The sequence below is a fragment of the Gossypium hirsutum genome, chromosome A06, assembly GCF_007990345.1.
Source record: "Gossypium hirsutum isolate 1008001.06 chromosome A06, Gossypium_hirsutum_v2.1, whole genome shotgun sequence".
Lineage (NCBI taxonomy): Eukaryota > Viridiplantae > Streptophyta > Magnoliopsida > Malvales > Malvaceae > Gossypium > Gossypium hirsutum.
The window spans coordinates 86,661,788-86,733,876 of record NC_053429.1 but is presented as its reverse complement, the minus strand read 5'-3'; positions in this window follow the sequence as shown (position 1 = coordinate 86,733,876).

Below are 72,089 nucleotides of genomic sequence, written 5' to 3'. Positions count from 1 at the left end.
TGTGGCATCATTAAGGTTGTATGGGAGCCTGGGTTCAAGCCTTGGCTCTTGCAATTTATTTTGGTTTTTTTAAGAGAACCTGGACTTTGGCCTTTAGACCTTATAATTAATTGGGGATAAAATATGACACAAAAAGCCTTGTGGCTTAGTGGCAAGTAGCGTGTGGGGCATTTGAGAGGAGGCATGGGTTCGAATCCCATGGCAAGCAAGGAGCATTTATTTTGCTAACAGGGGGCGGCAAGAGTTGGTGTTGAATTTAAACTCTGATGTTGGAGGGATCCCACATCGGGAAGCTAACATAAGAGTGGATGCGAAGCTGGCTTTAAATAGAGGGAACCATGAGGAGAGTAAAGGTACCTTTCTTGGCTAATCCCTTTCGCTGTATGGCGTGCTCGTTTGGGTTGGACGTCGGCTAAGAGTGCTCGGAGCGTGGATTAACTCCAGTCTCCTATCAGGTGTGTATTTTCTCACTACTCTAGCTGTAGGATGGCTACTTCGGGCCGCGATGGGTCCAAAGGGGCTGTGTGGGCCCAATGGGCCTACGGGCCCAATTGGGTAAGTTGTTTGATTGTATAGTAAATATTGGACTAGGCTAGGTGAATCTCTTATCTATGGCTATATTTGGGCTAAAAGGGCCACGCGAGCGTGTGGGCTCATTTGGGCCGAGAATAGGCTTTAGGGCCATTAGTATTGTTATCCATGTTTAGAATACTTTAGTTTACCAAATTACTGAAATACCCTCGACTTGTAAAATTACCAAAATACCCTCGATTTATAGAATTATCGTTTTACCCTCGATTAACAAAATTACCATTTTACCCTCAGTTTACAAAATTATCATTTTACCCTCGATTGTGAAATTACTGAAATACCCCTGTAGGATAGAATTACCAAAATACCCTTAGTTTGTAAAATTACCAAAATACCCCTACTTTGTAAAATTACCAAAATACCATTGGTTTGTGAAATTATCGAAATACCCTCAATTTGTAAAATTACCAAAATACCCCTGATTTACAAAATTACTGAAATACCCTTGGTTTGTAGATTTACCAAAACACCCTTGTAGGATGAAATGACTAAAATACCCCTAATAGGTAAAAAGACTGTAAAGCCCCTATATGGTAAAATGACGAATATGCCCTTATGTTCCGTATGACTGATGTGCTTAGGTTTTACATATATTGATATTGGATTAGTTAAGTTTGGGTGATAGGTGGTGGTTATCGTAGGTGATTGATTTTGGAAACGTTTCAACTTCAACCCATAACAGGTGTGTAATAATCCTCGCAATATCTTAGATTAATATTCGCCGAAAAGCTAAAATGCTAAAATTTTGGCATTTCGGGAACTTGTGATTTTGCCTTTGCTTAAAGATGCGATAGATACGATATGATCGGTGCTTGGATCGATGGAGCAGGAAAGAGCGCAATTTTGTGCACGATGGTAAGTTGGGCCTCAATTGGCTGGAATCGAGCCCAATGGGCTTTCGGGTCCAATTGGGTAAAACTGATAGATAATGGAATATGGAAAAGTTGCATGTTAACACGGTTAGTACTGTTGTAAAATTTTGATTAAGCAGGCTTAGTGGGCAAATCAACATTCGTAAGGCCCATTAGGGGTTTTGGGCCCAAAAGCCCGAATTTGATAAAGTGGGTTAAATATCATTGTTTAAAACACTCAGAAATATTGAGAATTGTAATGAACATGGAAAACCCTGATATTTGGTAAAATTACGAAAATACCCTTATAATATGAAAAATGACTATTTTACCCTTGTGGGCAAGTGACTGACTTGGACTGTGTGGTTGACGAATTTGATTGTGAATATATGTTGGTGATACGAGTGACTTGACTGTGATTGTTTGATTCAAATACGGGCATAACATTCTGCATACATGACATATTGCGTGGGATATGGGTTATATTGATGAAGGAAGTGCTAAAAGGGCTTTGCCCCAGTTTACTGAAAAGGGCTCTGCCCCAGTTTATTAGAAAGGGCTTTGCCCCAGTTATTAAAAGAGGCTAGGCCTATGACAGCCCTAATTTCTCCCTAATCGGAAAGTGGTTTCGGGACCACAAAAAAACCGGGTCGTAAAAATAATTAACCATTAAGTTTTGTGTTTATTGTATGTGAAATAGGCATGTGTGAAAGTTTCATGCTCCAATTTTGTCATTAGTATGTGAAATTATTAAATAGGACTTATGTGAGGAAATTTAGGAATGTGCTAGGCAAATGTTATAGTGGCCTATTAAAGCATGTTAGAAAATACTTGTACTTGCATGTCAAATTAGCCAAAAGTCTAGATGGTGGCCGGCCATGCTATGGGTTAAAACATATTATAAATATGTTATGTTAACATTTGTGTTAAAAATAATAAAATAAAGAGCATGGATAATAAAATAATAGTGGTTAGTAGGAGAAGAAACAAAAAAAAAGAGTTAGCTAGGTTGCTCCTCCATTGCCGTAACTAGAGGAAGAAGAAGAGGGGAAGTTCGGCCAAGGTGGTTCTTTAGACTAAAGGTACGTTCAATGTTGCTTTTGGAGGTTTATACATCCTTTGGATGATTAGCCTAATTCTATCTATCTCATGGATGGAATTGGGGTTGTTGGAGAGTTAGGATTCGGCTAAGAGGCTTCAAAATTTTAGTTGATGCCTTGATACTACTAGCATGTTAGCTATATGGATGTGTTAAGTTTCTTGAAATGTTAGATAAATTTGAACTCCCTACCAAATTCTTTAGACAACCCATGTTAGAAATTTCGGTATTGAGATGTCTAGAACTTTTGGCCATTGTAGCTATGGAGAAATAAGGTTTTTGTTTCTTGTTAAATTTAGATGAACAAGGGTAGATGAGTGTTTGAACTGTACAAATAATCATATGTGAGCATTAGGTGCTAAGGGAAAGGAATCGGCTACCTTATTAGGTACCAAGACTGAATGTGAATTTGATTAGGTTTGAGTAATTATTATGCTTAAAATCGATGTAGTTAAGTACCATGTTCTAGCCGAACATGTAGTTGTTTAATGTTGTGAACAAGTGCCGTTTAGTTGTTCTAAAATTGTCTAAATTAGATGTTTAATCATCTAAGGGTTCGGCATTGTGCATTCTTGTTAAGAGTTTGATTTGAAATCATGAGATCTTGTTGACTTGTGTTTAAATGGCATTCGGTCATGGTCTATGGGAGTTTACTAATCCGGTTTAGGTGCCAAATACTTTGTATTGGAAATTTTGATGTGTAAGTAGAAATTAATTAAGATGATATTGAGACATTCAAAAATAAATATGTATTAAAGTTATATTTGTAGTAGTTTAATGTGATTTACCAAGTGCATAAATTTGAAAGCGAGAAGGTGATAGACTTAAGTGGTAATTGATTCAAATAAATTGGTTCTAAAATGTATATGAATGCCGTATGATTGTGTTTGATTGGGAGGTGAATTGTTTGATTTAGCTCAAGAGCTTAGAGGATCAACGTTGGATAGGGGAAAGGAAAAAGTAATTGAATAGCCGTTGAAGTCGTTCGACAACGTCCGAGGTAAGTCTTCGAGTAATGAAACTTAGTTTATGATTTGATTAAGTCATGACATATAAGCATAATAAATAAACAGTGATATAATGATTCTACTTGAATGATATATTGAGGTGATTAGTTTAAACCTATGACGGGTAGCCAAATGTGTATAGAGATCATGTTATAAAGCCAATCAAAATCATGCTCTTTGTATGTGGCTATTGAGCCGAAATTGGTAAGGTTTGATAAGTGTCCTGTGTTTGAGCTTTAGTAATGAAAATGAAATATGGATCTGTCATGATTTATTGATATATGTGCATGATTATTCGAATGATATCCGGGCTAAGTCCCGAAGGCATTTGTGCTATTGACTATATCCGGGCTAAGTCCCGAAGGCATTTGTGCTATTGACTATATCCGGGCTAAGTCCCGAAGGCATTTGTGCTATTGACTATATCCGGGCTAAGTCCCGAAGGCATTTGTGCTATTGACTATATCCGGGCTAAGTCTCGAAGGCATTTGTGCTAGTGACTATATCCGGGCTAAGTCCTGAAGGCTTTTGTGCTATTGACTATATCCGGGCTAAGACTCGAAGGCATTTGTGCGAGTCGCTATATCCGGCTAAATCCCGGAGGTACTTGGGTTTGGAAATGAGTGATCTTGCTGTAATAATTTCAATTAATACGCTCATAAAATCCAAACGATAAGGTATGTTTCGTATATGCATCGGAAAAGTTAATTACTTTTTAGATAGTACGCGCTCTATTGATTAACAACTTCCGGCCTTTAGTTAGGTTTGATCCCCTATGTATGAATATACTGGTTGAGGTGTGAAGTAAGTATGATTTTGGGAATATGCGTATATGCAACTATTCATTTAGTCATATGAACGCTATACTTTAGTCGTAAATAATTTCATTACTTGAACTTACTAACATTAAAATGCTTACTCTGTTACTTTGATTCTCTGTTTTATAGATTTTGTTCGTCAGCTATCGGACTCGGGAGTGTCAAAGTCGAAGTCATCCACACTATCTAAGCCACTTTTTGGTACTCTTTTAGTTCAATTTTCAAAATGGCATGTATAGGGCTGACCCTTGTTTTTAATTAAGTACCCTTTGGTAATGTGTATTCGTATAGCCATGCGAAAATGGCTCGTATATTTTGAAGTATAACATTATGGTCTTGTGATATGGTTATTGTGACAGCCCAAAGTTGACCCTAGTCGGGAAGTGGTTTCGGGACCGCTAAACCGACTCACCGAAATGTTTGAATGTGATACTTATTGTCTAGAATATGTAATTATGAATGTGTGAAAATTTCAAGCTTCAATTTGGTTGATTTCATGTGAATTTAGTCAATAGGACTTAAGTGAGAAAATTCTAAAATGTGATAGGTCAATGTGTGAGGACCTATTAGTGCATGTGGACAAAGGGGGGGACTTGCATGTCAAATTTCCCCCCTAATGAGTAGTGGCCGGCCATGACAAGGAATGATGGGCAAAACATGTCATGAAACATGTTTTGTTAGTGGAAGAATAAAATAAGGAGTATGGGTAATAAAGAAATGAAAAACAAAAGAAAAAAAATGTGTGTGTAGTGTTTGTCCCCCCATTGCCGTGAGCTAAAGAAGAGAAAGGGGGAATTTTGTTCATCCTTTTCTCATCTTCATGCTTGCCAAAACTAGAAAGAAAAAACAAAGAAAAATTTTCTCATCCTTTGGTTCATCCTTGGCCAAAAATTTTAAGGAGGAAAGAAGAAGAAAGGTGAAGAGATTCGGCCATGCATGTAGCTAGGCTAAGGTATGTTTGATGATGTTCCATGAGAGGCATGCATGTTTTAGTTGTTAGCTTGAGTTCTACCTAACCCATGGTCTAAATCTTGCTATGTGATGGAAATGGTACTTGACCATGGATGCATCATTCTTGGTTGATGTTTGATGTTGTGGTGATGAGGCATGAGGATGAGTTAAGATTCGGCCTAGGTGGAGGTTGTGTTAATGCCATTGCATGCAAAATATGAAGCTTGTTAATGATGCATGTGATGATGGCTTGATGATTCTTGAACCTCCTTTTTAGCATTTTTTTTGTGTGAGCACATATGTGCATTGGTTGCTAAATGGAGAAGAATCGGCTAGCAAGATGTGTGCTATGGCCGAATGTAACTTTGCATGTTAATGAGCAATGCATGTGTTAAATTGATGAAAAGGGGGAGGATGCTTTACTAGTGTGTATATGTGTGTATTAAGTGTTGAAATCGACCCCAAAAATGGACATGCATATTCGGCCAAGGGCAAAGAAATTAGCTAATATGTTGTGTTGATGCATGATTTTTGCATGTATGAGACTTTAATGTCTAATGTATAAATATGGGCTAAGTGCCTTGTGTTCATCTTTTGATGCCTAAATGATGAAATCAATTTATTTGTTTGATTAAGCTCAAGAGCAAAGGGGAAATAAAACCGATAAAGGGAAGGAAAAAGTGGTTGAATAGCTAGCGGAATCGTTCGACAACACCCGAGGTAAGTTCTTGAGTAAGAGAGCTTAAATTTCGATGTGATTAAATCATGCTCTATGTGTGGCTATTGAGCCGAATGTGCAAGGACAATATGTGCCTTGTGTTTGAGTTTCGTAAACGAAAATGAAATATGAATGTACCATGAATTATTGTTAGATGTGCATGATTAATTGAATGCTGTCCGGGCTAAGTCCCGAAGGCTTTGTGCTAAGTGAATATATCCGGACTAAGATCCGAAGGCCTTTGTGCGAGATACTAAATCCGGGTTAAGTCCCGAAGGCATTCGTGCGAGTTATTAAATCCGGGTTAAGTCCCGAAGGCATTCGTGCGAGTTGTTAAATCCGGGTTATGTCCCGAAGGCATTATGTGAGTTACTAAAACCGGGCTATGTCCCGAAGGCATTTGAACGAGGAGCTATATCCGGTTAAATCCCGAAGGTACGTGATTTGGTAATGAATGAGCTTGCTGTAAAATTCCAGCGAATACTCGAAAAACATCCCAATATGGGGATATGTTACGTATGTGTTGAATTTAATCGAGCCCTTACAAATAAATGTTCGCTCAGTTGATAAACGAGCTACCGGCCTTCGGCCAAGTTAGTTTATTGTGTATGTACATAAGGGTTGTTAATGTTGTGAAGCAAGTTTGATATCGGTAAATTGCGTATTATGAAATATTCCGTTTAGCTAAATGTGTGCTATTCTTTGTGCATGCTGGAATTCCTTGCTCAAACTTACTAAGCATAAATTGCTTACTCGTTACATTGCTCCTCTGTTTTATAGATTTTTGGTTCTCCAGCTATCGGACTCGGGATCTTGAAGTCGAAGTCGCCCACACTATCAAAGGCTCTTTTGGGTACTATTTTGGTTGAATTTTGATATGGCATGTATAGGACTACCCATTGTTGTCTTTCGAGTACTTTATGAAATGTATAAGTGTACAGCCATGCGAAAATGGCTTGTAGAAGTGGAGTATGGCATTAGACCATTCGTATTTATGAATGTATAGATGGTTTCATGATGTAACTATAGTTGGAATGGAAGTGTTGAGCAAATGATCAGCCACTAGAATGGCTAAGTATGATCATATGTGGGCTTATGTATGACAAGGCCCTAGTTGGTCCATGAAACCCCAAATTAGGTAAGGTTCACTTTGAAAACAGAAGCTGATAGCAGCAGTGGTGTGGATTGGAAAAATCACAAGAATTCGTAGGAGTGGAATTAAATAGTGAATAAATTATGTAATCGAACCTTGATGAATCTACTTTCATATGGAAGTAACGAAACAATTATAGGAACAGTACAGTAAGAGATATTCGGGTTCTTGTGGAACAGGGCCAGAACAGTTTCTGGATTCCCTATTCCGCCTTTGGAAATTCACTATTAATTGACCAGAGATAATTAGGGGTCACACCATATATGTATGGATTCCTCTCTGAGTCTAGTTTCCATAGAAACAAACGGCATCAGTATTGAAGCTCTGTGCAGAGAGATATCCCAGTCGTAATGGGAAAAGGTCAGTGTAGTCGACCCCTGTAACATGGGAGAATTTGACTAATAAACTGTATTAATTGGCCCGACCAAAAATTCTAGAAAAAAATACATAGGTGGGGACATGAGTCTAGTTTCAGGGAAAAATCACAAAACTGATTTTCGAGTTGTGAAACTCAAGATATGATTTTTGAAGCGACTAGTACTCAGACTGGGCAGTGTCTGGAAAAGTTTTCAAAGTTTGTTAACATCTCGTGTCCGACTCCGGTGTCGGTCTCGGGTTCGGGGTGTTACATTTTATTGGTATCAGAGCCAGGTTTAGTCGATTCTAGGACTACCGTAATGTTTTGGGTCTAGCTATACATGCCAATTTATGTGATTACTTGATAGTGTGGTGATTTCTGACAATTGTAAATGTGTTTATAGTAATGGATCCCGATCGTGACCGAGAGGTAGCTGATGATCTTGAGAGTGTAGCGCCTGCTCCCGCACAAGGGACAGTGCCGGCAGACTCTCAACCTAATGCTAGTAATCCGAATGATGAAGCTAGACAAGCATTCTATAGCGTGATGAATGATTGGTTTAACCAATACATTCGAACTAATATGGCTGTTCCACAACCTCCATTCCCGACAAATACTACCCCCGCACCTACAATACCACCGGTAACGGACCAAATAAGGTCAAATAAGCCCCCAGTTGACAGAATCCGAAAACATGGGGCTACTGAATTTAAGGCTATGGATAGCGATGATGCCGAGCAAGCTGAATTTTGGCTGGACAACACTATCCGGGTACTCGATGAGCTATCTTGTACACCCGATGAATGCCTAAAGTGTGCTATCTCCTTGCTACGTGATTCTGCCTACTATTGGTGGAGTACTCTGACTTCTATTGTGCCCCGAGAGCAAGTAACTTGGGAGTTTTTCCAAACTGAGTTTCGGAAAAAGTATATCAGTCAGAGATTTGTTGATCAAAAACGGAAGGAATTTCTTGAGCTTAAGCAAGGCTCCATGTCGGTTACTGATTACGAGCGAAAATTTGTTAGACTTAGCAAATACGCTCGGGAATGTGTTTCGTCCGAAGCTATTATGTGTAAACGCTTCGAGGATGGGCTGAATGAAGATATAAAGATGTTCGTTGGCGTTCTTGAAATACGAGAGTTCGTGGTACTTGTTGAACGAGCTTGTAAAGCCGAAGAGCTTAGAAAAGAAAAGCAAAGAGTTGATGAGGGAACTGGAGAGTTTCGTAAAAGGTCCTCGGGAAGGTCTCTTCAACAGACATCGAAGAGATTTCGAGATGATGCGGGCCAGTTTAGAGGCACTTCGGGCCTTTTTGGACGAGATCGTGATCGACCCCCTGTGGGTACACGAGGCACTTCGGTCGCCAGTGTTGGGAATGAACGTCGAGACAGGACGAAATGCCGATATTGCGGTAAATGGCATTTGGGGAGTTGTAGATTTCCTGACCGCTCCTGTTACAAATGCGGATCAGTGGACCACTTCATTAAAGATTGCCCGAGGTTGTCGGGACAGAATGCAAATCAGAGTGGGAGACCGGGTGCTACCACTGCTCGAGGTAGACCATCTGGAAATATGGGCAATGCTGGTGGTGGTCAGAGAGGATCTAGAGATGATATAACCAGATCCGAAGCCCGTGCGCCTGCTAGAGCTTATGCTATACGTGCCCGCGAGGATGCTTCTTCGCCTGATGTTATTACCGGTACATTCACCCTCTTTGATACTAATGTAATTGCTTTGATTGACCGCGGTTCTACTCATTCTTACATATGTGAAACCTTAGCATCCAGTAAGACTTTACCTATTGAGTCTACTGAGTTCGTAATTCGGGTGTCAAATCCCTTGGGTCGTTACGTGCTTGTCGACAAAGTGTGTAAGAAATGTCCCCTGGAAATTCGAGGTTCCTGTTTTCCAGCGGACTTGATGCTTTTGCCGTTTGATGAATTTGATGTTATCCTTGGGTTGGATTGGTTGACCGCGCATGATGCGATTGTGAATTGCAAGAGCAAGACTATTGATTTGAGGTGCGCAAAAAACGAAGTAGTCCGAATTGAGTCTGCGGACTTGGAGGGGATGCCAGCTGTAATATCAGCAATGTTGGCACAGAAATATGTAAGAAAAGGGTGCGAAGCATACCTTGCATATGTGCTGGATGACAAAGAATTAGAAAAGAAACCCGAATCTGTGCCGGTGGTTTGTGAATACCCGGATGTTTTTCCGGAAGAATTACCGGGTTTACCACCTGTTCGGGAGGTAGAGTTTGGTATTGAGCTTGTACCTGGGACTACGCCGATTTCGATAGCTCCGTATCGTATGGCACCAACTGAGTTAAAGGAGTTGAAAGCTCAGTTGCAAGAACTGACGGATAGAGGTTTCGCTCGACCAAGTTTCTCACCTTGGGGTGCACCAGTATTGTTCGTGAAAAAAGAAGGACGGAACCATGAGGTTGTGCATTGACTATCGTCAGCTGAATAAAGTGACGATAAAGAACAAATATCCGTTGCCGCGCATCGATGATTTGTTCGACCAACTGAAGGGAGCCTCAGTGTTCTCAAAAATAGATTTGAGATCGGGCTATTATCAGTTGCGAATCCGAGATTCAGATATTCCCAAAATTGCCTTCAGAACGAGATATGGTCACTACGAATTCTTAGTGATGCCGTTTGGGCTCACTAATGCCCCTGCAGTATTTATGGATTTGATGAATCGGATCTTCAGACCGTATTTGGATCGGTTCGTAGTTGTGTTCATTGATGACATTTTGGTCTATTCAAGAGATGAGACCGAACATGCTGAGCATCTGAGGCTAGTGCTGCAAATTTTGCGGGATAAGCAGTTATATGCTAAGTTCAGTAAGTGTGAGTTCTGGTTAAGAGAGGTTAGCTTCTTGGGTCATGTGGTATCCGCGTCGGGTATTCGAGTTGACCCGAACAAAATTTCAGCCATACTTGACTGGAAACCTCCGAGAAATATTACTGAAGTTCGGAGCTTTTGGGGCTCGCCGGTTATTACCGACGATTTGTGAAAGGTTTCTCGATGATAGCCACACCAATGACGAAGCTAGTTCAAAAGGACGCTAAGTTCGAGTGGACGGAGAAATGTCAGAAAAGTTTCAACCAACTGAAAACTCATTTGACTGAAGCTCCAATTTTGGTGCAACCCGAATCAGGTAAAGAGTTTGTCATTTATAGTGACGCATCCCTACTTGGGTTGGGTTGCGTATTGATGCAAGAAGGTCGAGTCGTGGCCTATGCGTCGAGACAATTGAAGCCTCACGAGAGGAATTATCCGACCCATGATCTCGAACTAGCTGCCATCGTGTTTGCTTTAAAAATATGGCGACATTATCTATTTGGTGAGAAGTGCCATGTATTTTCGGATCATAAAAGTCTCAAATATTTGATGACTCAACGAGACTTGAATCTGCGACAAAGACGTTGGCTTGAGTTGTTGAAAGATTACGAGCTTGTCATTGATTACCACCCAGGAAAGGCTAACGTGGTTGCGGACGCCTTAAGCCGGAAGTCATTGTTTGCTTTACAAGCGATGAACGTGCATTTGTCTGTTCTACCAGACAGTGTGTTAGTAGCTGAATTAAAAGCTAAACCATTATTGACTCACCAAATTCGTGAAGCTCAGAAAGTCGATGATGAATTGGTTGTAAAACGGGCTAAGTGTTTTCCGAACGAGGAATCGGAGTTTCAAATTGATGATGATGATTGTTTGAGGTTCAGAAATCGTTTGTGTGTTCCAAGGAATTCAGAACTCATTTCGATGATTCTGAACGAAGTCCATTGTAGCCGAATGTCAATTCACCCGGGGAGTACGAAAATGTACAACGATTTGAAACGTCAATTTTGGTGGCATGGTATGAAACGGGACATCTCTGACTTTGTTTCGAGATGTTTAATATGTCAACAAGTGAAAGCGGAACATCAAGTGCCTTCAGGATTACTCCAGCCGATCATGATACCCGAGTGGAAATGGGATCGAGTCACAATGGACTTTGTGTCCGGACTGCCTTTGTCAGCAAGTAAGAAGGATGCGATATGGGTTATTGTTGATAGACTGACTAAGTCGGCTCATTTCATCCCCGTACGTACGGATTTTTCATTGGATAAACTAGCTAAATTGTACGTTTATCAAATTGTGAGATTACACGGGGTACCTGTTTCTATCGTGTTGGATAGAGATCCGAGATTCACCTCACGATTTTGGAAGAAATTGCAAGAAGCTCTGGGTACCAAGCTGCATTTTAGCACTGCTTTTCACCCCCAAACCGATGGTCAATCCGAGAGGATAATTCAGATACTTGAGGATATGTTGAGATGTTGCATCCTCGAGTTCAGTGGTTCATGGGAACGGTATTTACCTTTGATTGAATTCGCTTACAACAATAGTTTTCAATCAAGTATTAAGATGGCACCTTACGAGGCTTTGTACGGTCGTAAATGCCGTACACCATTGTTTTGGACCGAGCTCGGTGAAAGTAAAATTTTCGGAGTTGATTTGATTAGAGATGCTGAACAGAAAGTAAAGGTAATCCGTGAAAGTCTGAAGGTAGCCACGGATCGTCAGAAATCGTACGCAGATTTGAAACAAAAAGACATCGAGTATCGGGTGGGAGACAAAGTGTTCCTTAAGGTTTCACCTTGGAAAAAGATACTCAGGTTCGGCCGTAAGGGCAAGTTGAGCCCAAGATTCATTGGGCCGTACGAAATCTCCGAACGAGTTGGTCCGGTTGCGTATAGATTGATTTTGCCCCCGGAGCTTGAAAAGATTCCTGACGTCTTTCATGTTTCGATGCTTCGACGCTATCGATCTGATCCATCGCACATTATTAGCCCATCAGAGGTTGAGATTCAAGTCGACATGAGCTATGAAGAAGAACCGATGCGTATCCTAGCTCGTGAAGTGAAGGAGTTGCGAAACAAAAGAGTTCCGCTAGTATAGGTGTTATGGCTCAAACACGGGATCGAGGAAGCAACTTGGGAGACCGAGAGCTCGATGAAAGAACGATACCCAAACCTATTTACCGGTAAGATTTTCGGGGATGAAAATTTCTTAAGTGGGGGAGTGTTGTGACAGCCCAAAGTTGACCCTAGTCGGGAAGTGGTTTCGGGACCGCTAAACCGAGTCACCGAAATATTTGAATGTGATACTTATTGTCTAGAATATGTAATTATGAATGTGTGAAAATTTCAAGCTTCAATTTGGTTGATTTCATGTGAATTTAGTCAATAGGACTTAAGTGAGAAAATTCTAAAATGTGATAGGTCAATGTGTGAGGACCTATTAGTGCATGTGGACAAAGGGGGGACTTGCATGTCAAATTTCCCCCTAATGAGTAGTGGCCGGCCATGACAAGGAATGATGGGCAAAACATGTCATGAAACATGTTTTGTTAGTGGAAGAATAAAATAAGGAGTATGGGTAATAAAGAAATGGAAAACAAAAGAAAAAAAAATGTGTGTGTAGTGTTTGTCCCCCATTGCCGTGAGCTAAAGAAGAGAAAGGGGGAATTTTGTTCATCCTTTTCTCATCTTCATGCTTGCCAAAACTAGAAAGAAAAAACAAAGAAAAATTTTCTCATCCTTTGGTTCATCCTTGGCCAAAAATTTTAAGGAGGAAAGAAGAAGAAAGGTGAAGAGATTCGGCCATGCATGTAGCTAGGCTAAGGTATGTTTGATGATGTTCCATGAGAGGCATGCATGTTTTAGTTGTTAGCTTGAGTTCTACCTAACCCATGGTCTAAATCTTGCTATGTGATGGAAATGGCACTTGACCATGGATGCATCATTCTTGGTTGATGTTTGATGTTGTGGTGATGAGGCATGAGGATGAGTTAAGATTCGGCCTAGGTGGAGGTTGTGTTAATGCCATTGCATGCAAAATATGAAGCTTGTTAATGATGCATGTGATGATGGCTTGATGATTCTTGAACCTCCTTTTTAGCATTTTTTTGTGTGAGCACATATGTGCATTGGTTGCTAAATGGAGAAGAATCGGCTAGCAAGATGTGTGCTAAGGCCGAATGTAACTTTGCATGTTAATGAGCAATGCATGTGTTAAATTGATGAAAAGGGGGAGGATGCTTTACTAGTGTGTATATGTGTGTATTAAGTGTTGAAATCGACCCCAAAAATGGACATGCATATTCGGCCAAGGGCAAAGAAATTAGCTAATATGTTGTGTTGATGCATGATTTTTGCATGTATGAGACTTTAATGTCTAATGTATAAATATGGGCTAAGTGCCTTGTGTTCATCTTTTGATGCCTAAATGATGAAATCAATTTATTTGTTTGATTAAGCTCAAGAGCAAAGGGGAAATAAAACCGATAAAGGGAAGGAAAAAGTGGTTGAATAGCTAGCGGAATCGTTCGACAACACCCGAGGTAAGTTCTTGAGTAAGAGAGCTTAAATTTCGATGTGATTAAATCATGCTCTATGTGTGGCTATTGAGCCGAATGTGCAAGGACAATATGTGCCTTGTGTTTGAGTTTCGTAAACGAAAATGAAATATGAATGTGCCATGAATTATTGTTAGATGTGCATGATTAATTGAATGCTGTCCGGGCTAAGTCCCGAAGGCTTTGTGCTAAGTGAATATATCCGGACTAAGATCCAAAGGCCTTTGTGCGAGATACTAAATCCGGGTTAAGTCCCGAAGGCATTCGTGCGAGTTATTAAATCCGGGTTAAGTCCCGAAGGCATTCATGCGAGTTGTTAAATCCGGGTTATGTCCCGAAGGCATTATGTGAGTTACTAAAACCGGGCTATGTCCCGAAGGCATTTGAACGAGGAGCTATATCCGGTTAAATCCCGAAGGTACGTGATTTGGTAATGAATGAGCTTGCTGTAAAATTCCAGCGAATGCTCGAAAAACATCCCAATATGGGGATATGTTATGTATGTGTTGAATTTAATCGAGCCCTTACAAATAAATGTTCGCTCAGTTGATAAACGAGCTACCGGCCTTCGGCCAAGTTAGTTTATTGTGTATGTACATAAGGGTTGTTAATGTTGTGAAGCAAGTTTGATATCGGTAAATTGCGTATTATGAAATATTCCGTTTAGCTAAATGTGTGCTATTCTTTGTGCATGCTGGAATTCCTTGCTCAAACTTACTAAGCATAAATTGCTTACTCGTTACATTGCTCCTCTGTTTTATAGATTTTTGGTTCTCCAGCTATCGGACTCGGGATCTTGAAGTCGAAGTCGCCCACACTATCAAAGGCTCTTTTGGGTACTATTTTGGTTGAATTTTGATATGGCATGTATAGGACTACCCATTGTTGTCTTTCGAGTACTTTATGAAATGTATAAGTGTACAGCCATGCGAAAATGGCTTGTAAAAGTGGAGTATGGCATTAGACCATTCGTATTTATGAATGTATAGATGGTTTCATGATGTAACTATAGTTGGAATGGAAGTGTTGAGCAAATGATCAGCCACTAGAATGGCTAAGTATGATCATATGTGGGCTTATGTATGACAAGGCCCTAGTTGGTCCATGAAACCCCAAATTAGGTAAGGTTCACTTTGAAAACAGAAGCTGATAGCAGCAGTGGTGTGGATTGGAAAAATCACAAGAATTCGTAGGAGTGGAATTAAATAGTGAATAAATTATGTAATCGAACCTTGATGAATCTACTTTCATATGGAAGTAACGAAACAATTATAGGAACAGTACAGTAAGAGATATTCGGGTTCTTGTGGAACAGGGCCAGAACAGTTTCTGGATTCCCTGTTCCGCCTTTGGAAATTCACTATTAATTGACCAGAGATAATTAGGGGTCACAGCATATATGTATGGATTCCTCTCTGAGTCTAGTTTCCATAGAAACAAACGGCATCAGTATTGAAGCTCTGTGCAGAGAGATATCCCAGTCGTAATGGAAAAAGGTCAGTGTAGTCGACCCCTGTAACATGGGAGACTTTGACTAATAAACTATACTAATTGGCCCGACCAAAAATTCTAGAAAACAATACATAGGTGGGGACATGAGTCTAGTTTCAGGGAAAAATCACAAAACTGATTTTCGAGTTGTGAAACTCAAGATATGATTTTTGAAGCGACTAGTACTCAGACTGGGCAGTGTCTGGAAAAGTTTTCAAAGTTTGTTAACATCTCGTGTCCGACTCCGGTGTCGGTCTCGAGTTCGGGGTGTTACAGTTATTAAGTGGTGTGGAAATGTTTGGTAATGACTAGCCATTGGAATGGCCAATCATGGTCCTATTGGCGCTACGTACGACATGGCTAATCGGGATTACCCTTGATAATAATGTATGTCAATTTGCTATTCGATTCATGGAAAATTATGAAATAGGTAAAATTTACCTTAAAATAGATGCTGACAGCAGTAGTGACGTAAGTTGGAAAAATCACTAAAAATAGTATAAATGGAATTAAATAGTGAATAAATTATGTAATCGAATCTTGATGAGTCTATTTTCATATGAAAGAAACGAAACGACCATATGAGCTGTATTTTATGAGATGTTTAAGTTTTCGTGAAATAGGGCCAGAGCGTTTTCTGGATCCCCTATTCTGATTTTGAAAATTTACCATAAATTAACCAGAGACAATTAGAAGTCATTCTTTATATTTATAGATTCCTTTTTGAGTCTAGTTTCATTAGAAACAAACATCATAAGTATTGAAGCTCTGTACAGGGAGATATCTAAGTCGTAATGCACGAAGGTCAGAGTAGTCAAACCCTGAAATAGGGGAGACTTTAACTAATAAACTGTACTAATTTCCTCGACCAAAAATTCTAGAAAAAAAAATTTTAGATGGACATATGAGTCTAGTTTCAGGACAAATTTACGGAATTGGTTTTTAAGTTTTGGAACTGGAGATATGATTTTTAAAGTAACTGTGATGCAGTTAGCCAGCTTGTCTGGAAATTTTAAAATGTGCTGTGTAAGTAAATGAATTAAGTCCATTAACACCTCGTGTTTGACTCCGGCAACGGTCTCGGGTATGGGGCGTCACAACTTTATTGGTATCAGAGCTACGGTTTAGTCGATTCTAGGACTACCGTAATGCGTTTGGGTTTAGCTATACATGCCATTATGTGTTTATTGATAGTGTGGTGATTTCTGACAGTTAAAAATGTGTTTACTTATAGTAATGGATCCCGATCCCAACCAAGCGGTAGCTGATGATGTTGAGAGTGTAGCGCCTACTCCCGCGCAAGGGACAGCACCGGCGGACTCTCAACCTATTGCTAGTAATCAGAATGATGAAGCTAGACAGGCTTTTTATAGCGTAATGAATGAGTGGTTCAATCAGTACATTCGAACTAATACGGCTGTTCCACAACCCCCATTCCCGACCAATACAACCCCTACACCTACGATACCTCTGGTAACTGACCAGATAAGGTTAAATAAGCCTTCAGTTGACAGAATCTGAAAACACGGGGCTACTAAATTTAAGGCTACAGACAACGATGATGCCGAGCAAGTTGAATTTTGGTTGGACAACACTATTCGGGTACTTGATGAACTATCTTGCACACCCGATGAATGCCTTAAGTGTACTATCTCCTTGCTACAAGATTCTGCCTATTATTGGTGAAATACGTTGATTTCTATTGTGCCCAGAGAGCAAGTAACTTGGGATTTTTTCCAAACCGAGTTTCGAAAAAAGTATATCAGCCAGAGATTCATTGATCAAAAACGGAAAGAATTTCTTGAACTTAAACAAGGTTCCATGTCGGTTGCTGATTATGAACGAAAGTTTGTAAGGCTTAGCCGGTACGCTCGAGAATGCATTTCCTCAGAAGTCGTAATGTGCAAACATTTCGAAGATGGACTGAACGAAGATATAAAACTGTGTGTTGGCATTTTAGAAATCAGAGAATTTGTGGTACTTGTCGAGCGAGCTTGCAAAGCCGAAGAGCTTAGTAAGGAGAAAAGAAAAGCTGATATGGGAGCAAAGGAGTTTCGTAAGAGATCTGCAGGAAAGCCCTTTCAACAGTCATCGAAGAAATTTAGAGATGATTCAAGCCGGTCTAAAGGCACTTCGGGCTTTTCTAGACGAGATCGTGATCAACCCCCTGTGAGTACACGAGTCGCTTCGGTTGCCAGTGTTGGAAATGATCGTCGAGACAGAACAGAGTGCCAGTATTGTGGTAAATGGCATTCGGGGAGTTGTAGATTCCATGATCGCTCCTGTTATAAGTGCGGATCAGCTGACCACTTTATCAAGGATTGCCCGAGACTGTCTGAACAGAATGTAAATCAGAGTGGGAAAACGGGTGCTACTACTGCTCAAGGTAGACCATCCAAAAATGTGGGGAATGCTAGTGGCGATCAGAGAGGATCTAGAGATGTTACTACCAGATCTGAGGCTCGTGCTCCTGCTAGAGCTTATGCTATACGTGCACGCGAGGATGCTTCTTCGCCAGATGTTATTACTGGTACTTTCACTCTCTTTTATACTAATGTAATAGCATTGATTGACCCTGGTTCTACTCATTCTTATATATGTGAGACTTTAGCATCCAGTAAGACTTTACCTGTTGAGTCTACTGAGTTCGTTATTAGAGTTTCAAATCCCTTGGGTCATTATGTGCTTGTTGATAAGGTGTGTAAGAAATGTCCCCTAGTAATTCGAGGTTCCTGTTTTCCGGCGGACTTGATGCTTTTACCTTTTGATGAATTTGATGTTATTCTCGGTTTGGATTGGTTGACCGTGCATGATGCGGTTGTGAATTGCAAAAGCAAGACTATTGATTTGAAGTGTGCAAATAATGAGATAATCCGAGTTGAATCTACTATCTTGAATGGATTGCCAACAATAATATCCTCGATGTTAGCTCAAAAATATGTGAGAAAGGGGTGTGAAGCGTATCTTGCATACGTACTTGATAATGAAGAATCAGGAAAGAAACTTGAGTCGGTACCAGTGGTTTGTGAATATCCGGATGTTTTTCCCGAAGAATTACCAAGGTTACCAACTATTCGGGAGGTAGAGTTCGGCATCGAACTTGTACCTGGGACTACACCGATTTCGATAGCTCCGTATCGTATGGCACCAACGGAATTAAAGGAATTGAAAGATCAGTTTCAAGAGTTGACGGATAGAGGTTTCGCTCGACCAAGTTTCTCACTTTGGGGTGCACCAGTATTGTTTGTGAAAAAGAAGAATGGAACCATGAGGTTGTGCATCGACTATCGTCAGCTGAATAAAGTGACAATAAAGAATAAATATCCGTTACCACGTATTGATGATTTGTTTGATCAACTAAAGGGAACCTCAGTGTTTTCAAAGATAGATTTGAGATCGGGCTATTATCAGTTGCGAATTCGGGATTCGGATATACCCAAAACTGCTTTCAGAACGTTACCACGTATTGATGCCGTTTGGGCTCACTAATGCCCCTGCGGTATTTATGGATTTGATGAATCGGATCTTCAGTCCGTTTTTGGATCGGTTTGTAGTTGTGTTTATCGATGATATTTTGGTCTATTTGAGAAATGAAACTGATCATGCTGAACACCTGGGATTAGTGTTGCAGATTTTACGGGATAAGCAGTTATATGCTAAGTTCAGTAAGTGTGAGTTCTGGTTAAGAGAGGTTAGCTTCTTAGGTCATGTGGTATCTGCATCGGGTATTCGAGTTGGTCCGAGCAAAATTTCAGCCATACTTAACTGGAAGCCCCCGAGAAATATTACTGAGGTTCAGAGCTTTTTGGGACTTGCCGGTTACTACAGATGGTTTGTAAAGGGTTTCTCACTGATAGCCACACCAATGACGAAGCTACTTCAGAAAGATGTTAAGTTCGAATGGTCAGAAAAATGTCAGAAAAGTTTCGATCAACTAAAAGCTTACTTTATTGAAGCTCCAGTGCTAGTGCAGCCTGAATCAGGCAAAGAGTTTGTCATTTACAGTGACACATCCTTACTTGGGTTGGGTTGTGTATTGATGCAAGAAGGTCTAGTTGTAGCGTATGCGTCGAGGCAATTGAAGCCACATGAGAAAAATTAACCAACCCATGATCTCGAATTAGCTGCCATCGTATTCGCTTTGAAAATATGGAGACACTACTTATTTGGTGAGAAGTGCCATGTATTTTCGGATCACAAAAGTTTCAAATATTTAATGACTCAAAGAGATTTGAATCTGCGACAAAGACGTTGGCTCGAGTTGTTAAAAGATTATGAGCTTGTCATTGACTATCACCCGGGAAAGGCTAATGTGGTTGCGGATGCCTTAAGTCGTAAATCACTGTTTGCTTTACGAGCGATGAATGTACATTTGTCGGTTCTATCTGATAATGTGTTAGTAGCAGAAATAAAGGCCAAACCATTGTTGATTCATCAAATTCGTGAAGCTCAGGAAGTCGATGATGAATTGGTTGCAAAACGGGCTGAATGTGTTTCGAATAAGGAATCAGAGTTTCAAATTGATGATGAGATTGTTTGAGGTTCAGAAGTCGTTTGTGTGTTCCAAGGAATTCAGAACTTATTTCGACAATTCTGAACGAAGCTCATTGTAGCCGAATGTCAATTCACCCGGGGAGTACGAAAATGTACAACGATCTGAGACGTCAGTTTTGGTGGCATGGTATGAAACGAGACATTTCTGATTTTGTTTCGAAGTGTTTAATATGTCAACAAGTGAAAGCGGAACATCAAGTGCCTACAGGATTACTTCAGCCGATCATGATACCCGAGTGGAAGTGGGATCGAGTCACGATAGATTTTGTATCTGGATTGCCATTGTCATCAAGCAAGAAAGATGCGATCTGGGTTTTTGTTGATAGACTGACAAAGTTGGCTCATTTTATCCCTATACGTACGGATTATTCTCTTGACAAGCTAGCTGAAATGTATGTATCCCAGATTGTAAGGTTACATGGAGTACCAATTTCTATTGTATCAGATAGAGATCCGAGATTCACATCGCGATTTTGGAAGAAATTTCAAGAAGCTTTGGGTACCAAGTTACATTTTAGCACCGCATTTTATCCATAGACTGATGGACAATCCGAGCGGATAATTCAGATACTCGAGGATATGTTGAGATGTTGCATCCTTGAGTTTTGTGGTTCATGGGAGCGGTATTTACCTTTGATTGAATTCGCTTACAACAATAGTTTTCAATCAAGTCTTAAGATGGCACCTTACGAGGCTTTGTACGGTCGTAAATGCCGTACACCATTGTTTTGGACCGAGCTCGGTGAAAGTAAAATTTTCGGAGTTGATTTGATTAAAAATGCTGAGCAGAAAGTAAGGATAATTCGTGAAAGTCTGAAGGCAGCATCAGATTGTCAGAAGTCGTACGCGGATTTAAAATGAAGAGATATTGAGTATCAGGTGGGAGACAAAGTGTTTCTTAAAGTTTCACCTTGGAAAAAGATACTCAGATTTGGCCGTAAGGGCAAACTGAGTCCGAGGTTCATAGGGCCGTATTAAATATCCGAACGAGTTGGTCCCGTGGCATATAGATTGATTTTACCCCCTGATCTCGAAAAGATTCACAATGTTTTTCACGTTTCAATGCTTCGACGTTACAGATCTGATCCTTCGCACATAATTAATCCCTCCGAGGTTGAAATTCAATCCGATATGAGTTATGAAGAAGAACCGATTCGTATCCTAGCTAGTGATGTGAAAGAATTACGAAATAAAAAGGTTCCTTTAGTAAAAGTGTTATGGCACAAGCACGGGGTCGAAGAAGCTACTTGGGAAACCGAGAACTCTATGAAAGAATGATACCCAAACCTATTTACCGGTAAGATTTTCAGGGACGAAAATTTCTTAAGTGGGGGAGAGTTGTGACAGCCCTAATTTGACCCTAGTCGGAAAGTGGCTTCGGGACCACAAAAAAACCGGGTCGTAAAAATAATTAACCATTAAGTTTTGTGTTTTTTGTATGTGAAATAGGCATGTGTGAAAGTTTCATGCTCCAATTTTGTCATTAGTATGTGAAATTATTAAATAGGACTTATGTGAGGAAATTTAGGAATGTGCTAGGCAAATGTTATAGTGGCCTATTAAAGCATGTTAGAAAATACTTGTACTTGCATGTCAAATTAGCCAAAAGTCTAGATGGTGGCCGGCCATGCTATGGGTTAAAACATATTATAAATATGTTATGTTAACATTTGTGTTAAAAATAATAAAATAAAGAGCATGGATAATAAAATAATAGTGGTTAGTAGGAGAAGAAACAAAAAAAAGAGTTAGCTAGGTTGCTCCTCCATTGCCGTAACTAGAGGAAGAAGAAGAGGGGAAGTTCGGCCAAGGTGGTTCTTTAGACTAAAGGTACGTTCAATGTTGCTTTTGGAGGTTTATACATCCTTTGGATGATTAGCCTAATTCTATCTATCTCATGGATGGAATTGGGGTTGTTGGAGAGTTAGGATTCGACTAAGAGGCTTCAAAATTTTAGTTGATGCCTTGATACTACTAGCATGTTAGCTATATGGATGTGTTAAGTTTCTTGAAATGTTAGATAAATTTGAACTCCCTACCAAATTCTTTAGACAACCCATGTTAGAAATTTCGGTATTGAGATGTCTAGAACTTTTGGCCATTGTAGCTATGGAGAAATAAGGTTTTTGTTTCTTGTTAAATTTAGATGAACAAGGGTAGATGAGTGTTTGAACTGTACAAATAATCATATGTGAGCATTAGGTGCTAAGGGAAAGGAATCGGCTACCTTATTAGGTACCAAGACTGAATGTGAATTTGATTAGGTTTGAGTAATTATTATGCTTAAAATCGATGTAGTTAAGTACCATGTTCTAGCCGAACATGTAGTTGTTTAATGTTGTGAACAAGTGCCGTTTAGTTGTTCTAAAATTGTCTAAATTAGATGTTTAATCATCTAAGGGTTCGGCATTGTGCATTCTTGTTAAGAGTTTGATTTGAAATCATGAGATCTTGTTGACTTGTGTTTAAATGGCATTCGGTCATGGTCTATGGGAGTTTCCTAATCCAGTTTAGGTGCCAAATACTTTGTATTGGAAATTTTGATGTGTAAGTAGAAATTAATTAAGATGATATTGAGACATTCGAAAATAAATATGTATTAAAGTTATATTTGTAGTAGTTTAATGTGATTTACCAAGTGCATAAATTTGAAAGCGAGAAGGTGATAGACTTAAGTGGTAATTGATTCAAATAAATTGGTTCTAAAATGTATATGAATGTCATATGATTGTGTTTGATTGGGAGGTAAATTGTTTGATTTAGCTCAAGAGCTTAGAGGATCAACGTTGGATAGGGGAAAGGAAAAAGTAATTGAATAGCCGTTGAAGTCATTCGACAACATCCGAGGTAAGTCTTCGAGTAATGAAACTTAGTTTATGATTTGATTAAGTCATGGCATATAAGCATAACAAATAAACAGTGATCTAATGATTCTACTTGAATGATATATTGAGGTGATTAGTTTATACCTATGACAGGTAGCCGAATGTGTATAGAGATCATGTTATAAAGCCAATCAAAATCATGCTCTTTGTAACAGCCCAAATTGACCCTAGTCGGGAAGTGGTTTCGGGACCACAAAACCGAGTCATAAAAATAATTAATTTCCATATTCTATGCTTATTATGTGTGTACATGAGTATGTGGAAGTTTCATTCTCCAATTTTGCCAATTGCATGAGAAATTATTAAACAGGGATCGATATGAGACATGGTGAAAATATGATAGGCTAATTTAAAATGGTCTATTAATGCATGTTGTGAAAATGATGGGTTTGCATGTCAAATTACCCAAAATTTGAGCTAGTGGTTGGCCATGCTATGGGTGGAAACATGTTGGGAACATGTTGGCCTAGTGAGGTATGTAGGAAAAAATAAAATAAGGAGTATGGGTAATAAAGAAAGGAAAAACAAAAAAATGAGTGGTTGTTTCCCCCCCCCATTGCCGTGAGCTAAAGAAAGGAAAAGAAAAACTTGTTCATCCTTTTTCATCCTCTTTTGACCGAAAATTCTAAGGGAGGAGGAAGGAGTTCTTGCTTCATGTTTGGTTTGGAAGAGAATTAGGAGGAAGTTTGGCCATGCATGTAACTAGATTGAGGTATGTTTGATATTATTCTTTGAGATTCATGTATATTTTAAGTTGTAAGTTTGAAATCTACCTAGCCATGGTTCAAACTTTGTTAAATGATGGAGATGATATTCGGCCATGCATGTTACATTCTTGGTTGGTATTTTGATGTTTGATTTTGTGGTGATGAGGCATGAAGATGAGTTAAGATTCGGCCTAGGTGGAGTTTGTGTTAATGCCATTGCATGCTAAATATGAAGCTTGTTAATGATGCATGTGATGGTGGATTGATGATTCTTGAATCTCTTTTTTTTTAGCATTTTTGAGTGAGCACATATGTGCATTGGTTGCTAGATGGGGAAGAATCGGCTAGCAAGTTGTGTGCTAAGGCCGAATATAATTTTTGTAGGTTAATGAGTAATGCATGTGCTAAATTGATGGAAAGGGAGAGGATGCTTTACTAGTGTATAAATGATATAAAGATTTTAGAAATTATTTTTGGTTAGGTGTATGTATGATTAGGTATATTCGGCCATATGAGTAAATATATAGATGATGTTAAATTTGATTATGTATAATGGGCCATATAGGGTACACATTGTGATATTAACTTTGATTCTCCATAATTGATCAAGTGGGTGATTAGTAAGGGTGATTGCCGAATATACTAACATACATATGCATGTGTAATTGGATGGTAAATATTTAGCAAGGCGGTTAAACTAGTTGATTTATTGATTAAGCTCAAGGAGTTAAAGGAGGAGAATCGAGCAAAGGCAAAGAAAAGATCATCGAGTAGCCGAGTTGGAACCATCTTACCCAACACAGGTAAGTCATTAAGCATATCTTTGGTATTGATTTAAAGGATCGTAATACCTATACATTGTGTTTAATGAGATGAAATGTATACAATGTATATGTAAGTAGAGATGAAATTTGTCGAATGTAAAAAGGAAGTGAAGCCTATTGAGTGGCTGGTTTTCGGCACTAAGTGTGCGGGCAATAAGTGTTCACGGTCATGAGATTGGCACTAAGTGTGCGGGTTTAAATTGTACAGCACTAAGTGTGCGAGTTTAAAGTACATGGCACTAAGTGTGCGTGGTTGATTATTAAGCACTATGTGTGCGAACCCAATATATATTTTCTATAAATTATTTACATTAAGGGTGCGACCTTACCGAGTCGATTTGGACAGCGGAAAAGGTAAGTGTGCGAACTTGTAATGCATGGCACTAAGTGTGTGAGTTTAAAGTGCATGGCACTAAGTGTGCGCGGTTGATTATTAAGCACTATGTGTGCGAACCCAATATATATTTTCTATAAATTATTTACATGAAGGGTGCGACTTTACCGAGTCAATTTGGACAGCGAAAAGGTAAGTACTTGAGTTCATGGCTAATAGGCGCTATGTTTATATTTGGAGTTGAGCTTGGTAAGTTTGAACCTATGTGACGATTATAGTTGAAGTCACGGACATAAGGTTCATTGTGGAATAGGTGACAATTCGTTTAATTGTATGATATAACGAAAATAAAATGATGTATGAAAGGCCAATGTAGGACTTGTATGAGATTGAACCATAGGGTTTAAGGAACTATGGTATAGTTTGGTATGGATGGAGTACTTAACCTCATTTCATTGTTTCCTGTTGTGATAATTTTATTAATGGATGGTTGTGGAATGCTTATGGCTTACTGAGTTATATACTCATTCGGTGTTTGCTTGTCACCTATTCTAGGTTTCTTGGACTCGTCTCTTTTTGCGTGATCATGCCGTCGTCGAAGTCATCACACCGGCTAGCAAGTTTTGGTACTTTCTTCTTAGTCGGCTTAGGAGAACATTTCGGCATGTATAGGCTATTATGTTGTGTTTGAACTTTGGTATGTAAACTTTTAGCCATGCGAAAATGGCATAAATGTTCGGTTGGGTTTGGTTTCATAACGTTAGGTCGTAAATCTTGATAATTCGACCTTTTTATGCCATATGTCATGGTTGATTATTTTGGTGTTAAAATTCATGATATGGCAATAGTGTAGTAGGGGGATGTTTGACAATGATTAGCCTTTGCATGGCTAGTCATGATCATAATTTGTGATATGTATGATGAATTACTAGTTAGATCAAGGAGAAATCACGATATGGGCATAGTTGCTTTCGTAACAGATGCTGGCAGCAGCAGTGATGTGAGATTGAAAAATCACTAAAAATAGTAGGAGTGGAATTAATTGATGAATAAATTATTTATTCGAAGCTCGATGAGTCTATTTTCATGTAGAAGCAACGAAAAGATCATATGAACAGTATGTTAAGAGATATTCAGGTCTCGTGGACAGGGCAGAAGGTTTCTGGATTCCTGTTCGACTTTGGAAATTCATTATAAATTAACCAGAGACAATTAGGAGTCATACCATATATGGATAGATTCCTCTCTGAGTCTAGTTTCTCTAGAAAAAAGGGTATCAGTATGAAGCTCTGTGCAGGAGATATCCAGGTCGTAATGCGCAAAGGTCAGTGTAGTGATCCTGTAACATGGGAGACTTTGACTAATAAACTGTACTAATTGGCCCAACCAAAAATTCTAGAAAAAAATATGTAGATGGGCATATGAGTCTAGTTTCAGGGAAAAATCACAAAACTGATTTTCGAGTTGTGAAACTGAAGATATGATTTTTAAAGCGACTAGTACACAGATTGGCAGTGTCTGAGAAATATTTTTATAAAGGGTTTAAACTCTGTTAACATCTCGTGTTCGACTCCGGTGTCAGTCTCGGGTTCGGGGTGTTACATTTGATTGGTATCAGAGCTATGGTTTAGTCGGTTCTAGGACTACCATAGCACGTATGAGTCTAGCTATACATGCCGAATGTTAATGTTTAACTGTGTGATGACTTCTGACGGTTAAAATTTATGTTTTGATTAGTAAATGGATCCCGGTGTAGAGAGAACCTTGGCGGATGACATTGAAAGTGTAGCGGCTGCTCCTGCACAAGGGACACTGCCTGTTGAACCTCAGTCATCTGCGAATAATCAAGGTGAGGGGGCTAAACAAGTCTTCTTTACCATGATGAATGAGTGGGTCGCGCAGTATGCCCGAACCAATCCGGCTGTCCAACAATTCCCGAATTTGAATAATCCACCCCCGGAGCCAGTAATGCCATCAGTTACTGATCCTGTGAGGCTGAGTAAGCCACCTGTAGACTTGATTAGGAAGCACGGGGCTGAGGAGTTCAGGGCCATAGTTACTGATGATGCTGAAAGGGCCGAGTTCTGGCTTGATAACACCATTTGGGTGTTTGATGAACTGTCATGCACACCCGATGAATGTCTAAAGTGTGCTATATCCTTGTTGCGGGACTCAGCCTACTATTGGTGGAGGACCCTGATTTCCATAGTCCCAAACGAACGAGTAACTTGGGACTTCTTTCAGACGGAATTTCGAAAGAAATATATTAGTCAACGGTTCATTGATCAGAAGCGTAAGGAGTTCTTGGAACTCAAGCAAGGCCGTATGACTGTATCTGAATACGAACATGAATTCGTAAGACTCAGTAGGTATGCCCGGGAGTGTGTAGCTGATGAGGTTGCTATGTGCAAAAGATTCGAGGAATGATTGAATGAAGATTTAAAGCTACTAATGGGTATTTGGAAATAAAAGAATTCGTAACACTAGTCGAACGAGCCTACAAGGCGGAAGAACTTGGAAAGGAGAAGAAGAAGGCTGAATTTGAAGCTAGAGACTATCGTAAAAGATCGACGGGTAAAGCTCCGTTCTCAGCCGTAAAGAAGTTCAGGGAGGACACTAATAAGTCGAGGACGACTGCGGGAATTTCCATCAGAGCAAGACCATCGACGGACTCCCGAGCTACTTCGGTAGCTAGTGTGGGCAATAATCGTCTAGAGAAACCTGAATGTCCCAATGTGGAAGACGACACATAGGTGAATGTTAGGGTAAGTCTATTAACAGGGCCTGTTACGGATGCGGTTCAAAGGACCACTTCATTAGAGATTGCACGGAGCTTGATGAGAAGAATAAGATTCGAGGTGCAAGACCTAGTGGAGTGACAACTAGAGGTAGACCACCGAGAATTTTAGGAGGTAGGGGAGGTAGTCAGAGAGGGACCTCTGATACGGCTGTTCGAGCCGAGAACCGTACTCCTACTAGAGCATATGCCATTCGCGCACGAGAGGAGGCATCCTCCCCTGACGTCATCACTGGTACCTTTACTCTCTTTGATACTAATGTGATTGCATTAATTGACCCTGGCTCTACTCATTCATATGTATGTGAAACCTTAGCATCCAGTAAGACTCTACCTGTTGAGTCTACTGAGTTCGTAATTCGGGTGTCAAATCCCTTGGGTCGTTACGTGCTTGTCGACAAAGTGTGTAAGAGATGTCCCCTAGTAATTCGAGGTTCTTGTTTTCCGGCGGACTTGATGCTTTTGCCGTTTGATGAATTTGATGTTATTCTTGGTTTGGATTGGCTGACCGCGCATGATGCGGTTGTGAATTGCAAAAGCAAGACTATTGATTTGAGGTGCGCATATAACGAGGTAATCCGAGTTGAGTCTACGAATTTGGAGGGGTTGCCAGCTGTAATATCAGCAATGTTGGCCCAGAAATATGTAAGAAAAGGGTGCGAAGCATACCTTGCGTATGTACTTGATGATAAAGAATTAGAAAAGAAACCCGAATCTGTGCGGGTGGTTTGTGAATACCCGGATGTTTTTCCTGAAGAATTACCGAGTTTACCACCTGTTCGGGAGGTAGAGTTTGGTATTGAGCTTGTACCTGGGACTACGCCGATTTCGATAGCTCCGTATCGTATGGCACCAACCGAGTTAAAAGAGTTAAAATCTCAGTTGCAAGAATTGACGGATAGAGGTTTTGCTCGACCAAGTTTCTCACCTTGGGGTGCACCAGTATTGTTCGTGAAAAAGAAGGACGGAACCATGAGGTTGTGCATTGACTATCGTCAATTGAATAAAGTGACGATAAAGAACAAATATCCATTGCCGTGCATCGATGATTTGTTCGACCAACTGAAGGGAGCCTCAGTGTTCTCAAAAATAGATTTGAGATCGGGTTATTATCAGTTGCGAATTCGAGATTCGGACATACCCAAAACTGCTTTCAGAACGAGGTACGGTCACTACGAGTTCTTAGTGATGCCGTTTGGGCTCACTAATGCCCTTGCGGTATTTATGGATTTGATGAATCGAATCTTCAGACCATATTTGGATCGGTTCGTAGTTGTGTTCATTGATGACATCTTGGTCTATTCAAGAGATGAGATCGAACATGCTGAACACTTGAGATTAGTGTTGCAAGTTTTGCGGGGTAAGAAGTTATATGCTAAGTTCAGTAAGTGTGAGTTCTGGTTAAGAGAGGTTAGCTTCTTGGGTCATGTGGTATCCGCATCGGGCATTCGAGTTGACCCGAACAAAATCTCAGCCATACTTAACTGGAAACCTTCGAGAAATATTACTGAGGTTCGGAGCTTTTTGGGACTCGCCGGTTATTACCGATGATTTGTCAAAGGTTTCTCGATCATAGCCACACCAATGACGAAGCTACTTCAAAAGGATGCTAAGTTCGAATGGACGGAGAAATGTCAGAAAGGCTTCAATCAACTGAAAACTCATTTGACTGAAGCTCCAATTTTAGTGCAACCCGAATCAGGCAAAGAGTTTGTCATTTATAGTGACGCATCCCTACTCGGGTTGGGTTGCGTATTGATGCAAGAAGGCCGAGTTGTGGCCTATGCGTCGAGACAATTGAAGCCACACGAGAGAAATTATCCAACCCATGATCTCGAACTAGCCGCCATCGTATTCATTTTGAAAATATGGCGACATTACTTGTTTGGCGAAAAGTGCCATGTATTTTCGGATCACAAAAGTCTCAAATATTTGATGACTCAAAGAGACTTAAATCTGCGACAAAGACGTTGGCTTGAGTTGTTGAAAGATTACGAGCTTGTCATTGATTACCACCCGGGAAAGGCTAATGTGGTTGCGGACGCCTTAAGCCGGAAATCGCTGTTTGTTTTACGAGCGATGAATGTGCACTTGTCTATTCTACCCGACAATGTGTTAGTAGCTGAATTAAAGGCCAAACTATCATTGATTCATCAAATTCGTGAAGCTCAAAAAGTCGACGATGAATTGGTTGCAAAACGGGCTGAATGTATTCCGAATATGGAATCCGAATTTCAAATTGATGATGACAATTGTTTGAGGTTCAGAAGTCGGTTGTGTGGTCCAAGAAATTCAGAACTCATTTCGATGATTCTGAACGAAGCTCATTGTAGCCGAATGTCAATTCACCCGGGGAGTACGAAAATGTACAACGATTTGAAACGACGATTTTGGTGGCATGGTATGAAACGGGACATCTCCGACTTTGTTTCGAGATGTTTAACATGACAACAAGTTAAAGCGGAACATCAAGTGCCTTCAGGATTACTTCAGCCGATCATGATACCCGAGTGGAAATGGGATCGAGTCACAATGGACTTTGTGTCCAGACTACCATTGTCAACAAGTAAGAAGGATGCAATTTGGGTTGTTGTTGATAGACTGACTAAGTCGGCTCACTTTATCCCCGTGCGTACGGATTTTTCATTGGATAAACTAGCCGAATTGTATGTTTCTCAGATTGTGAGATTACATGGAGTACCTATTTCTATCGTGTCGGATAGAGATCTGAGATTCACCTCGCGATTTTGGAAGAAATTGCAAGAAGCTTTGGGTACCAAGCTGCATTTTAGCACCGCTTTTCATCCCCAAACCGATGGTCAATCCGAGCGGATAATTCAGATACTCGAGGATATGCTGAGATGCTGCATCATTGAGTTTAGTGGTTCATGGGAACGGTATGTACCTTTGATTGAATTCGCTTACAACAATAGTTTTCAACCAAGTATTAAGATGGCACCTTACGAGGCTTTGTACGGTCGTAAATGCCGTACACCATTGTTTTGGACCGAGCTCGGTGAAAGTAAAATTTTCGGAGTTGATTTGATTAAAGATTCCGAACAGAAAGTAAAGGTAATCCGTGAAAGTCTGAAGGCAGCCACAGATCGTCAGAAATCGTATGTGGACTTGAAACGAAAGGACATTGAATATCAGGTGGGAGATAAAGTGTTCCTTAAAGTTTCGCCTTGGAAAAAGGTACTCAGGCTTGGCCGTAAGGGCAAGTTGAGCCCGAGATTCATTGGGCCGTACGAAATCTCCGAACGAGTTGGTCCGGTTGCATATAGATTGATTTTGCCCCCTGAGCTTGAAAAGATTCACGACGTCTTTCATGTTTCGATGCTTCGACGCTATCGATCTGATCCATTGCATATAATTAGCCCATCAGAGGTTGAAATTCAAGCCGATATGAGTTATGAAGAAGAACCGATACGTATCCTAGCTCGTGAAGTGAAGGAGTTGCGAAACAAAAGGGTTCCGTTAGTGAAGGTGTTATGGCTCAAACATGGGATCGAGGAAGCTACTTGGGAAACCGAGAGCTCGATGAAAGAACGATACCCAAACCTATTTACCAGTAAGATTTTCGGGGACGAAAATTTCTTAAGTGGGGGAGAGTTGTAATAGCCCAAAATTGACCCTAGTCGGGAAGTGGTTTCGGGACCACAAAATCGAGTCATAAAAATAATTAATTTCCATATTCTATGCTTATTATGTGTGTACATGAGTATGTGGAAGTTTCATTCTCCAATTTTGCCAATTGCATGAGAAATTATTAAATAGGGATCGATATGAGACATGGTGAAAATATGATAGGCTAATTTAAAATGGTCTATTAATGCATGTTGTGAAAATGATGGGTTTGCATGTCAAATTACCCAAAATTTGAGCTAGTGGTTGGCCATGCTATGGGTGGAAACATGTTGGGAACATGTTGGCCTAGTGAGGTATGTAGGAAAAAATAAAATAAGGAGTATGGGTAATAAAGAAAGGAAAAACAAAAAAATGACTGGTTGTTTCCCCTCCATTGCCGTGAGCTAAAGAAAGGAAAAGAAAAACTTGTTCATCCTTTTTCATCCTCTTTTGACCGAAAATTCTAAGGGAGGAGGAAGGAGTTCTTGCTTCATGTTTGGTTTGGAAGAGAATTAGGAGGAAGTTTGGCCATGCATGTAACTAGATTGAGGTATGTTTGATATTATTCTTTGAGATTCATGTATATTTTAAGTTGTAAGTTTGAAATCTACCTATCCATGGTTCAAACTTTGTTAAATGATGGAGATGATATTCGGCCATGCATGTTACATTCTTGGTTGGTATTTTGATGTTTGATGTTGTGGTGATGAGGCATGAAGATGAGTTAAGATTCGGCCTAGGTGGAGTTTGTGTTAATGCCATTGCATGCTAAATATGAAGCTTGTTAATGATGCATGTGATGGTGGATTGACGATTCTTGAATCTCTTTTTTTTTAGCATTTTTGAGTGAGCACATATGTGCATTGGTTGCTAGATGGGGAAGAATCGGCTAGCAAGTTGTGTGCTAAGGCCGAATATAATTTTTGTAGGTTAATGAGTAATGCATGTGCTAAATTGATGGAAAGGGAGAGGATGCTTTACTAGTGTATAAATGATATAAAGATTTTAGAAATTATTTTTGGTTAGGTGTATGTATGATTAGGTATATTCGGCCATATGAGTAAATATATAGATGATGTTAAATTTGATTATGTATAATGGGCCATATAGGGTACACATTGTGATATTAACTTTGATTCTCCATAATTGATCAAGTGGGTGATTAGTAAGGGTGATTGCCGAGTATACTAACATACTTATGCATGTGTAATTGGATTGCAAATATTTAGCAAGGCGGTTAAACTAGTTGATTTATTGATTAAGCTCAAGGAGTTAAAGGAGGAGAATCGAGCAAAGGCAAAGAAAAGATCATCGAGTAGCCGAGTTGGAACCATCTTACCCAACACAAGTAAGTCATTAAGCATATCTTTGGTATTGATTTAAAGGATCGTAATACCTATACCATTGTGTTTAATGAGATGAAATGTATACAATGTATATGTAAGTAGAGATGAAATTTGTCGAATGTAAAAAGGAAGTGAAGCCTATTGAGTGGCTGGTTTTCGGCACTAAGTGTGCGGGCAATAAGTGTTCACGGTCATGAGATTGGCACTAAGTGTGCGGGTTTAAATTGTACAGCACTAAGTGTGCGAGTTTAAAGTACATGGCACTAAGTGTGTGTGGTTGATTATTAAGCACTATGTGTGCGAACCCAATATATATTTTCTATAAATTATTTACATTAAGGGTGCGACCTTACCGAGTCGATTTTGGACAGCGGAAAAGGTAAGTGTGCGAACTTGAAATGCATGGCACTAAGTGTGTGAGTTTAAAGTGCATGGCACTAAGTGTGCGTGGTTGATTATTAAGCACTATGTGTGCGAACCCAATATATATTTTCTATAAATTATTTACATGAAGGGTGCGACTTTACCGAGTCAATTTTGGACAGCGGAAAAGGTAAGTACCTTGAGTTCATGGCTAATAGGCGCTATGTTTATATTTGGAGTTAAGCTTGGTAAGTTTTGAACCTATGTGACGATTATAGTTGAAGTCACGTACATAAGGTTCATTGTGGAATAGGTGAAAGTTCGTTTAATTGTATGATTATAACGAAAATAAAATGATGTATGAAAGGCCAATGTAGGACTTGGTATGAGATTGAACCATAGGGTTTAAGGAACTATGGTATAGTTTGGTATGGATGGAGTACTTAACCTCATTTCATTGTTTCCTGTTGTGATAATTTTATTAATGGATGGTTGTGGAATGCTTATGGCTTACTGAGTTATATACTCATTCGGTGTTTGCTTGTCACCTATTCTAGGTTTCTTGGACTCGTCTCTTTTTGCGTGATCGTGCCGTCGTCGAAGTCATCACACCGGCTAGCAAGTTTTGGTACTTTCTTCTTAGTCGGCTTAGGAGAACATTTCGGCATGTATAGGCTATTATGTTGTGTTTGAACTTTGGTATGTAAACTTTTAGCCATGCGAAAATGGCATAAATGTTCGGTTGGGTTTGGTTTCATAACGTTAGGTCGTAAATCTTGATAATTCGACCTTTTTATGCCATATGTCATGGTTGATTATTTTGGTGTTAAAATTCATGATATGGCAATAGTGTAGTAGGGGGATGTTTGACAATGATTAGCCTTTGGCATGGCTAGTCATGATCATAATTTGTGATATGTATGATGAATTACTAGTTAGATCAAGGAGAAATCACGATATGGGCATAGTTGCTTTCGTAACAGATGCTGGCAGCAGCAGTGATGTGAGATTGAAAAATCACTAAAAATAGTAGGAGTGGAATTAATTGATGAATAAATTATGTATTCTAAGCTCGATGAGTCTATTTTCATGTAGAAGCAACGAAAAGATCATATGGACAGTATGTTAAGAGATATTCAGGTTCTCGTGAGACAGGGCCAGAACGGTTTCTGGATTCCCTGTTCCGACTTTGGAAATTCATTATAAATTAACCAGAGACAATTAGGAGTCATACCATATATGGATAGATTCCTCTCTGAGTCTAGTTTCTATAGAAACAAACGGTATCAGTATTGAAGCTCTGTGCAGGGAGATATCCAGGTCGTAATACGCAAAGGTCAGTGTAGTCGATCCCTGTAACATGGGAGACTTTGACTAATAAACTGTACTAATTGGCCTGACCAAAAATTCTACAAAAAAATATCTAGATGGGCATATGAGTCTAGTTTCAGGGAAAAATCACGAAACTGATTTTCAAGTTGTGAAACTGAAGATATGATTTTTAAAGCGACTAGTACGCAGATTGGCAGTGTCTGAGAAATATTTTTATAAAGGGTTTAAAGTCTGTTAACATCTCGTGTTCGACTCTGGTGTCGGTCTCGGGTTCGGGGTGTTACACTCTTTGTATGTGGCTATTGAGCCGAAATTGGTAAGGTTTGATAAGTGTCTTGTGTTTGAGCTTTAGTAATGAAAATGAAATATGGATGTGTCATGATTTATTGATATATGTCCATGATTATTCGAATGATAACCGGGCTAAGTCCCGAAGGCATTTGTGCTATTGACTATATCCTGGCTAAGTCCCGAAGGCATTTGTGCTATTGACTACATCCGGGCTAAGTCCCGAAGGCATTTGTGCTAGTGACTATATCCGGGCTAAGTCCTGAAGGCTTTTGTGCTATTGACTATATCCGGGCTAAGACCCGAAGGCATTTGTGCGAGTCGCTATATCCGGCTAAATCCCGAAGGTACTTGGGTTTGGAAATGAGTGATCTTGCTGTAATAATTTCAATTAATACGCTCATAAAATCCAAACGATAAGGTATGTTTCGTATATGCATTGGAAAAGTTAATTCCTTTTTAGATAGTACGCGCTCTATTGATTAACAACTTCCGACCTTTAGTTAGGTTTGATCCCCTGTGCATGAATATACTGGTTGAGGTGTGAAGTAAGTATGATTTTGGGAATATGCGTATATGCAACTATTCATTTAGTCATATGAACGCTATACTTTAGTCGTAAATAATTTCATTACTTGAACTTACTAAGCATTAAAATGCTTACTCTGTTACTTTGATTCTCTGTTTTATAGATTTTGTTTGTCAGCTATCGGACTCGGGAGTGTCAAAGTCGAAGTCATCCACACTATCTAAGCCACTTTTTGGTACTCTTTTAGTTCAATTTTGAAAATGGCATGTATAGGGCTGACCCTTGTTGTTAATTAAGTCCCCTTTGGTAATGTGTATTCGTATAGCCATGCGAAAATGGCTTGTATATTTTGAAGTATAACATTATGGTCTTGTGATATGGTTATTAAGTGGTGTGGAAATGTTTGGTAATGACTAGCCATTGGAATGGCCAATCATGGTCCTATTGGCGCTACGTACGTCATGGCTAATCGGGATTACCCTTGATAATAATGTATGTCAATTTGCTATTCGATTCATGGAAAATTATGAAATAAGTAAAATTTACCTTAAAATAGATGCTGACAGCAGCAGTGACGTAAGTTGGAAAAATCATTAAAAATAGTAGGAATGGAATTAAATAGTGAATAAATTATGTAATCGAATATTGATGAGTCTATTTTCATATGAAAGAAATAAAATGACCATATGAGCCGTATTTTATGAGATGTTTAAGTTTTCGTGAAATAGGGCCAGAGCGTTTTCTGGATCCCCTGTTTTGATTTTGAAAATTTACCAGACATTAACCAGAGACAATTAGAAGTCATGCTTTATATTTATAGATTCTTTTTTGAGTCTAGTTTCATTAGAAACAAACGGCATAAGCATTGAAGCTCTGTACAGGGAGATATCTAAGTCGTAATGCATGAAGGTCAGAGTAGTCGAACCCTGAAACAGGGGAGAGTTTAACTAATAAAATGTACTAATTGGCTCGACCAAAAATTCTATAAAAACAATTTGTAGATGGACATATGAGTCTAGTTTCAGGAAAAATTTACGGAATCAGTTTTCGAGTTTTGGAACTCGAGATATGATTTTTAAAGTAACTGTGATGCAATTAGCCAGCTTGTCTGGAAATTTTAAAATGAACTGTGTAAGTAAATGAATTAAGTTCGTTAACACCTCATGTTCGACTCCGGCAACGGTCTTGGGTACGGGGTGTCACAAGGCCTCCAGTTATATGATAAAGTAGCTATGCTGCCAGTGGAGAGTTTGGTTGGGTGGGTTGAGTTATTCCCCACATGGAGAGCTTGGTTGGTACGGGTGGAGAGTAGCGGATGGTGGGTCGAGTAGTCTCCCCAAATGGGCTTGCATACATTCATTGGTATTTCGTGTGATATTGAAATGGGCCTAAGGGCCATATCGTTTACAGTAAAGGCTTCGGCCCAGTGATATGATTTAAAAGGCTTCGACCCAGTAACCGTTAAACGAAAGGCTTCGGCCCAGTATATGTCAAGACTAAATAGGGCTTTGGCCCAGATTGTACTGATACTGTGTTTTCATTGTTTGTTTGTTATTTGGATTACACACTGAGTTTTCATAAACTCACCCCATTTCTAACTGTGCAGGTAATCCCTAAGTTTAGATGGTTTGGAGCTGCGAGGGACTCGGAGATGGCCACACTACTGTTTCTGTTTATTTTAATTGCAATTAGTAGCCGATTTATTTCTTTATAAGTTTTATCTTATTAATATTATTATTTGGTTTTGGGTTGTAATATAAGGCCATTTTACTTATTTTTCTGGGATTATTTTATTTTATACCCTATATTTTTCTGATAACAATATGAGTTAGACTTAGCGCGCGTTTCCAAAATGATAATTGTTTTCAAAATAATGCAACGATACAATTAATCGGTTTATCAAAAATATCTACTTAAATGAATTCCAACTCGTTTTTCTCAAAACCTAACCTCGCATCAAAGTGTGGAAATGGTTGTGGGCATGTCTAGGATTGGATCCAATCAAGAACTTGGTACTTAAGCTGCCTTCACGGCTCACCTCCTCTGTTTCGGATACCTACCTGGTGTACAGCTTCCATTCACTTTATTAACTTAGCAAAGAATATCTTTTAAAACACTAAGAAGGACGTTGAAAGAGGCATGGGTTTTCTTAAAAACTTCAATGTGACACGTCGAATCCAGCCATAATATCTGGGCCGGGTTTGGGGTGTTACAAAAGGGGTGGCAAATTGGCTTAAACGAAGCCTGCATTTTGCCATATGGTCAGGGGACACGGGCGTGCCTTGTGGCCATGTAAGAAAAACAGTATTCGCCTAAGAATCACACGGTCTTGACACACGGGCATGTCATATGACCGTGGGCTAAAGTCAGTAGCCAGCTAAGTATCACACGGCCATAGTACACGGGTGTGTTTGTTGGTCGTGTGAAAAAGTCAATAGGGGACCTTTTTTTGGCACGGTTGGATCACATGGGCGTGGCTTATGCCCGTGTGAGTCACACGGCCTAGTCACACGGGCGTGTGGCTTTAACAGTTTTGTAATGTTTGGTTAAGTTCTGAAAATTCTGAATGAGTTCAGTTGAATCCCGATCTTTCCTAAATATATGTTTTAGGTCTCGTAGACCATATTAAAGGCTGAATTGTGAATGAATATCTATGTATTGATATTATATGATATCAGTTATTCTGCATTGTTCTGTAATGTTATGTCTGTCTGGTGACACCCCTTACCTATTCTAGTGATGGTTATGGGATAGGGGTGTTACAGATCCTGCTTATATTGCGGACACAAATGCAGTTCCTTATGAGCGTCCTGATATAGGCTCTTCTTGAGCTTCCTGATATGGCTCGCTTGAACATTCTGTTATATGGCTATCAAGAGCTCTCTGATAATAGCTCTTCGGAGTTACCTGCTAAGCTTAATAAGCTTCCTGTTCTAAACTTATATGAGTTTCCTATTTTAGCCCGGATAAGCTTCCTGTTATATGGCTCGGGAGAGTGATTCCTAATTATGTTCCCTAATCGGGTACCCCTGAATATGAATTGACGGTTTACAGTTTTGTACACTTTGAGTGTACTACATTTGTTTCCATCGATATTTCAAATAAATTCAACGGGAATAGTTTTGATATGGTTGAATTGAACTTAATATGATTGATTATAGAAATGGACATGTTTATGAAAGTTATTACATGATGAACTCATCTTTGCTTTTTAATGTTTACATGATATACATGACTAACAAGTTTCTTGAGATCATATGTGTTTAGGAAAATGGCCATAATGATTTGAAAGCATGTTTGTATACTTATTTTGAATATACGTAATTGGTAAGTTAAATTCTTGTTATACGAATGTAACAGTCCGATTTAGACCCTAGTCGGAATAATGGTTTCGAGATCACAAATTCGTGTCAGAGAAATGTTTAAATATTATTTCTTGTGTTTTTGATGTGTGAATTAGCATGTGTGAAAGTCTCGTATGAAAATTCGAATGTTTGTGTGCTTAATTTAATAAAAAGGACCTAATCGCGTAAAATATAAAAGTTGTGTGCTAGATGTTAAAAGTGCCTAATTGATTTGGCCTTTTAAGTATGAGGTCCTTATTTTGTTAATAGACCATTGAAAGCCTGAGTTGACATAAATGGCCTTATGTTTAATGATTTAATGTTTTATAACAAAGGGTAAAATGGGAATTTAGTTAATATGTTAATAATAATAAAACAAATACATGAAAATGGATCATTTTATGCTCGTCCTTGGCCGAGAATACAAGAAAAAAAGAGAAAAGTTTGCTTAGGGTTCGGCATTTGTGGTCTTTGATTAAGATCAAGAAAAGAGGAATTCGAACGTAAACCGAGGAAAGTCAAAGATTATAGAGTAAATAGTCTGAGTTGACAATTTTGAGTACGAGGTAAGTTCGTATGTAAAACATGATGTTACGAATATATTTTTGATGCTTGGATTATACATAGATTGTATATATATGATTGATTATGGTTGAATACGATGATAAATTAATGGTATTTTGCACTAAGTCTGTGATTCAATACAGCTTCGGCTATTTGAGGCACTAAGTGTGAAATTCAAAATAGCTTCGGCTATCTGAGGCACTAAGTGTGCGATATTGAGATAGCTTCGGTTAATTGAAATGGCATTAAGTGTGCGGAATCGTTCTAGCTTCGGCTAATCCTTAAATTACTAAGTGTGTGGATGTTAAAGCATGAATAATCTCCAGAGAGTCTTAAAATATCTGAACGAGAGGTGAGAATGAAAATGAATAAATACAGGAAGGTTTAGGCATGTATGATACCTATGTGATATATGTTGTTATGCATATGAAGTTCATAGAATTGATAGATGAATTGAGAATTAATAAGTACCCCAGTGTTGATGTTTTACATTTTATAGACTGTTGATGATTTTTGGTACGAGCTTACTAAGCTTTTGAAAGCTAACTTTGTGTATGTTTGCATTTTTCTTATAGATATCAAAGCTACTGTGAGCTCGGGGATCGTCAAGGATCATCACCACACTATCGAATCTCATTTTGGTACATTTTGAAAATGTATCTAGTAAAGTACAGCATGTATAGGCTAGAAGTACTTTGGATAGGTTTTGTAATGTTTATATTTAGCCATGTGATATGGTTTGATATGGTTGTGTTTATGTTTTGATCTTGGTATATGAAATGTGATGGAAAACAATGTATTTGATGTGTTGATGAATGGCTAAGAGAAATGGTAATTTTGGTAAGTTTTGGTATGAGATTTGGTCATGAGTTTAAAGATTATGAGACCATATGTTTTGTTATGATTTGGTCTTATGTTTTGGCACATTTGAGTTGAGTTGCTAAGCATGTAAATGGTTGATAACATTACATTATGAATGTTGTAAGGTTTGGTTTAGAAATTGGCTGAACTTGTTGTGTAAATATGCTTGGTTTGGTACTTACAGGTTTGACCCATTTGGGGTGGCAAGTTGGCTATTCAAATGGCTTATTTTTGTCCATACGACCAGGGACATGGGCGTGTGTCTCAGCCGTGTGGGACACACGGCTATGTTGCATGGCCGTTTGTCCCTTGGGTACCCTACAATTGTAAGTCAGATTCGACCACGGCTAAGGCACACGGGCGTGTGGCCCAAGTCAGATTCGACCACGGCCAAAGAACACGGGCGTGTCTTGTGGCCGTGTAAGCAAGTCAGTAGGTATGCCCTGTTTTGACACGGTCTAGACACACGGGCATGTCTAATGCCGTGTGAAGCACACGACCTGTTCGTACGAGCGTGTGACCTGTACTTGTTTAAAAAATGTTTAAGTTATGGAAAAATTTTGTATATGTTTGGTTTAGTCTCGACCCTTTTATAATGCATGTTTAAGGTCTCGATGACACATATAAGGGACTCTACATTGATGTTTGATCTGTGATGCTATAATGTTTCTAAAATGAATGTTAAATGTTCTAAATTGTTTGCTAATGCCTTTAACCCTAGTCTGGCGATGGATACGAGTTTGGGGTGTTACAATTAATTAGTATCAAAGCTATGGTTTAGTCGGTTCTAGGACTACCATAGCATATGTGAGTCTAGCTATACATGCCATATTTATGAACTGCGATAGTGTGATGAATCTTGACATTGAAATATGCTTTTATATAGAAAATGGATCCTGAAAGAGCCGTAACAGATGATGTCGAAAGCAATGCGCCTGCTCCCGCGCAAGAGACGACGCCATCCTATTCTAGACCAGCTACGAGTAGTCATGAAGATGAGGCTAGACAAGCCTTCTATCAGATGATGAACAAATGGTTTAGCCAATATATTAGAACTAATCCGGTTGTTCAACAACCTCCACCCTCGGTTAATTCTCCTCAAACTCCTGTTATGCCACCAGTGATAAGATTAGAAAATATGGGGTTGAAGAGTTCTGAGCTACAACTAGCGATGATACTTAAAAAGTCGAGTTTTGGCTGGATAACACTATAAGATTGTTTGACGAATTATCATTAAATCCTGAAGAATGTATCAAATGTGTTGTTTCCCTTCTGAGAGATACGGCGTACCATTGGTGGAAGACTTTGACATCTGTGGTTTCGAGTGAACGGGTTACTTAGGATTTCTTCCAAGCTGAATTTTAGAAGAAATATATCAATCAAAAATTCATCGATCAAAAACGTAAAGAGTTTCTTGAGCTTAAATAAAGCCATATGTCTGTCACAGAATACAAACGGGAATTCGTAAGACTAAGTTAGTATGCTCGTGACTGTGTATCTACAGAAGCAATAATGTGCAAAAGATTTGAGGATGGCTTAAACGAAGATATTTATTTATTAGTCGGTGTAACGCCCCAAACCTGGCCTAGAAGTTAGACTCGAGTCTGACGTGTCACATTAAAGTGTTTTTCGAAAACCATGTTTTCATTGAAAACCCATCTTATTTGAAAACTTGATTAAAATCCTAGTTACGTTTGTTTATTTTATAAAGTGGTACATTGAAAAGTTATTAATTCTATTCCCAAAATTTCTTTTAAGTTGCGGAAGCTAATTTTAAAAGTAACTGATTTACGAAAATGTGATGTTAAAAACTAAGTTACGAAACAGTTCCGAGAATGTTGCGGAAATATAGTGTTGTTTAGAAACAATTACAAATTGAAGTAAATAGAACCCAAAGTTAAAATCCAAAAACTTTAAGAGGCCTTATTACAAAAGTTGAAAACCCAACATGGAATCTAAAACATAAAAAAAGTCCAAAGGCAATCGTGTGGCCATCTCCGAGTCCCTCGCAGCACCGATCCTTCTAATGCTGGGGATTACCTGCACAGTTAATAAACGGGGTGAGTTTATGAAAACTCAGTGTATAATCCCCTTACTAGAGTAGCAGTCAGTATACAGAAATATAAATCGAAACAGTCTGGGCCAAAGCCCTTTTAACAGTAATAGTACAGTCCAGTTCAGAGCATACGTGGGCTGAAGCCCACTACAATAGCATTTGGGTCACAGCCCATAATAGAATCAATTGGGCCTAGCCCAAACCAATAATGTAGCGCCCCGAATTTGGGCCTAGAAGTATTGGTCCTTGAGTATTGGTCCGTAAGGAGGTTGTATATAAGTATTTAATTGTGCAAGGAAATGACACAAATGGGTATCTACTTTAGTGGTTAAGTGTTCTAAGTGTTCTGGGAGTGCTTGAGAAATCTTGGGTTCAAACCTAGGCTTTAGCAAAAATTTGTTAAATTAGTAAATCCCTAGCTTTGGGCCAATAGGCTTATAGTTAAATTTGGGTAGACCATGACACAAAATGCCTAGTGGTCTAGTGGTAAATGGCGTGTGGAGTGTACATGGAATCTGAGGTTCAAGTCTTAGCGTAGGTAGAATTTTTGTTTTATTTATGTAAGTGAGCTCAGACTTTGGCTTGTAGGCTTTATAAATAATTGGAGGAGGAAGGTGACACAAGTGAGCTTGTGGCCTAGTGGTGGTGCCGTGACATGGCTATTGTGAGAGCTTGGGTTCGAATCCTATGGAATGCAAAGGGATATTTCATTTTATTTCTTTGTGGTGAGAGAGGTGGAGTTTGATTGAAACTCTGCTGAGGGAAGTTTGAACTTGTTAAAGAGTGGATCATGGAGGAGATAAAGGAGGATTTTTTGGAGGAAAAAGTGGAGTTTGAGTTGGTGTGGTATTATGCCAAATTTGCATAAGAGGTACTCAGAATTTCGGCTGAGTGTTGTTCCTCAAGTTTCGATTTTATGTGTCTTTCTTTTGGCATTTGGTTTTTGTGCTTTTTGGTGACGAATTCTTCTATTGCCTCCTCCTACTACCCTTTCTCTTTGTTTTTCCTTCCTTATCTCAAATCACTACTTCTTTGGCCGATTAGACACTTAATTTTTGTGCCAAAATCGAACTTTGCTTCTTCCCCTTAATCTTTTTTCATTTGGTTGGCCGAACCACTGCTCTCTTCTCACCTCTACTACTTCTCAGTTTTCTTGGCTGGATACTCTTCCTCCAAATTCTTTCAATCGATTTCTTCTTTGTAGACTGGTTGCTATTTTTCTGTGGTGTTCTCAAGTGGTGTTACTTTGGCCGAATATCAGCACTCTCCCTCTCTACTTCAGTTTTCGACTTGTGTGAATATTCTGTGATCAAGTGGTGAGGATTGATATCTTCTCCTCCATATTGGTAATCCTATGTTTAACCATGTTTTTTATTGGCATTCAATGGCTAGGGACGAGTGGTGCTAGCTTTGCTTCTCTGTTCTAGTGGGTTAGGACAATTGTCCCTTCTCCCTAATTAACCTTGCAGTTCGATAAGTATTCCCTTTATCTTGCTCAAGTCATTCATTTGAGTAAGGGTTAATAGGTTTGGTTGTATTTCTATTAGCATACGATTGATTGTGCATTGGTATTGGTGTAGCTTTGGTGCTCAAGAATTAGTTGCTCTCTTTGTTAACAATGATGTGTAACTATATACCATGTTTGTTAATCGGTTGAAAAGCCAAAAAAGTGTATGTTGTTTACTTTTCTATGATTGTAGGTCAGCAAAATGCCGAAAAGCTGAGAATATGGCGTACGGTGCCACACGAGTGTGCGATTGTGCATGTGGTGAACTGAGCTCATGGAACGTGGGCGTCCGACGGGGAAGGCGACCATGAGTGAATTCGTGGGCTTAGGCCGCAGTGGGCCACTAGAGCCACAAAATGGGTCAAATAGGCCCAATGGGCCTGTGGCCCGCTTGTTTCAAATAACTACTAGGTGGAATATGGTTGGGCTTGTCATGTCGCATACATGGCATAGGTCATTCTGAGACACGTTGGGCCAGATTGGGCCATGTGGGCCCAATAGGCTTGTGGGCCCATATAGATAAAATGTATGTTATGTGGTAAGTTTTGGACTGGGCTACATTGTTCGAACAACCTGAATAGTTCTGGGTTAAATGGGCCGTATGGGCCTAACGGGGCCGTAGGCCCGCGAGGGTAAATTTCGCTGTTAAGCGAGAAGTAGATAGACTAGTCATGTCACACACATGACCTAGGTCATTTTGGGCCTGATGGGCAGAAATGGGCTGTGTAGGCCCAATGGTCTATGGGCCCACACGGATAAAATCTACGGTAAGTGAATATTAATGAACTGGGCTATGGTGTACACATAGTCGTATCTAAATTTAGGCTAAATGGGCCACACGAGCGTGTGGGCCCACTTGGGCTGAGTATGGGCCTTAGGCCCATTTGTACTGTTATATCTGTTTAGATTACTTAAGTCACTCGAGGCGATGATGGACTTTCGGTTGGGTTGTTAAGACCTCGATTTGTAAAATTACTGAAATATCCCTAGTTTGTAAAATGATCATAATACCCCTATAGGGTAAAATGACCGTAATGCCCCTGTAATGTAAAATGACCATAATACCCCTATAGGGTAAAATAACCGTAATACCCCTCTATGGTAAAATGACGATTATACCCTTATGTTTCGTATGATTGATGTACTTATGATTTTCATATATGATTATACTAAGTATGACTTTGCATACACGCAATGTTTACGACATGACATACTACATGGGGTTGGGATTTTGATATGGAGGAAGTACTGTACTGGTGACTATGTCACATTCACTATTACTGGTGGCTATGCCACAATTATTGATACTGGTTGCTTTGCCACATTTACTATTCCTGGCAGCTATGCTACATTATTGTTACTAGCAGCTTTGCTGCGATATCGGTGTGCTGGCCGGGTGGGTCGATTTATATGCCTACATGGTGTGTTGGTTGGTACGGGTGGTGTGCTGGCTGGATTTGGGTGGGATGCATAATTGCATTACACTGTACTAATACTGCATTGGGCTGAGGCTCACACTGTTACCGTATAGGGCTAAGGCCCAGACTGTACTGATACTAAACAGGACTCAGGCCCAGACTGTTATTGCATGCACTATTTATTGCTTGACTGATAGGGGTTACACACTGAGTTTTTGTAAACTCATCCTTTCTTTCTGTCTGTACAGGTAATCCCCAGCCTTAGACGATTTGGTGCTGCGAGGGACTTAGAGATAGCCACATGTCTGCTGTGTCTTACACTTGACTTTATTAATTTACGTCTCACTTTTGGATTTTAATTTTGTAATAAGGTCGTTTGTGGGTTTTAAGTTTTAATTGGGCTTTTGATTTCTTACATTAAACTACTAGTCTAGGATAACACGAGTTTCCAAAACTTCACGGCTTTCTAAAGGGCACGAGCTTTCAACGATAAAGTTTTCGAACTGCTTCCGCTGTTTAAGTTGAATAAATATAACAAAGTCAAACAAATTGGTAAACATTTTGACGAGAACTATTCCTTTTAAAATAATAATAAAAGGATTTAAACGGATTCTTATCGAAGTGATCAATTTTCGAAAGACACTTCGATGTGACACGCCAGATTTGGCCAAAATGTTTAGGTCGAGTTTGGGGTGTTACAAATAACAAAACAAGTGGGCCTAAGCCTAATACAGTGACAGATCTCATATATAGATATGCAAAAGTATGAGGATGCATCCCACCTTGATCCAGACAACACACCACCTGTACCAACCCTACACTTACGTAGGGATAAAATCGACCCACCTAGCCAGCACACCAATGTTAGCACAGGTTGTGGCACTAACCAAAATCGCAGCAAAGCTGCTAGTATATATGCTGCTCTAAGCCTTCAGTAGCGGTATTATAATTGGCATAAAGCCATCGGTAACTGTATTATGTTTGGCACATAGCCATCGGCGACGGTAATATAATCGGCAAACAGCCTTGGGTAAATATGATCGACACAGAGTCATCAATAATTATGTTAGACATATAGCCACGAGTAAATACGTTTGGAAAAAATCCGTAGTCAAGATGGCATAGAGCCATTTTTAGGTTGGCACAGAGCCATAATCAAATTAAGCGGCACTAAGCTGTCCATCGGTCCACAGTAGTCTCGTATGACCCGTGCGACCTTAACAGATCAATACTGGATCTACAGTCATCTCATGCAACTCGTGCGATCCTGTCAGAACTTCCTCCGTATCAATGTCCAAACCCCATGCAATATGTCGTGTATGTCATGCTCAATCATCACACGTGTATGCAAAATGGCCATGCTCAGTAACAATCATTTAAACATATATTAAAAGCATATCAGTTGTACAACCACCATCTAGTCAGTTAAAACATAGTCATACGATCACAGTCAAATCGGTCAAATTCATAGTCCAAGTCAGACATTTCCCCACAATGGAAAAATAGTCATTTTACCCTACAGGGGTATTTCTGTAATTTTATAGTAAAGGGTATTTCGGTAAATTTACAAACTGATGGTATTTTAGTAATTTCACAAATTGAGGGTATTTCAGTAATTTCACAAATTGAGGGTATTTCGGTAATTTCACAAATTAGGGGTATTTTGGTAATTTTACAACTTAGGGGAATTTTAGTAATTTTACAAGTCGAGGGTCTTAACGACCCAACAGAGGGTCCATTGTCGCCTCGAGCGACCTAAGTAATCTAAACAGACATAACAGTGCAAGTGGGCCTAAGGCCCATTACTCGACCCAAGTTGGCCCACACGCTCGTGTGGCCTATTTAGCCCAAATTTAGATATGGCTATGTGTACACCATAACCCAGTTCATTAATAGTCACCTACCGCAGATTTTATCCGTGTGGGCCTACGAGCCCATTGGGTCTACACGGCCCAAAACAACCTAAGTCATGTGCGTGACATGACAAGTCTATCTACTACCCGCTTAACAACGAAATTTACCCATGCGGGCACACGGGCCCATTGGGCCCATATGGCCCATTTAACCCAAAACTATTTATGGCTGTACGAACGACGTAGCCCAGTTCAAAACTTACCACATAACATACATTTTATTCGTGTGGGCCCACAAGCCCATTAGGCTCACACGGCCTAGTCTGGCCCAACGTGACCCAAAACAGCCTATGCCATGTACGCGACATGACAAGCCCAACCATATTCCACCTAGCGGCTGGTTTGACACAAGCGGGCCCGCGGGCCCATTGGGCCTATTCATCCCATTTCATGGCTCAAGTGGCCCACTACGGCCTAAGCCCACAAATTCTCCCATGGTGGCCTTCCTCGTCTTACGCCTACGTTCCATGAGCTCAGTTCACCACACATCTGATCGCACACTCGTGTGGCATCATACTCCATATTTCCAGCTTTTCGGCATTTTACCGATCTACAGTCATAGCAGAGTAAACAACATACACATTTTCAGCTTTTCAACCGATTATCAAAATAAGGCATACGGTTACACACCTCTTCGTGAAGTCGAGATAACTGCTTACACCTAAAGCCTTGACCGAAAAGAGTGTGGCTAACTACACCTAAATTGGTTAAAATCGATCACACATACCCTGAAACTTAACTGCACACATAAGAGATTAATAGATAAAACCTGTTAAGAAATAGCCTAAAACCCATAAATATAATACTTAAAGAACTAAGAGTAATCGGCCTATACCCAAGCCAACAAGGTATCAGAATTACCTTAACCTAATATTGGAAGACCGGGTTTCGATGCTACAAGAATGTTTTGTGCCCTTCACTCCTCAGTAATACCTGGAATCCACGAACATACATCATGAAAGAAAGGGGTCACCATTCGACAATCACAGAGAACTTGGAGAAAGGGTATTCGGTTTAAAGAATATAATAAAAGAAGCAAAGTTGACAAATCGCTAAACGGTATACTTACTGATTCGTCAAAACACTTGTAGGTCGAAACGTTTGATTGATAGAAAAGGGAATAAAAAGAATGAAAGCAGAGAAAGAGAGGTTGAATTCGGCTCACATTAAGAAGAATAGGAAATAGGGAGAAGAGAATAAAGAAAACTAATGGGAAGAAATTGGTTTAGGTAAAAGAAGAAAAAGAAGAAGAAGTGCACAAAAAGAAAGACAATTCAGCTAGGCAAGAATAAAGTAACGAGAGAAGCAATAACGAGAGGAAATCGGCACCTTATTACTTGGGTTTCGGCAAAGTGACCAATGGAATTTTGAAGATTACTAACCAGAGAAAGAGAAAGACCCGAATGGTCAAAACACAAAACACACAATAACAAGAATGACAAAACTCCAAAAGAAATGCTACCGAAACAAAATGGAAAACTACTTAATGATCTATACTAATTCGGTACCCCAACACCCCCAAATTGCAGAAAAATGCACCATAATGGACCCTTAGCAGAATTTGCCTAAACAAACTCTCCCAATCGGCTCCAACTTCTCCCATTTTAAAATTCTTTAAAAACTCCACCAATCCCTCCACCGAATTTTCTCCTTGATTTACTCTAGCTCTCCATTCAAATTCAATTCAATTTCTTATGACCAATTCAACCATAGAGTTCCAGTCCAGTTCCAACACTTCCCCAACTCAAGTAGAAAAATAAACATACAATTGTGCACGCCATGCCTCGAACCTCAAACTTCTTACCACACATGTAGCGCCACCTTGCCACTAGATCCCTTCTCTCTTTGTGTCATAAAATAAAAACTAATTCTTATAAGTCCAATAAGATAACATCCAGGTTCACTTAAGGGCCCAAAAATTAAAATTTTACAAACACCCAGACTTGAACCCAGGCTTCTCAAGCACTCCCAAATATGCCCAAATACTTAGCCACTGAAGCTACACATAATTTGTGATATTCCTTACACACCTTAACTTTTATGCGTTTCCACACTCAGGGCTGATTACTTCAGGCCCAAATTCAGGGCGTTACAGTCAGAATTCTGGAAATCAAAGAATTTGTTGCGCTTGTTGAACGAGCATATAAAGCTGAAGATAATCCAATTCTGATCGATAATAAATACCGGGGCTTTACAATATTTGATTGATCACAATTCTGTATATTCCATTTCAAGGGAGAGAGAAAAGAAAAGCTAATTTTGAAGCTAGAGAGGTACGAAGAGATCACCGAGCAAGTCATTTTAGTCTGTAACAAAGAAATCAGAGATGATAATAGCCGTTTAAAGGTTGCTGTGGGAGATTCAAATAGAGATCGTGCTAGATCGCAATCGAGCTTTAAAACTCCAACTATGTTTGTTGCCAGTGTTGGTAATGCAAAGAATGAAAAACCTGAGTGTGATCAATGTGGAAGACAACATTTTGGAGAGTGCTGGGGAAAGAGCAATAACCGAGCTTGTTACAGTTTTGGTTCACGAAATCATTTTATAAAAGATTGCCCAGATTTACCTAAAAAAGATAATGTTCAACATGTAAGGCCGAGTGGCAACACTTCTTGTGGTAGACCTCCCAGAAATACGAGAAATATAAGTGGCAGTTAGCGAGTGACAAAAGATACAGCTGTTAGATCAGAGGCTCGTGCACTTGCTAGAGCCTATGCTATTTGAGCTTGTGAGTAAGCTTCATCGCCAGATGTGGTTACGGGTACATTCACTCCCCACGATACTTCTGTGATTGCTTTGATAGATCCTGGATCAATATGTTCGTATATATGTATGAACTTATTGAATAGTAAGACTTTGCCTGTAGAGTCTATTGAATTTGTAATTAGAGTTTCAAACCCCCTAGGCAGATGTATTTTGGTTGATAAAGTCTACAAGAATTGCTCGTTAATGTTTCGAGACACTTGCTTTCCGGCTAATCTAATGTTGTTACCTTTTGATGAATTTGATATAATTCTGGGTATGGATTGGTTAACTTTGCATGATGCTGTTGTGAACTGCAAACAGAAAACTATTGATTTGAAATGCAAAAATGATGAAATAGTCAGAATTGAATCTAGTGATTTGAATGGATTGCTTGCTGTGATATCTTCAATGAAAGCTTTGAGTATTGTGAGAAAGGGCTGTGAAGCCTACTTTACTTATGTGATTGATTCGAAAGTGTCAGAAAAGAGAGTTCAATCAGTGCTTGTTGTATGTAAGTTCCTTGATGTGTTTCCTAAAGAACTTCCGGGATTACCTCCGATTAGAGAAGTAGAATTTGGCATTGAATTGGTAACTGGTACTACTCTGATTTCGATAGCTCCGTATAGAATGGCTCGACCGAACTAAAATAATTAAAGTCTCAGTTGTATGAGTTAACAGACAGAGGGTTTGCTAGACCAAGTTTCTCACCTTAGGGTGCTCCGATTCTATTTGTGAAAAAAAAAGACAGTACGATGAGAATATGTATCATTATCGTCAGTTGAATAAAGTGACTATGAAGAATAAGTATCCTATTCCTCGAATTGATGATTTGTTTGATCAGTTGAAAGAAGCCGCTATGTTTTCGAAAATAGATTTGAGATTAGGCTATTATCAGTTGCGAGTGAAAGACTCAGACATTCCAAAAATTGCTTTCAAAACGAGGTACGGCCACTATGAATTTATAGTTATGCCTTTCAGCTTGACTAACGCACCTGCTATTTTTATGGATTTGATGAATAGAATTTTTAGGCCATATCTAGATCAATTTGTTGTTGTATTCATTGATGACATATTGATTTATTCACGTGATGAATCCGAACATGCCGAGCATTTGAGATTAGTGCTACAGATTCTGTGAGATAAATAGTTGTATGCAAAGTTCAGTAACTGTGAATTCTGGTTGTGAGAAGTTGGTTTTTTGGGTTATATTGTATCAGCCTCTAGTATCTGAGTTGATCCGAGCAAAATTTCAGCTATTTTGGAGTGGAAACCTCTGAGGAATGTCTCTGAAGTCTGCAGTTTGCTGGGACTTGCTGGTTATTATAGAAGATTCATAAAAGGTTTTTTGATGATTGCGACTCCGTTGACAAAACTACTTCAGAAAGATGTAAAATTGGTGTGGTCTGAAAAGTGTCAGAATAGTTTTGATAAGTTGAAAACTTTGTTGACTGAAGCTCCTGTATTAGTACAAACCGAATCGGGTAAAGAATTTATGATATACAGTGATGCTTCGTTGATCGGTCTGAGATGTGTTCTAATGCAAGAGGGCAAAGTCATCGCTTATGTTTCGAGACAGTTGAAGCCACACGAAAAGAACTATCTGACACACGATCTTGAGTTAGCCGTGATTGTGTTTGCTCTAAAGATTTGGCATCACTACCTGCTCGGTGAGAAATGTCATGTATATTCTGATCATAAGAGCTTGAAATATCTGATGACTCAGAAAGATCTGAATCTGCAACAAAGAAGACGGTTAAAACTGCTAAAAGACTACGAACTTGTGATTGATTATCATCCGGGAAAAGCAAATATTGTTGCTGATGCCTTGAGTCGAAAATCGTTGTTTGCTTTGCGTGTGATGAATGCGCATTTGGTTCTGTCTGATGATGGTTCAATTCTAACTGAATTGAAAGTAAGACCTTTGTTCTTACAGCAGATTATCGAAGCTGAAAAGATTGATAATGAGATTTTAGCTAAAAGAGCTCAGTGTTATGTAGAGTCTGATTCAGAATTCAGAGTTAATAAAGATAATCGTTTGAGATTCCGAGATCAAATTTGTGTTCCGAGAAATCCGGAGTTAATTCAGATGATTTTGAATAAAGCTCACAATAGTCGATTATCTGTGCATCCTGGTAGTACGAAAATGTATAATGATCTGAAACAGCATTATTGGTGGTCCGGAATGAAAAGAGATATCTCTGAATTTGTTTCTAAATGTTTGATCAGTCAGCAAGTTAAAGCTGAACATCAGGTGCCATCTAATTTGTTACAACCGATTATGGTTTTGGAATGGAAATGAGATCGAGTGACAATGGATTTTGTTTCAGTTGTACCACTGAATCCAAGAAACCAAGATGCTATTTGGGTTATAGTTAATCAATTGATGAAATCAGCCCATTTTATTCCGGTACGATCTAATTACTCGCTAGATAAGTTGGTTGAGTTATACATTTCCAGTATTGTGAGATTGAACGATGTGCCATTATCTATTGTATCAGACAGAGATCCAAGATTTACATCACGATTCTGGAAAAAGTTGCAAGATGCTCTAGTTACTAAATTGCATTTCAGTACTTCTTTTCATCTGCAAACGGACGGTCAATCCGAGCGGATTATTCAGATGCTCAAAGACATCTCAACATATTGTATTCTTGAGTTTGAAGGTACGTGGGAACAATATTTGCCTTTGATCGAATTCGCTTATAATAACAGTTTTTAGTCGAGCATTAAAATGGCACCCTACGAAGCTTTATATGGTTGCAAATTCCGTACACTTTTTTATTGGACAGAGCTTAGCGAAAATAAAATTCACGGGGTTGATTTGATAAAAGAACTTGAACAGAAAGTGAAAGTGATCCGAGATAGTCTAAAAATAGCTTCTAATCGTCAGAAATCATATGCAGATTTGAAAAGAAAAGACATTGAGTTTGAGATCGGCAATAAAGTGTTTTTGAAAGTGTCTCCCAGGAAGAAAGTGCTTCAGTTCGGTAAGAAAGGCAAATTGAGTCCAAGGTTCATCGGGCCGAATAAAATTATCGAGCTTATTGGGCCGGTAGCATATAGATTGCTGTTCCAACCAGAGTTAGAAAAGATTCATGATGTGTTTCACATATCGATGCTTCGACTATACAGATCTGACCCGTCGCATATAATTTCCCCGTCTGAGATTGAAATTCAAACTGATATGACTTACAAAGAAAAGTCGAACCGTATATTAGCTCGCAAGGTTAAAGAACTATGAAATAAGAAAATTTCATTAGTAAAAGTGATGTGGCATCGACACGATATTGAAGAGGCCACGTAGGAGCCTGAAGATGCTATGGGACAGCAATATTCGAATCTGTTAAGATTTTTGGGGACGAAAATCCCTAAAGGGGGAGAATTGGAACAATCTGGTTTAGACCCTAGTCAGAATAGTGGTTTCGGGACCACAAATCCGAGTTAGAGAAATGTTTAAATTTTATTTCCTGTGTTTATGATGTGTGAATTAGCATGTGTGAAAGTCTCATATGAAAATTCGAATGTTTGGTGCTTAATTTAATAAAAAAGAACCTAATCATGTAAAATATAAAACCTGTGTGCTAGATGTTAAAAGTGCCTAATTGATTTGGCTCTTTAAGTATTAGGTCCTTATTATGTTAATAGACCATTGAAAGCATGAGTTGACATAAATGGCCTTATGTTTATTGATTTAATAGTTTTATAACAAAGGGTAAAATGGGAATTTAGTTAATATGTTAATAATAATAAAACAAATGCATGAAAATGGATCATTTTATGTTCGTCATTAGCCGAGAATACAAAAAAAAAAAGAGAAAAGTTTGCTTAGGGTTTGGCATTTGTGGTCTTTGATTAAGATCAAGAAAAGTGGAATTCGAACGTAAACCAAGGAAAGTCAAAGATTATAGGGTAAATAGTCTGAGTTTACAATTTTGAGTACGAGGTAAGTTCATATGTAAAACATGATGTTACAAATATATTTTTGATGCTTGGATTATACATAGATTGTATATATATGATTGATTATGGTTGAATACGATGATAAATCAATGGTATTTTTCACTAAGTCTGTGATTCAAAATAGCTTCGGCTATTTGAGGCACTAAGTGTGCGATACTGAGATAGCTTCAGTTAATTGAAATGCCACTAAGTGTGCAGAATCGTTCTAACTTCGGCTAATCCTTAAAGCACTAAGTGTGTGGATGTTAAAGCATGAATAATCTTCGGAAAGTCTTAAAATATTTGAACAAGAGGTGAGAAAGAAAATGAATAAATACGGGACAGTTCAGGTATGTATGATGCCTATGTGATAGATGATGTTTCGCATATGAAGTTCATAGAATTTATATATGAATTGAGAATTAATAAGAACCCCAGTGTTGATGTTTTACATTTTATAGACTGTCGATGATTTTTGGCATGAGTAGTAAACTTTTGAAAGCTTACTTTGTGTATGTGTGCATTGTTCTTATAGATATCGAAGCAACTGTGAGCTTGGGGATCGTCGAGGATCGTCACTACACTATCGAATCTCATTTCGGTACCTTTTGAAAATGTATCTAGTAAAGTATGGCATGTATAGGCTAGAAGTACTTTGGATAGGTTTTGTAATGTTTATATTTATCCATGTGATATGGTTTTATATGGTTGTGTTTATGTTTTGATCTTGGTATATGAAATGTGATGGAAAACAATGTATTTGATGTGTTCATGAATGGCTAAGAGAAATGGTAATTTTGGTAAGTTTTGGTATGAGATTTGGTCATGAGTTTAGAGATTATGAGACCATATGTTTTGTTATGATTTGGACTTATGTTTTGGCACATTTGAGTTGAGTTGCTAAGCATGTAAATGGTTGATAACATTACGTTATGAATGTTGTAAGGTTTGGTTTAGAATTTGGCTAAACTTGTTGTGTAAATATGCTTAGTTTGGTACTTATAGGTTTGACCCATTTGGGGTGGCAAGTTAGCTATTGAAATGGCTTATTTTTGTCCACACGGGCAGGGACACGGGCGTGTGTCTCAGCAGTGTACGACACACGGCTATGTTGCACGGTCATTTGTCCCCTGGGGTACCCTTCAATTGTAAGTCAAATTCAACCACGGCCAAGGTACACAGGCATGTGGCTAGCCGTGTAGCCTAAGTTAGATTTGACCACGGCCAAAGCACACAGGCGTGTCTTGTGGTTGTGTGAGCAAGTCAGTAGGTATGCCCTATTTTAACATGGTTTAGACACACACGCATTTCTAATGCAGTGTGAGGCACACGGCTTGTTCACACGGGTGTGTGACTTGTACTTGTTTGAAAAATGTTTTAAGTTCTGGAAAAATTTTGTATGTGTTCGGTTTAGTCCCGACCCTTTTATAATACATGTTTAAGGCCTCGATGGCCTATATAAAGGACTCTACATTGATGTTTGATCTCTGATGCTATAATGTTTATGAAATGAATGTTAAATGTTCTAAATTGTCTGATAATGCCTTTAACCCTAACACTAGTCTGACGATGAATACGGGTTAGGGTGTTACAACGAATTTGCTAAGCATTTGAAATGCTTACTTGGCTTTCTTTTTATCTATGTTGTAGTGCTCGGAAGCTCATAAAGGTTGGAATCGGTCAAAGCATCATCATACCATCCTTCAACTCATTTTGGTATAAATAGCAAACTTGTTTTGGTATAATGGCATGTATAGGCTAACTTGGCCAATGTTGGCATGCAAATGGTTGTTTTTAAGCTAGCCATTAGAATGGCTAGTAATGGTATATTTAATAAGTATATACTTGAGATTATAATATGATTAATACACGTGTTCTTGGTGTGATTAGATTGAATTATGGTAAACATATATGTCTTTCAAAAGGAAAGTTTGAATACATGTGATGATATATCAATTATAATCTTAGTGTTGGTTTGGTTTTAACATCTTGAATTGGTTGATATATGTATGCAAGTATTAATGTAAGTACAAGGTAAAATTTGGGTGAGAAATAAGGCTTGGAAATAGCCTTATTTTGTTCACACGGGTAGACACAAGGGCGTGTGTCTCAACCATGTGTGACACACAGCCATGCACACGAGTGTGTGGTTTAGCCGTGTGTCCCTTGCATCTTAAAAATTGAGAAACAGAATGCTTAGAATTAGTCACATGAGTAGAGACACGGGTGTGTGTCTCAGTTGTGTGAAACACACAGCCGAACACTCAGGCGTGTGTCTTGGCCGTTTGAAACTTGCACCTATTTTTGAAAATTAAATTGTCCATACGGCCTAGCACATTGGAGTTGTAACAGTCTTCTTTCGATGAAATTGGAACAGTGGTCTCGGGACCACAAATTTGAGCCAGAAAATATAATTTATTTTTATTTTATTATATGATCCATATTATACTAGAATTGTCATGTTAAAATTTTGATAACAAAAATTTACCGATTATGTGCTTAATTACAAGCACTAAATCGCATAAAATGCAAAAGTTGGATTCTAGTAGCTAGAAGGATCAAATAGCTATGGAATTCAAAACTTAAGGTCCTTATGTGGTAATTACACCATTGATAAAAAGTATGTAGATATTTTTGGATGATTCATCCTTGAAAAATGAGAAAAAATGCTAGGGACTAAATTGGAATTCAACTAAGTTAGTTAATTAAAAAGATGAAAACAAAATAAAAATCATATTTTCTCATCTTCTTCCCCAAAATAAACTTGGAAACCCTAGGAGAGAGAGAAAAAACTTTCACGGCCAAATTGGGTAAGTTTTCTTGTCCTGTTTTTAGTAATTTTGATATTTTTGAAATCGGGATAGCCTAAACTATCTATTTGGGGGATTAATTTGAAAAGTTATCAAGGTATAAAAATTGGGTCAAGGATGTATATACTGGAAATTTAAAATTTATGGTAGAAAATGAAACATTGATAATAGATAAACAACTTTTACAAAGTGATTTTTCATGAAACATGATTTAGGGACTAAAATGAAAAATGGTGAAAATCCATGGAAAATGCTGAAATTTGAAAAATGTATGTACTGTAAAAGTTTTATGTATATTTTGGTTAGGCATGGGTAGAGGGTCGGATTTCATGAATTTCATTTTCTGAGCCTAGGGACAATTAGAATTTATGGAAAACTTAGGGCCAAAATGGTAATCTTTCCTAGGATGAAAATTTAGTTCACATGAATATAAAATGTGATAAACTAATGATAAATTTACTCATATAGATCCGGATAGACCACATTTGTAGTTAGAACAAGGAATAGAGGAAAAGGTCGGATTAGTGGATTTTTCGTACACGAACAATTGTCGAGGTAAGTTCATGTAATTGAATTGTATATGTTTTTATGTTTGAATTAAATGTTGTGTTATGAATTGTATAATAGCCATACAAATGTGAAATGATCACATACTCGTTAAAGCCCGATAAATGAGAGTGCCCGATCAATTATAATGCCCGACAAATGATAAACAATAAAAATGTTAATTTTATGCTTGAGTTGAATGTGAACATTTGAGTTGCATAAATGCATGAATATATGAGATTGACTACTTTCCTTGTAATGGTTGAAAAGTGTTTCAATCCCGGTTGAATAAATGGAATATCGATGGATGCGTGATTTCTCAAAATGAATGAGGTCTTGCATTTGTTGCTGACAGGATTTAGCTCGAACGAGTAATCCTATTGACCTCATTTATGAAAGGATTTAGCCCAGACGGGTAATCCTAATATAAGTCCTCTCGAGCATATGTTATGGATTAGATTTAGCCCGGACGGGTAATCCAGATCAAGCTCTTTAGAGCATATTGCATAAAAAGGATTTAGCCTGGATTGGTAATCCTGTTGTATACATATGTAGCTCGAAAGTGTAATCTCTGAAAATTGTACCGTAAGGGTACTGTTGGACATGAATTGACAGATTCTGATTTGTACACCTTGGGTGTACTACCTGTGTATCCTTCAATATTTTGAATAAATTTAATGGGTAAATGATCGCGTGATTTCATGATAGGTTTTAAATATTTATAATTACTCGTTCTTGAACGAACTATTATTGCGATATAGGGAAGTGTACCTATCGAACAGTAGTATAGTTTTAGCAAGACCGGATTGTCGAACCCAAAGGAACTAAAAGTACTAGTAATGACTGTCTTTTTATTATCTAGCCTAAGAATAAAAAGGATTTTGTTTCAACTAACTAATTATCTAAACTAAGAACGTACAGAGAATGGAATTGGGGAATTGCTTTTGGAAAAATCGATTGAATGAAGACAATACCTATGGAAAAATCCACCTAGACTGTACTTGTTATTCTGGCTCCGAATCGGACGATTTATTCATTTAACTTGTTCCGTAGAGATCCCTAAGTTATGTTATTATCCATATTCAAGACTAATAACGTCTAATCCCTAGATTGAATAACCGATACTTTTCCCTAATTAACACTCTAGGGTTGCATTAACTCGATCTATGGATCCTCTTATTAGGTTTCACCCTAATCTGGCAAAATCTTGTCACCCTATATCTAGGCAATCAACTCCTCTTAATTATGAAAAATGTACTCTTAAACAGAGTCTATTCCTCCTCTGAATAAGAGCTTATCTTGAATCAGTATCCTGGGATATCAAAACAAGAATTAAGAAGACATAATTAAGAACAAGTCAAATATTTATCATACAATTCAGAAAATAATAACAAGATTCGTCTTAGGTTTCATTCCCCTTAGGTATTTAAGGGATTTAGTTCATAACTAAATAAGAAAACATCTCAGAATAATAAAGAATACAAAACATAAAGAAAACCCAAAACTCCTGAAAGGGAATTGAGGAGAGATTTTCAGTCTTGATGATGAATCTGGCTTTTGAGATGAATCAATCGGCTTTCTTGGAGTAATTCCTTACCCCCTACTCTGTCCTCTCTTTTCTTCCTTCTCTGGGGTGTATTTATAGTCTTTGGAATGCCTAAAAGCCCTCAAAATTAGCCTTTTCTGAATTGGACTCAACTTGGGCTCGGCAGGGACACGGCCGTGCTCGAGCCTACCAAATTGACACAACTGTGTGGTCTACTCGTGTGAGGAGGTCCAGGCCATGTTGATTTCGTACTTTGGCCCATTTTCTCCATTTTTGGTATGTTTCTCGTTCCTTTCGCTCTCCTATGCTCTCCTAAGTGTAAAACATGAAATTAAAGCATTAGGAGCATCGAATTCACCAATTCTAATGAAAAATCATCCAAAAAATGTGTTAAGCATGGGGTAAAAATATGTATAAATTACGATTTATCAAATACCCCCACACTTAAGCATTTGCTTGTCCTCAAGCAAAATTCTCAACTCATAATCAAAATAAATTCTTTTCAACTTATAATTTCTATCGATAATATCTCAAAATAAGCCATAGGTAATCATACATTGAGAATTCAACTAAAAGAACATAAAAGTTTCAAACATTCCAAGTTGAGTATTTAATCATGCAAACATAGGTGTCTCTCCTCATTTAAGTAATTACCTTTGATTTAGAATATCACAGAGTTTCACATCCTCACTACAAATTCACTCAAATCACTCGAGCTGTTTAAGGATAATAAATGAAGCACTCAATAGTCAATAATGAAGTCATTACCATAGGCTTACATGAAAATCAAATCTCCACCACTATAATTTAAGATGATACATCAATCAAAAAGGTCTTTAGAGGGTTGTAATGAGGTTTGGTTAGGCCGTGTGGTCACAAGCTGAAAGAAAGGGTTAGAATTGAGATTGAATTGAAAAATTACCTAACTAGAAAAAGAGTTAATCATCACTTGTGTACAACAGAGCTTCTTCTCAAACTAAGGAATTTAACTTCTGAAGCTTACAAACAGAAGATCACTACTAATATGTATACATGTTTTTTTTAAGAACAAGTCAAATTACAGAGTAGAATAAAACATACCTAAGTAACTATTTCAATTCAAATCTCGACAAAAATGGGGCTTAAATTAATTTAGGGGATTTTAACAATAATTGGTTAAAGGTTAATATTAAGGGTAATACAAGAAATGGCTTGTTAGGCTCAAAGGGGTTCACTAGTGGTTAATTGTGGAGGTAGGATTTTCATGGCATGAGTGGGTTAATCCTAAGTGCCTTAATCATTTTGACATATATCAAATGGTGCGGTCTCAACCTGAATAATCAAGCAAGTTCTAGAATAACAGTTCACTACTGATGCACTCAAAGCAATAATAAAAGTGAGCATGAAAGAATTAATAGATGCTCAAAAGGCTCAAAAATCTCACAAAAATTATGGCTTTTTGATGTTTAAAATTGTGAATCCCAACTCAAAGTAATACCAAAATTTTGGGGAAACAACCTAAAATTTTAAATTCTTAAAAATCAACTTATCATGCTTGATTCTCTAATGTCTTAAAGTTTAAACAATCAATGCAAAAATGCCTATGTCTTAAGTCAAGATATATCAATCAAAATCATAAATCAATCAAAATTTATCCTAAATATGATATGAGAGCTTTTTAAGAGAACAAGGCAGTCATTGAGGGATTTTTCTGATAATGAAATAAATACCTTCCCACACTTAAGATGTACATTGCCCTCAATGTACAAAGATAGATATTAGAGTATAAAAATAAGATAGGGAGAGAAGTGAAACTTCCTGTATGATGAATTCCTCGAACTGGAGTTCTAGAGAGTAATCGATTTGAGAGTGGAGGAGGATACTCCAGTGGTCGTAGAGGTTCATTAGGCCATAAGTCCTGCACCAAAAGGATATTATCTCTAGTGGTAGCTATGGTCATGGGCGAGCAGGACATGGCAGTTGTGGAGAACCTTTCCTAGTGGAGTTTTAGTTCCTATGTTGTGATGAGCTTAAGAGCTCTATATAACTGTGATAAAATCAGAAACTTTTTATGGGATATTAGGAAGAATAATTACTCAAAAAGAAATAATCGAAATTAATAATTAAAAATAGAATTTTTAAAATCTAATAAAAATAAAAAGTAGCTTTAATAAAAATTAAAAATAATAAATAATAAATAAATGTTTTTAAACATCTTCATCGCTGGATGGTTTGCGAGGTGGGACTGGCAATTAGATGTGGAGGTGCTGACAAATCTGCTGTAGAGTAGCATCAATGTTGTCAAATCGTTGAAAACACTGCTGCTCAAATCGAATGAGGTGCTCAGAGATGTCAGCATATGAAACCGCCGCATGAACTGGACGAGAGGGTGATGGCGACTGGGATGGTGGGTCCTCGTACTGTAAAGGAACATAATCAGGAAAGTCCTCGTAGGCCTCCTCCTCAGTGGATTGGGCAGACGATATTGAGGAGGGTAGGTTCCTCGGTGCCTCTCGATCATTCTCATGCTAAGCATGTGTGAGATGCCTTTTGGAGACATCTGGCCAATGAGGGTCAAGGATGATTCTTGGGCTGCGGTGTAGAGGAGCCCGGAGTGTCAACCCAATCGCTACATAGGGGCCAATAGAGATGACCCCTTTCCTATGCCACTCCGTTTGGTGCTGAATCACGAGGGCGATGAAGTAGGCAACGTCGATGACGTGCCCGTACGACATACACTGTAAGAAGTAGGCATCGTGAGTGTTGACGATGCCAGTGCTCTCTCGCCTCCCTATAATTGTATGAGCTAAAATGGCATGTAGGTAGCTCAGGGATGGTGGGAGAATTGATGCCTTGGAGTGGCTAGGATTGTAGGAGGCTGTGCTAGGGGCCAAAGTGTGCCGGCACTTCGAGGGAGAAAAGTGTATGTGGTGAGTGAGAGCATGTAGTTCATTTTCCTCCTTGAACTCTTCCATATATAAGCCTAGTGTAGCACCGAACTCTGGCACGCTTAGCTGGTGGACTAACCCGCCTAGGCGAAACTGGATCGTGCCGAGATCATCGTAATTTGTCATTATAGTCTGAAGATGGAACATTGAGCATAGTTCCATCGTGACCTCGAGGTATGTTGGTTTAATGATCCCAAAGAACAGCTCCCAAGGGTCAGTGTTTAGGAGTGCCCAAATCGCATAAGCCAATTGAACTTATTCTACGGCAGCCCAGTCGATACAGCAGCCCGCAATTAAGGGTTGGGCCTAAAGTATTTGGAAAACCTCTTCCTGGGGCCCTCGAGGGAACTGTAGGAGAGGGTGACGAATTTCCATGGTTGGGCCCGCGAAAGATGACATTCTCTTCCTTTTCTTCGAGGCAGGTATGGCGGTTTTCTTTCCTCGTGAAAATGACATGGTACCTGCGATTAGAATCATCAAGTCATCTTAATGAGTGGTCAAAGTAAAAGGGATACAATTTTCAAATAAAAAGCAGAATTTCAGGCACAACCAAACATAACTAATATAATAATTTTGTGACATTATCATTGTAATAGCATGAGAATGGGCGTAATAATGGCATGTGTATGACAAATGAGTGAGGATTTCGTAGCAACTTGTTTAAACATGAGATGTATGATAAATAATCAAAGAATGCATATTAAATGATAGACATTGGAATAGAAATATCATGAGAATAAGCATAGTAAAGTCATAGGTATGAGGGTTTCCTAATAACTCGATTTAAAACGAAATGTATGATAACTAACCTAAGAATGCAAACTAAATGATAAAATAATGAGCAAAATGAAAAATAGTTCGAAAGCAATGAAGATTATGCTAATAATAAGCATTAGTAATAAGTAAAATATAACTGCAAAGAGTAAACAAACGCTAAGGGAGAGAGATTAAGCGTCAAAAATAGAATGGGAAGCGGCACACGGGCGTGGCAGGAAGGCCGTGTGGAGTTGCAGCGGCTAGGGTTAGGGTTTTTGAATAGGAAAGAAAGTGAATAGTGCAGGGTATTTATAGATTTTGGGCCACACGGCCAGGGCACACACCCTTGTTCCCTAATTTCAGCCCGTGTGATTCGCGAATTTTGAATTTCGGCACGTCTGACATTTAGGACACACCCGTGTTCCTTGGGTGTGTGGGTTCACACAGCCGTGTCGCATGGCCGTGTCTAGCTTCATTCGCTTCTTCTGCGCCCGTGTGTGAACTCTCCACGCTCGTGTTAATTTTACAGGTTTGACCACGAGTGTTAGACACATGCGTGTCGCATGCCCGTGCTAGTTTCTCAGTTTCAACCACGGGTCTCCCACACGGGCGTGTCACACACCCGTGTTGTTTTGGCAGGCTCGACCACAGCCATGTTGCACAGCCGTGGCGTTTTATCGTAGCTCATGTTTGGGGAAATCCTTGCCCTATTTTTACATGGCCATAAGCACGCCCGTGTGCTTGGCCGTGTCTCTGTGGAAATCCTATATTCGAGAGCTCCGTTAGTAAGTTAGATGTTGAAGAGTAAATTTTTAAAGAAGTTAATACAGTTAGTGCTGGAGTTGCCTCTCGAGAAGCGCTTATTTATAGTCTAAGCTTGACTTACCTCTCCGTTGAATAATCATGGTGGTTTGAGGAGTTTATACTCCTCATTCCTATCATCAATCTCATCAAAATGAGGTTTTAAACGGGTGTTGTTTACCTTAAAAGTGCCAAACTTGGAGTGCCTTACCTCGACCGTACCGAATGGAAAGATACTAAGTACCGTAAGATGGATTTCTTCATTCAGTGTGGTAACGACAATGTGGGCATCTACAGCATCTAATAAGACTCTATCTTTAATCTTAAGTTGATTTGGAAAGGTATTGAGCTCGTTCTGTTGTAGACTCAGTTTGTTGGGTGTTCTTGGTTTATGCGTCCGCCATTCATTGAGTTCCTCGATTTGTAATCTTCGATCTTCATGAACAGGTCCTCTACTATTGCTTGAGAATGACTCGTGTGCTTCCTTCAAACTCATTTCCTGTAAAGTAGGTTGTACCATATTGTTAGTTCTAGGAGAATAGGTTAAACGATCACCTTTAATTCCCGATGTGTTGCCAGAATTGCGAGCTTGAAGGGTGATTGTTTCATCTCCCACAAGGAGTGTGAGTTCACCTGTGCCAACATCAATAATCGTTTTAGCAGTTGCTAAAAAGGGCCTTCCCAGTATTAAAGGAGTGTTGCTATCCTCCTCTATATCTAGAACAATAAAGTCAACGGGAAATATAAATTTATCGATTTTAACTAGTACATCTTCAATAATACCCCTAGGGAACCTTATAGTTTTATCTGCTAATTGAATGCTCATCCTAGTTTGTTTGGGTTTCCCGAGACCTAATTGCTTAAACATTTTGTAGGGTATGACGTTAATACTAGCCCCTAAATCAGCTAATGCATTATTAACATCTAACCTACCAATTAAGCAAGGAATTGTAAAACTCCCTGGATCTTTTAGTTTGATTGGTAGTCTATTTTGGAGAATAGCTGAGCAAACTACGTTTAGCTCCACGTGTGACGCCTCGTCCAACTTCCACTTATTTGCTAAAAGTTCCTTTAAAAATTTCATTGCGTTTGGCATCTGTGATAGGGCTTCAATAAACAGTAAGTTAATATGTAATTGTTTTAAGAGTTTAAGGAATTTACCAAATTTTTCATCTAAGCGGTCTTTCCTTGTCGCGTTGGGGTATGGCACACGAGGTATATATTCGACATTCACTGTTTTGTTTTTATTGTTTCTACCTCACCTTGACCTTTGTTTACCACAGTTTCTTGTCTTGGTTCTGGTTCAGGCTCAACAACTTCTTCTTCATCTTGAATATTAATTATGTTCAGTTGTTCCCTTGGGTTGGGTTCAGTATTACTTGGTAAGCTACCTTGTGGTCATTCAGAAATTAGTTTGGAAAGCTGGCCTATCTGAGTTTCGAGCCCTTGGATTGACGCTTGTTGATTTTTAAGTGCTATCTCGGTGTTCTGGAAATGAGTTTCTAACACCGAAATAAACTTTGAGAGCATCTCTTCAAGGTTCGGCTTCTTTTCCTGTTGGTTGGGTGGTTATTGGTAGCCTAGAGGTGGTTTTGGTCTTTGATTTCCTTGACCGCTCCATGAGAAATTAGGGTGGTTCCTCCAACCTACATTGTAATTGTTACTATATGGATTGTTTTGAGGTCGAGGATTATTACCCATATAGTTTAATTGCTCATTATCCATGTTCTGGCCATAAGGTTGGTATTCCGAATGGCTTGTTCCACCTCTACTTACTTCGCACTGCATTACTGGATGAACCTGTGAAGAACTAAGAAAACCATCAATCTTTTTTATTTAAGAGTTCTACCTAATTAGAGAGCATAGTGACCGAATCGACGTTATAAACACCGGTTGTTTTCGTTGGCTTTGTCCTCATGACTTGCCATTGATAGTTATTCAGTGACATCTCCTCTATAAACTCATAGGCATCTTCAGGTGTTTTATTATTGATGGTTCCACCAGCAGCTGTGTCAACCATTTCTTGAGTCGAAGGATTCAGACATTATGGAACGTTTGAACCTGTAGCCAATGTGGTAACCCATGGTGAGGGTGCCTTCTCAAAAGGTCCTTGTATCTCTCCCATGCATTGTAGAGTGTTTCTAAATCCATCTGCACAAAAGAAAAGATATCATTACATAATTTAGCCGTTTTAGCCGGCGGAAAATATTTTAGTAAAAATTTTTCGGTCATTTGTTCCCAAGTAGTAATTGACCCTCGTGGTAACGAGTTCAACCAATGTTTAGCTTTGTTCCTCAATGAAAAACGGAATAACCGAAGACGAATGACATCATCAGAGACACCATTAATTTTAAATGTATTGCGTAGTTCTAAGAAGTTGGCTAAATAAGCGTTGGGATCCTCATCCTGCAAACCATCAAACTGAACATATTGCTGTATCATTTGAATAGTGTTAGGTTTTAATTCAAAAGTATTTGCAACTATAGCAGGTCTAACTATGCTCGATTCAGTTCCGGTTAAAGAAGGTTTATCATAATCATACATAGTGCGTGGAGCAAGATTTTGATTAGCCGCAATTGCATGAGGTAGCTGATTGCCTTGGTTTTCAGCCATCACTTTGGTTGGGGGTTGAGTATTGTCTTCTTGCTCATTCTCTGTGTATCTTAAGATTCGCCTTATTTCTCTTTGATTTCTGCGAACTGTACGATTGATTTCTTCGTCAAAAAGTAATGGCCCTGACGGATTTCTTCTAGTCATAAACTATAAAAACCTGCCAAGAGAAGGAAAAAGTAAATTAATAAATAATAATAAATTAAAGTGCATAAAAAATAAATGGATAAAGTAATAAAAATTGAGCGTTCCGAATATTTCAATTCCCCGGCAACGGCGCCAAAAACTTGATCGCGTAATTTCGTGATAGGTTTTAAATATTTATAATTACTCGTTCTTGATCTAACTATTATCGCGATGTAGGCAAGTGTACCTATTGAACAGTAGTATAGTAACCAAAGGAACTAAAAGTACTAGTAATGACTGTCTTTTTATTATCTAGCCTAAGAAAAAAGAGGTTTTTATTTTAACTAACTAATTATCTAAACTAAGAACCACAGAGAATGGAATTGGGGAATTACTTTTGGAAAAATCGATTGAATGAAGACAATACCTAAGGAAAAATCCACCTAGACTGTACTTGTTATTCTGGCTCCGAATCGGACGATTTATTCATTTAACTTGTTCCGTAGAGATCCCTAAGTTATGTTATTATCCATATTCAAGACTAATAACGTCTAATCCCCAGATTGAATAATTGAGACTTTTCTCTAATTAACACTCTAGGGTTGCATTAACTCGATCTATGGATCCCCTTATTAGGTTTCACCCTAATCCAGCAAAATCTTGTCGCCCTATGTCTAGGCGCGCAATCAACTCCACTTAATTATGACAAATGTACTCTTAAACAGGGTCTATTCCTCCTCTGAATAAGAGCTTATCTTGAATCAGTATCCTAGGATATCAAAACAAGAACTAAGAACAAGTCAAATATTTATCATACAATTCAGAAAATAATAACAAGATTCGTCTTAGGTTTCATTCCCCTTAGGTATTTAGGGGATTTAGTTCATAACTAAATAAGAAAACATCTCAGAATAATAAAGAACATAAGAAAACCTAAAACTCCTGAAGGGGAATTGAGGAGAGATCTTCAGTCTTGATGATGAATCCAACTTCTAAGATGAATCAATCAGCTTTCTTGGAGTAATTCCTTACCCCCTACCCTGTCCTCTCTTTTCTTCCTTCTCTAGGGTGTATTTATAGGCTTTGGAATGCCTAAAAGCCCTCAAAATTAGCCTTTTCCGAATTGGACTCAACTTGGGCTTGGCAGGGACACGCCCGTGTGCAATTACTTCAGGCTGTTCTCGAGCCTGACAAATTGACACGGCTGTGTGGTCTGCTCGTGTGAGGAGGTCCAAGCCCATTTTCTCCATTTTTGGCCCGTTTCTTGTTCCTTTCACTCTCCTAGGCTCTCCTAAGTGTAAAACATGAAATTAAAGCATTAGGAGCATCGAATTCACCAATTCTAATGAAAAATCATCCATAAAATGCGTTAAACATGGGGTAAAAATATGTATAAATTACGTTATCAGTAAAGTTCTGACAAGGGAAAACATGAATTTAAAACAAATTGACATGGAATGATACGTATGATATGGAAATATGCCATGAAAAGAATATTACATGAAATTCAAGAAGATGATATTTGTATATGGAAACTACTTGATGAGAATGTTCATCTTTGATCATAGACCAGCACACCTTGAATGTATACTACTTGTGTAACCTTAATACTCGAATAAAATGAGTAAAGTCCTGACATGAAATGATCTAAACTCAAACGAACTACTATGAAGCTATACTTATAATAATAAGAGATGGTCTATACATGTTAAATAAATACAAGTTGTGGAAAGCATATGTGAATGGGAACTTGATTGTTGTTAAGCCCATACATGTCTTGATGTTACTATGGAATTTATGACTAACAAGGGCAACGAGGATGTGTGTAGGGCATGAGATCAAAGTGGTTGAATTGTCTTACTTAGTTACCCCAAATAGGATGAATAGTAAGTTAACTACCATGTTATATGAACTTACTAAGCATTATATGCTTACTCTATTTTATTTTCCCCTGTTTTAGAGTAAATTGGAAGCTCGTTCGATTGGAAGCTTGGCGAAGATCACAAGCACTATCCATCGGCCTATGTCGGTATATATATGATAAATCAATTATTATTGTAATGGCATGTATAGGTTATGTTGGCCATAATGGCATGAAAATGTAAATGATTATTGTAATCTAGCCATTGGAATGACTAGTGATGATTATGTTTTGGTACATTTATATATGTATTTAAGTTCATGTTATGGTGATAACATAGGTAGTATATATTGTTTGATTAAGAAAGGGGAAACAATTTTGCTTATTAAAGAGTAAGATTGTAAATATGAATGCTTGTGATGGTATATCATGTTGAATGATAGAGTTTGCTTCTCTTGAATGCTTGAAATGGTTGGTATTTGTATGTGTGATTTAAGTGTAGTTCTTGGGTGAAATTTTGGGTGAGAAATAAAGCTAGAAATGTCTTTATTTTGTCCACATGGGCAGACACATGGGCATGTTCCTAGATCGTATATGACACATGGCTTGGTAACATGGCATGTGGTTAAGCCGTCTGTCCCCTGCACCTTAATTTTGAGAAACAGCATGCTCAGAATTGGCACATGGGAAGAGACACGAGCGTGTGCCTCAGCTGTGTGTGCCACAAGCCTCAAACACGGGCGCGTGTCTTGGCCATGTGAAACCTACACCTGATTCAAATTGAATTAATTAACCACACGGCCTAACACATGGGTGTGTGGCATGGCCGTGTGTGCAAGTTATTGAGTTACACGGGGTCAAACACAGCCTTCAACACGGGCGTGTCCCTTGGACCACACGGGCGTGTGAGCCCTACACCTTGGAAAAATTTTAAAAAGTTACAAAAAAATTCTTGTCTTGATTAATTCTCGACTTGTTTCTAAAGCTCGTATTGGTCCTCGAGGGTCTATTTAAGGGATGTTTCAAATAATCTCGGTTAATGAATAGTGATTAACATGAAATGCCTGTAAATGTTCTGAAAATTTTTGGTAACGCTCTGTAACCCTGCTTCGGCGATGGATATAGGTTAGGGATGTTATAGGCATTTCGCTGGCCGCGTGACCTAAGTCAGTAGCTACCCTAATTTGGGCACAGGGTAGGACACGACTGTGTGCCTTACATTGAATGTCCACACAATCTAAGACACGGGCGTGTCACTGGGCTATGTGAACCATACGGATGTGTGTCCCCCGTACCTAAGAAAAAATTTGAAATTTCGCGAAAGGACATATGAACCACACGGACGTGTGTCACTTGTTTATAATGTATAAATAAGACCTCAAGGGTCCATTTAAGGGACAACATGATTGGATTATGATTTGAATTGGATTTGAATAGTAAAAGACATGAATTAATTGTATTTGTTCTGTAAACTCCGGTAATGCTCTGTAACCCTGTTCCGGCAACGGATATGGGTTAGGGATGTTACTGTGTGACCCTTACAGTGTGAAAATTTCTATCCTTTTCCATAAAGTTCTAAATGTTTTCAATTCATTCTCGAATTATTTTTAAAGTGTTTCTAAGGCCTCGAGGACTCAAATAACAGACGATATGCATGTGTTTGAATGGACTATGATGTGATTTATGAAATGTTTAGAAATAAATGTTTTAAGTTACGATTTTACGATAATGCTCCGTAACCCTATTCCAGCAATGGATATGGATTAGGGGTGTTACAAATATAGTAACAGTAAAAAGTGTCACCTAATCATAGAAATTATCACCAAAAAAGTACAATCATTTTTTGGTTTCAAGTGGTCCACTTGTTAGAAACTTTGCAACCCATATCATTATATATACATACATATAGATAATATTATGTTTTCACATTTGATTGTCAGTGATGGATATTTTATGTTTAAGCAATGAACCTTCTGCAGCATGTTGCGTAACTGCAACCATGAATGTAAGGGTTGGTTGGTTCCCTAGTTTAACATTGGTGGCACAGGACACTATTTCTTTTAATTGCTGCATATGAAATCTATTTTCTTCAAGCAAGTAGTCAAATATTTATCTTGGAATCCATGAATATATCATCTTTAATTTCATAATGCCCTCCAATGCACAAATCTCCATTATCGTTGTCCCAATGGTGAATACCCAAATTGACCTCATCAAATTTGGTACATTCAGACACCATTACCAAGGCCAAGAGAAGGAAAATGTACCAGACGTTGGACACTATTTCGAAAACTTCTAAAAAGACAAAACAAAAATAAATGTATGAGAATGGTTTAAGCTTGTCTAATAGAAGGAAAGGGACCAAGATAAGGATTTAGATTAACTTTTTTTCGATTTAAGCTAATTTTATATACTATTCTAAAGGTGCAATTTATTTTTATCTAAGGTCCTTTTTAGGGTATGTCACATCTCAAAAATTGGGTTAGAAGAAATTGGGTTAGTGAAACCTAGAATGGTTACATTCTAATTTTTGAGTTAAAATTGTGAAGTTGTGTAAAGTAAATTGATCTAGTTCAGTGATTAAATGTTGTGCTTGTGTGTGCGAGGTTCTGGGTTCGAATCATATTGTTTGAATTTTGTTACTTTTTGCCCAAACCCCTATCTTTGAGCTTATAGCTTAAATACTATTTTCGCTCAATTTGTTATAGAATGAGCTTATTGGTTCAGTGGTAAGCTGTTAGCTTACTCATTGGTCTTGTGTTTGAATCCCTGTGCGGGCGATTGGCACTATTTTTGTTATTTCCGTTTGAGCCAACCGTGTAGTGGTTGTAGCCCAATCGAATTCTTTGTGGGAAAAATCTGATAAGTTATCAGAATATTGTGTTGGTTTTGAAAATTCCCCAAATCCTTTACATTCCCACATTTTGTTTCACGCTTTTTATTTTATTTTATTCCTTTTTTTGTTTTTTCTTTCTCCCTTTTCCATAATTTTTTGTTCGTTGTCGTCTTTTTTTTCTATTTCCCCCAAACAAATTCTTGTGCAAGTTTGGTTCTTCTTGTTATTATTTGTCAATATTGTTTTGTTCGTAACCCTTGTTTCCTTCCAAATTCTGTGACAGCCCTAATTTGACCCCAGTCGAAAAGTGGTTTCGGGACCACAAAATTGAGTCATAAAAATAATTAGATGTTACATTTTGTGCTTATTATATGTGAAGGTGCATGTGTGAAAATTTCATGCTTTAATATTGTCATTTGTGAGTGAAATTATTAAATAGGACTTATGTGAAAATTTCTAAAAATATGATAGGTTATTTTTGTAGTGGCCAAATAATTAATGGTGAAAATAAGTGGATTTGCATGTCAAATTTCCCACTTTAGCTGTAGTGGCCGGCCATGATAATGATGATAAGTAAAATATGTATTATATAATAATATTATAATGGTAATGGTTTAATTTATGAAATAAAAAAATTAAGTAAAATAAGAATAGATAATAGAAAAACAAAATGTTTGTTTCATCTTCTTCCTTAGTAGCCGAACCTTAAAGAAGAAAAGGGGATATAGCATTCAATCACTTTGAGCTTGAATTAAGGTATGAAATCAATGTTAGTGTTTGAAATTTTTGCATATATTAAGCTAGTTACTAAGTCCCTTACTTGCCCATGTCAAAATTTTGAATTTGGTAGTTATTTGAGTATTCGACTATGGAAGATGTTCAAGGGAATGGTTCTTGCCTTTATGATGTAAGGAATAATTAGGAATGGGTGATGTTTGAACTAGTTTAATGTTCATATAGATAGTTTGAATGATAGAAAAAAATCGGTTTGTGTAATTGTGAAAATGCCAAATGTGAACATAGATAATAGTTGAGTAATGCTTGTGTTTAAAATGATGGAATGGAATGGATGCTTTAAATGTGTTATGAACAATTATAAGTTAAATTAAGGTTTGCTAAATTACCATTGTCATTGTCGAATATGTGTTTAATTAAAGAAGAATTTGTTGTTGGATGCTTCAAATGATTTAGATAGTTATAGAGTAAGTTTGAGATAAGTATTATGTTTTTGAGAAAGATTAATATGTTTGGGTTGAATTTGTGTCTAGTTCGGTTATGATATGCATGGATAGTAGTATAGGTGTATTAGGTGGTGGTATTTAAACAATGTGTTGTAAGAGAGAATTGATAATTAGGGTTATTTTATTATACCCGAATTTGATCAATAAATAAATAAAATGTTTTAATATGATTATATCATAGCAATATTTATGCTTTGATTTTATTTCAATTTGTAATTCGGCACTTGTCCATGATTTGATAATTGGATGTGTATGTATATTAATTTATGAAAATTCGAAAATGCAATGTAATAAGTTAGGAAAATGTTTCATGATAGCTTAAGTTTATTAATAGGAATAAATGCAATTGTTAAGTGTAGCTTTGAAAGCTATGGTAAGAATACAATATGTATCCGATATTATAATAGTATATTCGAACATGTCATTATATATATATATCAAGTTGTATGTGTGATTGTTTATCAAATTATATAACAGTCTTATAAGTTTTGTGTTCATGTATGTACGCTAATTATGAAATGAATACTCGGCTATGAAGGTTATAAGTTTAGTCATAGGAATTTTGGTAATGTTCATATTTGGTCATTAAGGTTATATTGTACTTAGGCTATATGTATTATGTGTTAAGGCAAATTACTTGTTTAATATAT